This window comes from Heteronotia binoei, chromosome 16 (assembly GCF_032191835.1).
Source record: "Heteronotia binoei isolate CCM8104 ecotype False Entrance Well chromosome 16, APGP_CSIRO_Hbin_v1, whole genome shotgun sequence".
Lineage (NCBI taxonomy): Eukaryota > Metazoa > Chordata > Lepidosauria > Squamata > Gekkonidae > Heteronotia > Heteronotia binoei.
In genome coordinates, this window is record NC_083238.1 from 19576162 (window position 1) to 19648250 (window position 72089).

The 72089-nt window shown below is 43.2% G+C and overlaps 1 long non-coding RNA gene across 1 annotated transcript; it reads right to left on the minus strand.

Moving 5' to 3' along the window:
* Positions 1–14557: 14557 nt before the first annotated feature.
* Positions 14558–35309, minus strand: LOC132585156 (uncharacterized). The gene is made up of 3 exons (XR_009556300.1): positions 35173–35309; positions 30730–30862; positions 14558–14657 (listed from the first exon to the last, which is right to left on the minus strand). It is a non-coding gene; the product is annotated as an uncharacterized LOC132585156 (long non-coding RNA).
* Between the last annotated feature and the right edge of the window lie 36780 nt (positions 35310–72089).

Genomic DNA, 72089 nt, shown 5'->3' on the forward strand with positions numbered 1-72089 from the left:
TAATGGCCCCTGTAGTGTCACTGGAAACTGCAAAAGAGCAGGGGGCAGGGAAGAGCAGAGCTGTGGCATCTAGTCAGTTTCACCGGAAACTGACCAGAAGTGCAGACTACTGGGGAGAGTGGAGGTGCTGCTTCTTGTCAGTTTCACTGGAAACTGACCAGAAGTGCAGAGGCTGGGGCATCATGTCGGTGGCAGGCTGTCTAGAAAAATGAAGCAAACATGAACCAAATGACATGCCAAGAAAAAAGGCTGGTTCGTGTTTGTGTTCAGGTGCAGTGGGGTGCAGTCTGGAATGAACCACAAGTTGGCCATTTTTAGAACCAATAATGATTTGTGATTTGGTTCATGCCTATCCCTAATTAAGGGGTTGGAGCACCTTCCCTATGAAGAAAGGCTGAGGAGTCTGGGACATTCCAGTTTAGAAAACAGATGGCAAAGGGGGGGGCATGATAGAGGTTTATAAAATTATCCATGAGATGGAGAGAGTTGACAAAGAGAAATTTTCTCCCTCTCCCAAAATACTAGAACTCAAGGGCATCTAATGAAACTGATGGGCAATAAGTTCAGAATGGACAAAGGCAATACCACTTCACACAGAGAGTGATAAAAATGTGGAATTTATTGCCAGAGGATATAGTGATGATGATCACAGGAATAAATAGCTTTCAAAGGGGATTGTATAGATTCATGGAGGATAATTCTATCAATGGATACTAACCATGGTGACTGAGGGGAACCTCCCAGAGCCAGGAAGCAATCTCAGGGGAAGGTCTTGTTCTTTATACCCTGTTGTTTGCCATCCAGAGGAACTGGCTGGCCACTGTGTGAAACAGGATGCTGGACTAGATGGACCATTGGTCTGATCCAGTAGGATCAGCATACATCGACTGCTGAATGCTGTTAATTAAAGATCCGCCAACATGGTCCTGTCCAAGGGCCTATGTCAACATGGAACATGGAATTAATCACACTGGCAGAAATTAGCGCCAGAATGTCACCACTGCTGCCAGATTAAACTAAATTATGAACTTTTAAATACATTAACGGGTTTTTATGATGTTAAATTTAAGTTTTATTGTTAAATTTAAAGTTTTTACACTTATTATTGTATTGTATAAGATGTTGTTAGCCGCCCTGAGCCACTTGTGGGAAGGGCGGGATATAAATCCCAAATAAATAAATAAATAAATAAAAATACAAATAAAATTTTACCTTACCTATACCTAGGACTCTTCTTATGTTCTGTAAGGAGGGATGTTCTTATTTGTGTGCTGAGTTAACCAATCACAAGATTGACTTCGCTAACAGCCCCCGACAGCTGTCAGATGAGGATAGTAAGAAGGCAGGCAGGACTTTGCTGGGGATAGCCTGTGTCAGTGAGGCATGGTCCCATTTGCCCTAACGGTCCATGCTCTGCTAGCTATATTTTAGTACAAATATACCATCCATCAAAGTCTAAGAAAGGATGCTCTGTGTCAGAGAGATAAAGGAAATGGAAGGGTAATCCAGGTGCCACACGTCCTCCAGTCATGGAGCCAAAGTTGACCTGGAAGCATACCAACGCCACATCAAGGAAGACATATTATCACACTGCAGTCTGGGGCATGCTGAAGTCTGAGAATATATTGCGTCTTCTCCTATCTGTCTTATAATCAGAGCTCTTGCTACAATCAGACTGGGTATATTTCAGGTTGCAGTCTGGTAGGCTTTGATACTATTGTGAGAGCTAGAGATCATGTGCACTCTCACTCAGGCAAGCACTGGAATAATATACGTGCACTACAAGCTGAACCTCCCAAAGAAATCTGTGTGGATTTAGGCCCAGCATTGCCAGCCTAAATCAGGGAGGGAAGTCTTGCAAAGTGACATCTCTTCTGGCATGACCAGATGAGATGTCAGTGCATTGCTGGGAAGGGGCTGTGTCTCAGTGGCAGAACATCTGATTCGGCATTCGGAAGGTCTTAGGTTCAATCCCCAGCATCCCCAGTTGAAAGGACGAGATAGTAGGTGATGTGAAAGATCCCGGCCTAAGACCCCCTGGAGAGCCACTGCCAGTACGAGTAGACGATACTGACTTTGATGGACCAATGGTCTGGGTCGGCGTAAGGCAGCTTCATAGCACTCTAGCATTGGGCCAAAACTATCCGGTCTAACCACAGAGTTTTGGAGGAGTGTTAAAGCACCATGTGATGCAATGATACCACTTTCTGGTTATGCCAGAAGTGAAATAATGGTTTCAGGACAATAGTGATCATCCTCCACAGCCAAGCTAAGTGGTGATAGGAAGGGCTGGTGGCCTAATTTAAGCCTAATTAGGCCTTTGAGCAGGTGGTGTGAATAAGCTGTAGAAATCAAGGTTTGGATCATAAAAATTCAGATCAGGGAATTTATCGTCTATTTTTTTTTTATACAAAATGTCCTTCATTAAAATGTATGTCATGCAGATTTTTGAAATTTGTGGAACTTGACATTTTCTCTGAATATTTAGTTCATCTCTACATTTGACCCTATTGATTCATTCTTTGCTGCTGTGCCTCTTTACCACTATTACTGAAGAACAATTAGCCAGCAAGGTGTTTCTTTTGTTTGGGGAGGTGGGGGGGGGCGGGATTTGTTGGTGATTGAATATGTGTGCATGTCTGTGCACAAGAGTGAAGTGTGAGCATAAAGACTGAATGCTAACAGCACAGAAAGCTGAAATAAAATACTATTTCCGTGTAATTTTTACCAAGGCATGCCTTTTGATTCCTTTTCTTTGTGAATGACAGCCCTTTTTCCATTTTAAATAGTTGATTGTTGCTTATGTTTAAAGCCAGTTTGTTTAGAGCCAGTTATGTTTAGAGCCAGTTTGGTGTAGTGGTTAAGTGTGCGGACTCTTATCTGGGAGAACCGGGTTTGATTCCCCACTCCTCCACTTGCACCTGCTGGCACGGCCTTGGGTCAGCCGTAGCTCTGGCAGAGGTTGTCCTTGAAAGGGCAGCTGCTGTGAGAGCCCTCTCCAGCCCCACCCACCTCACAGGGTGTCTGTTGTGGGGGAGGAAGGTAAAGGAGATTGTGAGCCGCTCTGAGACTCTTCGGAGTGGAGGGCAGGATATAAATCCAATATCTTCTTCTTCTTCTTCTTTACAAATAACACATGGGCTACCGGCCCCATGTTCAATATTGTTGGGAGTGAGGTTTTTTTTACTGCTTCCCAACAGCATCATGGTGCCTTTATGTACGTCCCATGGTTTCTCCAATCTAAGGTCCACTTAGAATGGAGGAAGGGGTGGGGTGGGGCGGGAATATAGCAAAGCTGGATAGCTGCCTTGTGAACAGGAAGGTCTGGATTTTCCCATCCTACCTACACAGCAGCCATTTCCCCTATCCCTACAGATGCCATTTTCTCCCTCCCTTGCCACCAGTGGGCTTTTTTGCTCTTTCAGTCATTAGTTGAACATTATTATAACAATATATAAGGGGAAAGATATATCTCTGCAATGAAAGGGGCTAGAAGCTTACTTTAAAAAAAAATGAAAGCTGAGGGTTCAAAGAACATGATGCGGAAATTTTATAACAATATTCAACAGGGTTTTTTTTTTGTAGCAGGAACTCCTTTTGCATATTAGGCCACACACCCGTGATGTAGCCAATCCTCCAAGAGCTTACAGGGCTTTTCTTACAGGGCCTACCGTAAGCTCCAGGAGGATTGGCTGCATCAGGGGAGTGTAGCCTAAAATGCAAAAAAGTTCCTGCTACAAAAAAGTCCTGTTACTCAATTGCTGACTGTTGTTTTAAAAAAAAATCTGCAAAAGTTGTGGTGGTGTTGGGGGGGTGGGGGGTGGAGCAATGGCTGCTTTCTGGGGACTGGGAAACTCTATGGAAACTTGCCATGGGGAAACTCTGCTGCTGCAGAGAATCAGAGAAGGCTGTTCCTGTGTGGACAACACCAAATGTGCGTCTTGAACGTGCTCTAATCTCTTATTAGTGCACTCCTAAACAGTTACACTCCTCCCAGTTACACTTCTCCAAGACCACTGACCTCATATGAACATATGAAGCTGCCTTATACTGAATCAGACCCTCGGTCCATCAAAGTCAGTATTGTCTACTCAGACTGGCAGTGGCTCTCCAGGGTCTCCAGCTGAGGTTTTTCACACCTATTTGCCTGGACCCTTTTAGTTGGAGATGCCGGGGATTGAACCTGGGACCTTCTGCTTCCCAAGCAGATGCTCTACCACTGAGCCACAGCCCCATTCATGGCTCTCCAGGGTCTCAAGCTGAGGTTTTTCACGCCTATTTGCCTGGACCCTTTTTTAGTGGAGATGCCAGGGATTGAACCTGGGACCTTCTGCTTCCCAAGCAGATGCTCTACCACTGAGCCACAGCCCCTTTCATGGCTCTCCAGGGTCTCCAGCTGAGGTTCTTCATGCCAATTTGCCTGGAGCCTTTTAGTTGGAGATGCTGGGGATTGAACCTGGGACCTTCTGCTTACCAAGCAGATGCTCTACCACTGAGCCATCATCCCTCCTGTGCTTGGCAAGCTTTTCAAGACACCTACACAAGGGTTCAGTAAATGGTGAATGGCTTGAGTTTTCATGGCTGTTAAAGTTAAAAATTGTGACACAGTTGCAAACACATGTAGACAATGGTTGGTCCATATTTTAAAAGGACATCTCGAAATCATCTACAACCGAGTTATTTAAACAGAGCGACCAAAAATAAAAGTTCAGTGATGGTGCATGTGTATTTCATTGATAAACTTGTTACAATTACAATATGATGTAAATATACAGAGATTATTCCGGCTGCTGATAGACACAGATGCTCAGTTGGGAGCTCCAAGGTTTTTAATAGTTTTTAAGGTTTATTCTTGGATAAGCTTTTTAATTTTGCTCTGAAACACCTTGGCAGACTATTATTTAGCTTATCACTCACCTGGAATGCCTGGCTGTGCAACAAGTCTGGCAGGTTTATAACTTCACCTCGTAGCAAACGCGAGAGATTTCATGAACCTGCAGATTTCCTCCTTATACCAAATAATGAAAGTAGGGAGAGTGGGGTGGGGGGTGGGGGCTATAGGAAGGTTTCCTGAAAAAGAAGTTCCACTAAATATTTGGGTACTACTGTAATACCATTGAACTTTGTAGGAAATAGGCTATCAAAGTGGTTTTCAAACTCTACTCTGGGAACTCTGGGCTTCCTTGGAAAGTTTTCAGGAGTTCAATGAAATGATCAGCAATGGTTGGCAAGCTTCTCTGACAGCACTACTGATCTTCTTCTGCATTGTAATGTTCTAAGCCATGCACTCAGTTCACATGGGTAGAGGAGGACATTCAACAAACTTGACTACTGCGCTGCTCTATGCGAACTCACTTTGTATTGCAAAAATGCCCAAATATTTTGCATCTGATAAGGTGGTGAGCCTGATGCTTGAAATATTCCTTAGCAGAAAGTCAGTGCAGAAACTAAGTAAAACTTTTTTTTGGGGGGGGGGGGAACACATCTGGGCTGTTGTCTTGAAGGGCATCGGTATCCCTCTCCTTAACTATGTGACAGAAAATCATTAATGCCACTATCATTTGCAAGTCTGCATGTATTTCATTCTTTTTTTACAAATGCAAAGGCTAATGCTACTTGCAAGAAGTTGTGCTAATGACATACCAGAAGGGGAACTGTAAGAGCGAGGTCCAGAACCTAGACAACAACTCTCCAACCACAGGCATCCGTTTTTAGCATAAAATCCATAGCATTTGGGAGCTTTTTTTTTTTTTGCTAAGCTAATTCTCCCACAATCCAGTGTTCACTTCATCACTCCATATAAAATACAGAATCCTTAATTGGTCTGTGCTCCTCCAACATGTTTTTAATGAAAACGCAGCACATAACTCTTAGTTTGTTGGCTGGCGGAGCCCAATTTACAAAAGTGGGAGTGCAAGATAAGAAAAGAGTACATCTGCAAAGCAGGCTGTGCAATGAATCACACAGTGCCAAGGTTGAGCAGAATATAATTGAGTCCAACATCTCTGAGCACTTTCACCATAATTAATGATAATCTGTAACAGAGGAATCTGAGATTCCAGTTCAGAGAACTGTTTAATTAGGCCAAGTAATGAAAGCAGAAGCAGTACAAGAATATGGCCTGTCTCATGATTAATGATTCATGCTACTGAACACAAAAGTGCCGCACTGTTAACTCTAACGGATGCTGCATCTCTCTGGCATTTACAAAATAGTGAAATGCATGCATTTTTGTATTTAAAAAGATGTAACTGGCAGTATCCTTTTCTGAGCTATTTACATGATAAATATGGTTCCAGAGGAACCTGTCTCCTTCCCAGGTTCTCTTTTGCTCTGGGGTACTTGAAGATAAATATGGCCTCTTCCTAAACAGCAACATTAAGGTACCGCCACTGAATAATTAACACTTTTCACTTTTGAAGTTAGTCAAACACACCTTCTTTCTGGTAGACTCGCAGAAAACGAATGGATTCATTGATGGCATGATTTGGCTCATGAAGACAATTGTAAAGATTAAATTTTGGGCCCTACAAAGGGGCCAAGAATTGGGCCGCTAAAAATACACTAAAGAAAAGGACGGACAATACCAATGTTGTACAAACTTTTGCTGGGGCAGAAACGGACACTGGCTATAGGACATTTGGACACTAAAACTGCCCTGGAAGTCTAAAAAATCATGGCACAAGAAAGAAAACAGCAACCAAACCTCATGGGTTTTACGTGACTATTTATTGCATTATTCAGTGGAATAGGAAGTGCTACTTATCACGGGCACTGCAGAAATTCATCCTACATATGCAAGGTCTGAGATAAGAGCACCTTTATAGAGGAACAAGTACACTAATGTCTCTGTCAACTACCAAATTAAGTCTCCCTGGGTACCTACTTTAGAAGCTTCTATGGTTCAGCAGCATCCAATCAAATGAATATTCAAGGAATATTATCCACTTTATTTATTCGCGTTATGGGGTAATGCCCCAGTGTTCCTGACTTTCTATGGCTCCCTGACTTTATTCCAGATTCCATACTTCTGTGTGACTCGTGTAACCGAGCACATTCTTCACAACTATTTCACTTCAGCTTCTGATTTTTCGCAAAATAAAAATGTAAATTGAAAGATGATAGTCAAGCCAGTCATTGCTGGCTAATATGATTTACATATTATTATTTTTTAAAAAAACAATCACACAAACATGTAACATGATGATGTGCCAAATATTCTCTAATTTTGGTTTTACTAAAGTAGAAAAAAACGCTCACCTTGCTATGCTATGCTATCTATTTGTGCTGCTTCAATTAAATTTGGCATCCTTTGGTATCCCAGCTGCTACTATTACATTTTATCATTTTCTTTCACCTTTGACTTTGTCTTTTTTGCTAAACTATAATTTCACCATGTGGGAGCGGTGTACCACATGATTTTTTTTTTTTAAATGAGCATCCATGACATCAAAATCACATCACATTGCTGTGTAACAAATAGGTTTTAATGGTAGTGTGGCAGAGAAGTCAAAGGATGATAACATGGTGTCTGGAGGCCAGGACTTCCCCTGGCTCCAACATCCCTCTCATCACTGACAGTTACTTTCCCATGGAAACCACAGCCCATCACCACACACCATTGGGAGACCAGCTGCCTGGCCCAGCTCCCATCTATGCCAGTGCTGGCTGCAGAGGTGCTGAGGGCAAGGCCCAAGCCACCATGATTGACTGTACCAATCAGTTGGCTGGCTGAGCCATCAGGCTACCATCCAGGCTTCAACAGCTCCAGTCCCACAGTTGCCAAGCCAGCACTGAAACAATGCACAAGTATCAAAAATTAATAATGGGTGCCTTTGCACAGAAGGGCTGAAGTGCAAAAAGCCCTTTGCATGTATTATTTTCAATAATCCCTATTTCAAAGTCAGGGGTCCAAGACTGAGAGAGTAATACTGTTATGGGCTGGTTCATAGATTCGTATAATCTCTTCCAATCATCCCAAGATTATTATTATTTTTTTTTAAAAAAAATTACTTATGCCCTGCTTTTCTCTCCAATCAGGACCCAAAGTAATTTACATTGTTCTCTTCTCCACTGTATCCTCACACCAACTTACAACATAGGTTAGGTTGAGAGTAAATGACTGGCCCAAGATCACCTAGCAAGCTTTCATGGTAGTGTGGGGATTCAAACAGACCTCTGATGTAGCCAATCCTCCTTGAGCTTGCAGTAGTCCCTGTTCTAAGAACCCTGTAAACTCTTGGAGGATTGGCTACATTAAAGGGGTATGATCTAATATGCAAAGGAGTTCCTGCTACAAAAAAAAAGCCCTGAACCTGGGTGTCCCAGATCCTATAGTGTGATACTCTGATCACTATACTTCACTGGCTTAGTTTGGTTAGAGCAATATATGAATTGGTTCTCCACCGATACACTGCAATTTCACACTGTTATTTCCATTAATATGAAAATGCACAATCTATCAGGCATATCAGTTCATGCAATGTAATATTTCACATGCTCCTTGTACCCAAAGATAGATGGAAGTGAACATATGGAAGTGATTCACCTAAACAAACTGGCTCATGGTTGAACTGAAATTGGACTAGGAGCATCTTTCCCTAAACTCTTTCTCTTAATCATTATGGGGCACTATCAATGATAGTGTGGTTATCTTTGGAGAGTTTACCATATGTATTTGGAAATAGGCCAAGATATTAATTAAATGAAACACCGCAGGAATTCTTGTACTGTGTTTTGTAAGGTTCTATGCCCCTCACTCTACTGGTAGAAAGCTCCAGGGACAACTTTTAAGGGGAATGTTAATCTGGTTTTCTTATTTGTGAATCTATTTACCAGGTTCTTTTAGCAATGAAAGTTAGAATAATTTCAAGCAAAATTCAGCACCTCTATCCCTTCCCTTCCCTTGTCATTTACAGTGAAATACTCATTCATGGAATTTCTCTGTCTGACAACAAAGATCAGTTTTCCAAAATGAAACCTTCTGCAAGGAAACAGTAAAAAGAATAAATATATAAAGGTGCTTGATACTGGAGTGAGATAATTGAGACATCTCATTCAGCTCCATCTACACTGACTGGCAGTGGTTGTTCAGGATCTTACACATCACCCCCCCACACCTCCTCTCTAAGCTATCTTTAACTTGAGATGCCAGAAACTGAACCCAAGACCTTCTGCTTTGGCAAAAGGCATCAGATATGGTATCTACCAGTATGCTTCAAAGCTAGCACATTCAATACACAAATGAGCCAAGGACAGATCATAACCTTGGCTCCTATGAAACCATAAGTATTGGTATAAACATACACACCTGATATACATCATTTTTACCAAGAGGCAAATCAGGTGAACACACTTGCTGTACACAGAAGTGTAACATCAAATGGGTTTTTGGATCAAAGCAGCAGTCCCAGAGGAAGAGGGATGAATACGGAACCCATTTTGGGACCCATAACTGTACCTATTGAAGGCCCAGGACTCCTCTTAGGCACGGAATGTGGTAAATATATGCGCAATTGGCCTCTGTGTCAGCAAGGGTTCTGGACTTACCAGATAGGGTATAAGACTAGGAACCTGGGTTTTGATCGTATGTTTCCATTCCACTGTTGTATCCTTTGACTCTCTTCCACCGAGTTCCCCCATACCAAACCTTTAATGGCATAATAGAATCAGATAAAAATACACAGAATATAAAAATTTAAACATTGGAGATAAAATCAAGATAAAACCGAGCTTACAGATGCATTCAAACATGGTCAGAATTAAATTTAAGGATGTCAGCCAGAAATTTTGCCACAGCCTCACTAACCACCCCCTCAGTATCACTCAATAAATAATAACAGGGTGGCAGAATAGACAAATCTGGAGAAAAAGAAAGCTTGCCAAATAAATCTTTACGGAGGTTATGGAATAAAGAACAATCAAGCAATATATGCTGGATTGAGTCAGGGGTATTTGCTCCACAGGAGCAAAGTCTGTCGGCTAAAGGGACTCGCTGATATCTCCCTTGTAAAACTTTGGAGGGAAACGCGTTTAGTCTAGCCAACATAAATGCCCTGCGATGACTTGGAGTGGTTAGGTCTGATAGATAATTGGGCATTTTGCCACAAAAAGCATAAAGACCTAAGGAAGCTGGAGAGCAAATATAAGGGTCAGTTGACCGTAATTTCGTTTCCTCCGATTCCCATAGTCTCAGTTTAATACATCTGAAGATATATGACTCATCAGCGGTAGAAAAATCATCTACCTCTAACCCCAATTGATTGAGTTTAGACAGAAGCACTGCTGTCCAGGATGAAATATATGGGTCTCTTTTCATACAATCAAGAAGGCTGTTGGGATCTGTTCCCTTCAGAGTGTTCCTCTTATTTAATCAGAGGAAGTTTTCCTCCTTCAGAAAAATGCATTCTCCATGGGAGGAAGTCCTTGTCTGCTCAACAGAGCAATTCCTTCTACTTAAAGAACACCGGGATCCTAGATTGAGCTCTAGCTTAAGCTTCCAGGTCCGTGTTTCGGTTCAGCTCCAGCACTGGGCTTCACAAACCCTGACTTGGAAAGCACTGCAATTTGACCCATCATTACCTTCCTGTGATTCAGTTCCACCGTCTCAGCCCCATGGAAATGAAACTCAATTCCTACAATATAAAATCAAGCTATGTATAGCATGATTCTAATTTGTATGGAGCCAATGAAGGAAGAACAGATGCTGTTAAAATGATCATCTTTAGCTTTTGGGTAAAAGTTTGGTCATCCAGCAACCCAGTCCAGAAAAATCTCTAAAAGTGATATCACATTATTTCCGCTGAGCCTACATGCCTTAAAGGAAGTGTGCATGTTTGTACAGTTGAATGGGTAATTCATTCAATGAATTTAGCTTCTCTTTCTGCCCGTTGTGTAACCACAAGCAAATTTTAATCCCCTTACATTTATTCACTATCCAGATCTTTTTTGACGAATACCCTTTTCAAAAAATTTTAACAGTAAGGAATAATCATGTACAATCTTAATTGGAGTCACAGTCCTCTGTTATTATCTGCTAGAGATGAGAGTGATAGAGCAGTTTGCAATTCTCTCTTATTGCACACACTTCAGCTAATTTGAAAGGCAAATCTTATTGAGACAGACAATGGGGTTCACGAGGCAGAGGTGTTCAAAGGTGTTCAGAAGACACGGGACTGTTACTTTTGCAGAATGGCACAGCTTTGTGGTTCTATGCATACACCAGCAGAGTAAGAAAGACATTAATCTCTATGGTGTTTCCCACCATCCCTGATATTCAAGATCTTTTAAATTGAAATGCTAGGATTAGAATCTGAGGCTTTATGAAAGCAAACATTTTCTACAAGAAACCCAAGGTTCCTGTGATTATTCAAAATTAATAATTATTTTCAGAACAAGTACAAGGCATGCACGACCTTGGAACAGGAAACACCTATTTTGGAATAGGAAACACCTCTTTTGAGATGGTATAGGCATTCCCCAAAAACAGAGATGTCCCCAAAATTATTGACTGAATTCATTTAAAAAGTATGAAGATATAATCAATTAATCAATTCGTTCCAACCCATACTTTGCAAGCGCTATTTCATTGTTTTGGTGTCCTCCCTCATTCACAGGGAAATTGCAGCCCGTGTTCTGACTTTGTGCCCCTCAATTGAATATTCAGATATAAAAGCAGTGCTTGAGTCAGCCAAAAATCCATTTAATTTAAATTCAAGAGAACACTCAGTTTCCAAATCTCTTGGAGGGCTGAAGTTGGGTATATTGGGTTCTAAAATCAGCCACAGAGGGATCAATATGTGTCAGGGCTGCAGTGTTAGGGAAGGGCCTTAACTTTGCACCCTTTGCTGCTTCCCAGGCCAAAAATGAAATCCTGGACAATTGGCTTGCTGCTGAGCCAGCTGCCACCCCCTACCCAAGGGGGGTGGATCATAGACCCCCATGAGGTTGCCAGGTCTGACTCAAGAAATATCTGGAGACTTTGGGGCTGGATCCAGGAGCAAGGTTGTGACAACCATGACTGAACTCCGAAGGGAGTTCTGACCATCACACTTAAAGGTACTGCATGCCTTTTAAATGCCTTCCCTCCATTTGGAAATAATGAAGGATAGGGGCACCTTCTTTTGGGACTCATAGAACTGGCTCCCCTGGTCCAATCGTTTTGAAACTTGGAGGGTCTTTTGAGGAGAGGCTTCAGATGCTACACTGCAAATTAGGTGCCTCTACCTAAAAAAACAACCCCCCCCCAGAAACCCACAGATAAATTCTCTGTTATACCCTATGGGAATCAGTCTCCATAGGGTATAATGAAGTGCCCAGCAGACATTTCCTCCCCCCCACACACTTTCTGATGACCCTGAAGCAGGGGGAGGGCCTCCAAACCAGGGGATCCCCTGTCCCACCTGGGGATTGGCAACCCTAGACCCCCAGCATAGAGCCCAGGTCAACTTCCCGTGTTGCCAAGACCTTCCCTGGCTGTTGTTTGAAAACAGTAACTTCACGTTTTCTTTTATATATGAATGGGAGCATTGGACCCAATGAAACAGCAGGGAGTAAGGTCCTTTTTCTTGGGGAAATGGTATAAGTGTTTTAAATCAATGTAATGACATCAAGAGCTCTTGGATCTGTCTTCACCGCTCCTCATCCCTTTCCCTTGGACATTCTTGAACTCTAAGTCAGATCCAAATGTTTCCAAATACTGCAAATGTTCTGCAATATGGATTAATTGTAATAATAGTATTAAAGAACAAGATTAGTCAGATGGAGTTTGGAGTAACTGAAATCTTTTTAAATTGGATTCTATGCTCTTAGGAACTGTAGCATTCTGTAGATACTGAGAATTCTGTTAGTGTACCTCACAGAACTATAGTTCCTAGGGATTCTGAGAAAGGGGGTACCTAACCCAGTAAGTAAAAAAAATATGGAAAGTATTAAGATAATCATACATATAAATTCTCAGGATGAATTCTAATTGTAGTTAGTGTGTAATGAGCGTACCACAACCACATCTCAAATGTCTCTCAGCAATCAATATTTCTTTGAATATAAAAATATGATAATTCTTGTTAATCATCTATGACAGTATGAGCTGATTCCCCAGTCCTGAGACGCTATAAATAAAAGGATATGAAAACGCAAGAACTAAGAATGGCTGAAATGGGAAAAGTGGATGAACAATATTTGGAAGTCTACTGCCTAGAATGATGCCCTTACTGATACATTGACATTTAGGAAGAGATTGTACAAATGGCGATATCATCAGCTGCTGTAAGCTTATTGTGAAAGCTGCTGTAAATGTAGAGAATAAAAGGGAAAGAATTACACAGGAGGAAGTTAATAAGGTCCTGATAAATGTATACGAAGATCCATAAGAAATAGTGAGCAGAACTGTAACATTATTCTTTTGAGGTACGTTGCAAAGTTCTGTTATGCAAGGAGGAGATATCAAGACAATTGAGGGTAAAGCTGTGTCAATCCACGTGGAAGCTTACTGGGTGGCTTTCTGGCAGTTTCTCCTTCGCTCTCAGCCTACTCTACCTCACAGGGTTCTCGTGAGGATAAAATAAAGGAGAGAAAAAAATGATGTTTTAAGCCACTTTGGGGAGACTGAGGAGAAAAAAACGAGGTGAAACAACAACAAAAGTGACTTGCCATACAGTCTCCAACAGAGGCACAGATTTATAGAGGTGAAGCCCTGCTTAGGACAGTATTGTTGATGACTTATTCAAGATTCAGACACAGAGAATTTGCTTGAAAGAAACAAAGGCTTTAGAATGTAGAACTACCAAGGGCTATTTTTCAGTACCTGACTCAGGTAGCTCAGGCTAGCCTAGTCTCATTGGATCTTGGCTGCTCAGAAGAATTGGCCCTGGTTAGTATTTGGATGGGAGACCACCAAGGAGTACAAGGGTTGAGACATGAAGGCAGGCAAACCACTTCTGAACATCTCGTGCCTTGAAACCCACCCTGGGGTTGCTGTAAGTCAGCTATGGCTTGCTTGCAACAAAACCATAAGAACATTAGAGAAGCCATGTTGGATCAGGCCAACGGCCCATCCAGTCCAACACTCCGTGTCACACAGTGGCAAAAAATTTTTTATATATACACACACACTGTGGCTAATAGCCACTGATGGACCTGTGCTCCATATTTTTATCTAAACCCCTGTTGAAGGTGGCTATGCTTGTGGCCGGCGCCACCGCCAAACCAAGAGACTTTCAGTTAACCGTTCCAAAGTGGTATCAACACTAGGGTCAGTAACCATGTAATGTCCTTGACCACTGCAAACCCAAATATCTTAGGTATGTTTTTGAGTGTCAATTGTAACAAACGTAATATTACCCATGTACTTTTAAAAGATGAACAGGATTCACCTACTCCAGTTTTACCTTTTCAGACAGTGAAGGTGACTGAATGTCAAATGAGGAATACGACTAGCAAAAACATCTTTTTTCATTCATGTTAATAAACATTGGGCTTTACATTTTTTAAAACTACTTCTTTGCGTTAAACTCATAAATAATCAGATCATGTGAAGTATTGTGAAGTCAGCTCACTGATTTCACTGAGGCAGCTGTGTACAAAGCAGTGACTTAAAGTCTTGTGGAGCAGATGAATGAATACTCATCCTTCGACTTTGTACTGGGTTTGCCCAAAGCCTAAAAACAAAATGCATAGAAATATTTTTGGAATACAAAATGAACTAAGAGTGTCCCTCTGTGGAATAATGTAATCAGTTGGATTTATTGTCTTTGCAAAATCAATAGCTATTTTTATTAATCATCTTTAGATATCATGACGCTCCAACTATATCTCTTTCAGTGACTAATACAATAAATTTCCCCTTTTGATATGTCTTGACATTTGAGCAAATTAAATGGAGCATTAAATAGGATCCTCTTCGGGAAAAAAAAAGTGGCAGAATGATTTTTGACTACTTTATTAACTTCTTTGGCAATATTGGGAGCACCTTCAAAATATTGCTCATGAGGCCTTATTTATTATCCTTCACATCTTCCAGAGCAGAACTATATTACTCTGGATCAACGGTTTTAGTCTTGCCAATATGTAAATAGATCTATACTTATTTTCTCATCAAAAGCAATACCTTTTTAAAAAAAAAACAAGCTATGGCTTCACTTTCTGAGTATTATTCAGTATTGAAATGTGTGTTTAGTCATAAATATACAAGATCATCCTTTCAAACCTGTTTATGAGATAATTTTTTAACATATATAACCCCCCCCCCCCAAAAAAAAACAACAACCTTATTCTCCCATTGTGAATCACAGTAAATTCATTTTTGATTAAACTTCTTGTCAGATTGGTTAACTGTGATAATGACAAAGTAGATTCTTGGTTGAACATTACCACACAACAGACCCCTCCTTATTTGGGTTAGAGGTGAAAATAATTTAACGGAGTGAATCACAGTTGTTACATAAATATCACTGTTAACAGCAGTAATGTGGGTGTAAAGTGCTGTAAAGTCACTGCTGACTTACAGAGACCCCAGCTAAGGTCTTGCAAGGCAAGTGAGAAGCCAAGGTGGCTTGCCATTGCCTTCCTCTGCAAAGTCTTCTTTGGAGGTCTCCCATCCAAGTACCAAACTCCTTAGCTTTCAAGATCTGGTGAGATTGGGCTATACCATGCCACTTTCCCTCCCTACAACAGTATTTTAAAGTTATCTTAAAAACCCAGGTGCCATCAGGAGGTTCATCAGTGGGGCCAGGACACTAATGGACCTCCTGATGGCACCTGGGTTTTTTGCTACTGTGTGACACAGAGTGGTGGATTGGATGGGCCATTGGCCTGATCCAACATGGCTTCTCTTATGTTCTTATGTGATGCCTACTTTCACATTGCTATACATGCTATACATGCTTTACATAGGAAATACCTTCAATTTAGGAAATACCTTCACATAGGAAATACCTTCATCTTTAAAGTTCAACATAGCAAACCAGGAGTTAGGTGAGAAAACCTCAATGACAGTTGGAAAAGAGATCATTCTAAATGTTGATAACTTCAGAAACTAATTTTCTAAACTCAAGAATTGGTCTATGGCCTCCATCTTTTTATCAACAAGAAAAAACCTGGAATGAAAACCCATAGGAACTCTCTCAATTTCTCCCTTTGCTCCTGAAGCTGCAACTGAAGTTCCAGGTAAGGGTTACTGAGGCAGGTAATAGGAGGGCAAAAAAATAAAGTCTAAGAAATAGCCACAATGAATTATTGCTGGAACCCAACTATCAGAACAAATAGACTGCCACTCCAGGTAAAAGTTGGCTAGTCTGTTATGGAAATAAGGTACTCTATTTTCAGAGTAGGCGGATAGTCAGAACTTTGATAATGGCTGACTTTGATTCCTCTTTAACTTGTTCATAAATGATTTAGAGTTGGGAGTGAGCAGTGAAGTGGCCAAGTTTGCGGATGACACTAAATTGTTCAGGGTGGTGAGAACCAGAGAGGATTGTGAGGAACTCCAAAGGGATCTGTTGAGGCTCGGTGAGTGGGCGTCAACGTGGCAGATGCGGTTCAATGTGGCCAAGTGCAAAGTAATGCACATTGGGGCCAAGAATCCCAGCTACAAATACAAGTTCATGGGGTGTGAACTGGCAGAGACTGACCAAGAGAGAGATCTTGGGGTCGTGGTAGATAACTCACTGAAAATGTCAAGACAGTGTGCGTTTGCAATAAAAAAGGCCAACGCCATGCTGGGAATTATTAGGAAGGGAATTGAAAACAAATCAGCCAGTATCATAATGTGCCTTTATAAATCGATGGTGCGGTCTCATTTGGAGTACTGTGTGCAGTTCTGGTCGCCGCACCTCAAAAAGGATATTATAGCATTGGAGAAAGTCCAGAGAAGGGCAACTAGAATGATTAAAGGGCTGGAGCACTTTCCCTATGAAGAAAGGTTGAAACGCTTGGGACTCTTTAGCTTGGAGAAACGTCGACTGCGGGGTGACATGATAGAGGTTTACAAGATAATGCATGGGATGGAGAAAGTAGAGAAAGAAGTACTTTTCTCCCTTTCTCACAATACAAGAACTCGTGGGCATTCAATGAAATTGCTGAGCAGACAGGTTAAAACGGATAAAAGGAAGTACTTCTTCACCCAAAGGGTGATTAACATGTGGAATTCACTGCCACAGGAGGTGGTGGCAGCCACAAGTATAGCCACCTTCAAGAAGGGTTTAGATAAAAATATGGAGCACAGGTCCATCAGTGGCTATTAGCCACAGTGTATGTGTGTATATAAAATTTTTTGCCACTGTGTGACACAGAGTGTTGGACTTGATGGGCCGTTGGCCTGATCCAACATGGCTTCTCTTATGTTCTTATGTTCTCTGGGTGGCCTGTAGGCCTCCAGAGTGAGGTCACATAATGTTCTTCCTTTTCTAAAAGGAGGGAGGCTGATACTGGCCCTCAAGACACTGGTGGGAGGTTTGGTGTTTCTGGTGCCTCTAATCATAATAGAAGGGGATGGTATAACCTTCCTGGTGTGGAGTGAAAAGCTGAAATGGGGTTGTGAATGGGAGCACTCTGAGAGACTTGGAAGTCTGTCTATTCCTTCTGACAATGGCTAGGAACCCATCAGTGGATTGAAACAAAATGCTTGAGTCCTCAAAGGGGAAGTCCTCCATTCTACAGCATGTCTCCAATGGGAGGACCATAGTGCACAGCCAAGAATGTCTCCTCAAGACAATGGCTGATACCATAGACTTTACAGAGACATCTGGAGTGTGTCTGAAAGTGTTTATTTCCTGTTTGGAGAGTTTTATGGCCTCAGACCCGATCAGTTTGGCCAGTGATCAAGGCTCCTCAGGAATGGTATTGAAATACTGTGCTAGGCTTTTCCCATAGGAAGAGCTGGTAGCTCCCCAAAATTGCCTGGTAATTTGCCCTTCTAAAGTTTATAGCTGCTAAAGAATATACAATTTGCATCCCAGGGAGTCTCGATGTTGACTTTCTGTGTAAGATGGAGTTGAGTGCTAGCCCTGTCTCTGTTGCATCTGCATTTCCTCACTGATGGGGGAAGATGGAAGTGGTGGGTAGATAAAAAGTTATAGGAATCCTGCTTGACTTTATACACTATGAGAGGTGGCAGGCATAGATGCAGGTTTTTGCCAAATTGGGACTGAAAAGTTGATGAGGCCCTCAAGGACTGGAAAAGCCATGATGCCTAGAGAATCAGGGTGCAGTGACTAAGGGTTTTGTCCTTGGGCTTGTTATCTGTGGTGGCCAAGTCAATGTCCAATGCCTTGGTCATCTGGAGCATTTACTCACTGTACAGGCAAAGGTCTTCACTGGGTGAAATGGAGTGGGGTCCCCTATGCTGTCATCTGGAGAGGGTTCAGAATGGCCCTCTGAGCTGTAACGTACCACTGTTCCCTTAGCTTTGGGCTAAAAGTCAGGTGACATTGGTTGGTGACATGAAATGAGGATCTTGCCATCTGAAGTCTCCCAAAGAGCCTCAGGACTGGAGGTTCAAGAATGGGTCACTGTGCACAGAACTCTGACCACTGGTGGAGGTAAGCTGGCAACATGTAAAAAGGATGCCACTGAAAAGGTGGGTAGGTCTGTCGCCATGGAACAGCCATGGGTGGTTCCAAAGATGGGTTGGATCCCCGAGACAGATTGGTCAGGTGAGTCCAAATGAAGAGACAGGGTGTGAGGAGGCACCAGGATAATGTTGGGCTCTTCAGCAGTTGTAGTGGGATGAGTCATCATGTGCCTTTGGTGCTTAGAAGAGGTCCTGGTTTTCTTCCTGCATTTTGTTTTCTTAGCAGCCCCATGGCGCAGAGTGGTAAAGCAGCAATACTGCAGTACTGTGGTCTGAACTCTCTGCTCATGACCTGAGTTCGATTCCGGCGGAAGCTGGATTCAGGTAGCCGGCCCAAGGTTGATTCAGTCTTCCATCCTTCCGAGGTCGGTAAAATGAGTACCCAGCTTGCTGGGGGGAAAGTGTAAAAGACTGGGGAAGGCAATGGCAAACCACCCCGTAAAAAGTCTGCCATGAAAACATTGTGAAAGCAACGTCACCCCAGAGTCGGAAACAACTGGTGCTTGCATAGGGGACCTATCCTTTTTCCTTTGTTTTCTTGGGGGTTTAGTGGGCAGTTCTGAAGAGCTGCAGACCAAAACTGAGGGAACAGGCAAAGGAAATTTCAAGACCAACACATATTAGGCATAAATCATGCTATGGGTCATTTTTGTAGCACATTGAGTGCATTTCTTGAAGAGAGCCTTGGTAGACATAATAATAATAATAATAATAATAATAATAATAATAATAATAATAATAATAATAATAATAATAATAATAATAATAATAATAATAATAATAATAATAATAATAATAATAATAATAATAATAATAGATTTTATTTATATCCCGCCCTCCCCGCTTAGGCGGCTCAGGGCGGCTAACAACATTTCACACAATTAACATAAATAGATAAAACTTTAAATTTAACAATTAAAAAGAAATTAAACATAAAAACCAGTTAATTAAGTTAAAATACATAATTCAAATTATATTAAATATATCTGGCAGCAATAAAATTGTTTGGCGCTGGTTCTGCCAGTTTAGATAGTTCCGTGATCGTATTATAGATGGCGGTTCTTTATTCTTAGCAACTCAGCAGTCGATATCGGCATAGGCTTGTCTGAAAAGGGCGGTCTTGCAGGCCCTGCGGAACTGGTCAAGGTTTTGCAGGGCCCGCACTTCCTCCGGAAGTTGGTTCCACAGTGCCGGAGCCACGGCTGAAAAGGCCCATGTTCTGGTGTTTTGAAGTTTGACCTCTCTCAGCCCAGGGATGGTCACTTTATTTTTACCCATTGACCTCAGTGCCCTCTGGGGTTCATATGGGGAGAGACAGTCCCTTAGGTAGGCTGGTCCTCGGCCATATAGGGCTTTAAAGGTAATAACCAACACTTTGTACTGGACTCGGTAGGTAATTGGCAGCCAGTGCAGTTCGCGCAGCCCCGGCTGTATGTGCTCCCATTTCAAGAGCCCCAATAGTAGCCTGGCCGACGCGTTCTGCACCAGCTGCAACTTCCGGGTCCGGCACAGAGGTAGCCCTAAGTAGAGGGCATTACAGTAGTCCAATCTTGAGGTGACCATTGCATGGATCACTGTTGCGAGGTCGCGGCGTTCCAGAAAGGGGGCCAACTGCCTCGCCCGCTTCAGGTGGAAGAATGCTGACTTGGCAGTGGCTGCTATCTGGGCCTCCATTGATAATGAAGGCTCCAGTAAAACGCCCAAACTCTTTACCTGGCGCACTGGTTTCAATGGTGCGCCGTCGAAGGTTGGGAGAGCTATTTCCCCTCCTAGCGCGCCGCGACCCACACAAAGGACCTCTGTCTTCACTGGGTTCAATTTCAGCCCACTCAATCTGAGCCACGTCGCTACAGCCTGCAGCGCCCGATCTAGATTCCCTGGAGCGAAGCCGGGCCGGCCGTCCATTAGCAGATAGAGCTGGGTGTCATCTGCATAATAATGCATAATGCATCTGCATAATAATGATGCAACAGGCACCATGGAAAAACTGGTACGCTTGGGAGTGTGTGGGTGTGGTAAGTTGACTGAAGCAACAGAACCCTCAAGAACAAGTAATGAAAGATGCCCTGGCTCTCAAACCTCCACAAAAAGTGATGATGAGGAAGACTCCTATGACACAGCAAAGCTAGAAATGTCCTATCTCTGTGGTGGCAGAAAAAAAAAAAACTGAGGGGAAGGGGGTCTCAGTGACAGTTTGTACAGGAAAAAGCAACCAAGCCGGCTCCAGAAGGTGGGAGCACCCCTTTTAAGCGAAAAAATAATTTCTTCTTTGACTGGGATTTGCACAAGCACCATCCCAATGTGGGGTGCACTGAAGATGGAAGATGAACTACATTCTCTGTGGCTATAACCTTCACCAAAGGGAATTTCCCTGCTACATTTTAGGCAGATAGCCTCATTTTATAGGAAATTCACGTGTTCAAATGTAGCACATATGCAGGGAGGCACTTAGAAATTTCATGGGAGTTACTGTTTCTTTGAGGGGTCTGATACTTTCAGAGTCATGAAATACGAAAGGCAATTCACAAGGTGTGGATCGAAATCAAAAGGAAAACTTACACATATACCCCTCTGTGGGTATCACCAGTGCAAGCGGCCACACACCCAAACTTATATGATTGGGGAAATTCCTACAATTATGCCACATTGCTAGATGCTGATAGTAATCTAAATCTGGAAAGAAATACAATTTCGGACTGGTGGGTTAGATGCCAAGTTAAGTCAATGTATCAATCGGACAAAGGTTTGGGCTTTGGGCAATTGGTTTGTGGATGTGCCCATTGTTTGGTGGGGCTTCCTGGAAGGGTATTCCCCTTCATCACACCCCCTCCAGCCTAGAAATAGCAGCTCTCCAGCAGCCCTGGCCCCACTCAATGCACAGCAGCCAAGAAGGTCAGAGCGCCTGCTCCGGCTCCAACGCCACTGAGGATGTTCTCCGCAGCTGAGAACAAAACATCTGGAAGGAAAACTTTTTCCAGTAGAACACGGCACTTGAGCCCGAAAGATTCTACAAACCCTAATAAAGGACATTGTTTTATTTATATGCATTTGTAGTTCTAAGGCAGAGAATTCATGAATTGTGATTTTTTTGCATGATGCCACAAATACCCTGGTCCTCTGGTGAACACGTACGGAGAGACTTTTCTTGCATGAGCTAGCTATGGACTTTTCTTGCACTGCAAATGGCATATTTGCTTCAGAAAAGAGAATCTCAACCTCTTTAAAATTCCAAAGCTAAATTCTCAGTTCAGTCCATATACTAGACTGAGGGAGCATCGCTGTATCTAGTACACGAGGCATCAGCACGCACCATTGCAACAATGCCGCAAACTCTGTGTTATAAAAACCTGCCCTGTGGGGCAAAGAAACTCAACATAATGTTTTCTCCTGTAGTTCATTTGTTAGTATTTCAGTTATCTGGAACCATATTTTTTTTTTTTTTGCTAATCTTTCTATATTTAATACCAACTGGAAGGAGTACAAGTCAAGTAATTTGCTACCCACGCAACATTCAGTACAAGAAAGTAATTCAATAAACACCCAGCAAAAGCAGAAACACGACTGCATAAACCAGATAGCTAACATTAACACGGACTTGCCAATGTTAAGATCAAACACAAGCAGTCGACAACGGAGAGCTGAGTGCGACCCATTGTGATGCCGTCTTGCCACCACCCACCTGGCTCACCTGTTCGTGCCAAACAATGAATTACAACAGGTACAGACAGCATCCCCCTTGCCAGCTAACTTGAAGTCAGTTGGCTGGGTTCTGATTGGTCCTTAAAGATGGATTTCCTGAAGTTCTGCTATAAAACAGACCAATTACTCCAGGTCACGAACATGAAATGCCACCAACCCATCCCGCTGTGACTATGCAATAGCCCCCTGATGGTAGTACTGCACCGTGGCAATAATAACACCCCAGCTGTAGCCACAATCACAGAAGGCACTGACAGTGTCAATAATGTATAAAACCCCATGTCAGCTTTGACTGTACTTGCCAAAAGGCATTCATCAATTTCACTGCTTTTTTTTAATCTACCGTTTAAAATGGGCTGGTTTTATTGTTGGAGTTTTAAAAGAAATGCGTGAGGTAAATAGGCTTCGGCTGTATTACACTCAACTTACGCTCTCATTCCTTTTTTTCTGTACACACACGCACAGATACGTACATATATATGGCCAGCAAAAGGCACTATATAAAAGTTTTACTTTATTCCAAAATTTTCCCAGGAACCACTCCGGAGAGGTAGCAAATGCTTTGACAAGATTTTGAACACACATGACTGATTGTGGAGGGTTTAAACCACAAGGGAGGGAGGGACGGTGGCTCAGTGGGTAGAGCATCTGCTTGGGAAGCAGAAGGTCCCCGGTTCAATCCCTGGCATCTCCAAAAAAGGATCCAGGCAAATAGGTGTGAAAAACCTCAGCTTGAGACCCTGGAGAGCCATGAATGGGGCTGTGGCTCAGTGGTAGAGCATCTGCTTGGGAAGCAGAAGGTCCCAGGTTCAATCCCTGGCATCTCCAAAAAAGGGTCCAGGCAACTAGGTGTGAAAAACCTCAGCTTGAGACCCTGGAGAGCCATGAATGGGGCTGTGGCTCAGTGGTAGAGCATCTGCTTGGGAAGCAGAAGGTCCCAGGTTCAATCCCCGGCATCTCCAACTAAAAAGGGTCCAGGCAAATAGGCGTGAAAAACCTCAGCTTGAGACCCTGGAGAGCCATGAATGGGGCTGTGGCTCAGTGGTAGAGCATCTGCTTGGGAAGCAGAAGGTCCCAGGTTCAATCCCTGGCATCTCCAAAAAAGGGTCCAGGCAAATAGGTGTGAAAAAACTCAGCTTGAGACCCTGGAGAGCCATGAATGGGGCTGTGGCTCAGTGGTAGAGCATCTGCTTGGGAAGCAGAAGGTCCCAGGTTCAATCCCCGGCATCTCCAACTAAAAAGGGTCCAGGCAAATAGGTGTGAAAAACCTCAGCTTGAGACCCTGGAGAGCCATGAATGGGGCTGTGGCTCAGTGGTAGAGCATCTGCTTGGGAAGCAGAAGGTCCCAGGTTCAATCCCTGGCATCTCCAAAAAAGGGTCCAGGCAACTAGTTGTGAAAAACCTCAGCTTGAGACCCTGGAGAGCCGCTGCCGGTCTGAGTAGACAATACTGACTTTGATGGACCGAGGGTCTGATTCAGTATAAGGCAGCTTCATATGTCCATATGTCCACTTATTTCCTTTTAGTTTATGTTCCCTTCAGCAGCGGAAGGATAAGACGTGCAGCATCCTTGCTAGCCAATTGGTCTTGAAATCAGCCAGCTGGTTACAAGTGTGGGAAGATGACTGCAGAGGAGGAAAGGAGATGCATGTGTAGACCACAAAGTGCAACCAATTCATTGTGAAATATAGAGATCCTAAGGATGCTACCCACCCCCAGTAAGTCGTAGCTAACTTATGACATCCCTGTGTGGTTTTCAAGGCAAGAGACATTCAGAGGCTAGACATATGAACATATGAAGCTGCCTTATACTGAACCAGACCCTTGGTCCATCAAAGTCAGTATTGTCTTCTCAGACTGGCAGCGGCTCTCCAGGGTCTCAAGCTGAGGTTTTTCACACCTATTTGCCTGGACCCTTTTTTGGAAATGCCGGGGATTGAACCTGGGACCTTCTGCTTCCCAAGCAGATGCTCTACCACTGAGCCACCGTCCCTCCCCTAGACTTCCTTGGTGGTCCACCATTCCATACATAGTCAACAATGTTTTGCATTTAGATAGCCCTTTTGTGTGTTTCATGCACATTAACATTCTTGTAGGTAGGTAGAGTTGTGGCCTCCTTGATCCCAGTTAACTCTCTTACAGTGCAATCCTAAGCACAGTCATACCTTTTTTATGCCCAGTGAAGTCTATGGGTTTAGAATGGTGTACATCTGCTTAGGAAAACACTACTGACCACTATGGTTATATCTAGGGGTCGTTTTGTAGAAAAAATAGGTGTTGGAGCTCATCCAAAGATTGTTATGCAGCTGCACCTACTATTCAATGGACAAGGTAGGTAGGCGGGGAGGAGGAGGGGGAACCCTTAGGAATGTTCAGGAGCTGTGCTCCTGTGAGCTCCTGCTGAATCCGAGGCCTGGTTATATCTGCTCCTCACCACTAGAATGCCAAGTCATTGGGCCTTGCTTCCGATCAACCGTACTCAGCATCACCCAAGTCGTACTCTTGCTGGCAGAACTTTTTTAAAAAGGAAAATGTGGAACTGCAAAAGGGAATGCAACTGTGATTTGTTTGTATAGTGCAGACTGCTAAAGCACACTTGGGCATTTTCCTTGTGTGGACTTGTGGTCAATATCACACGTCTTAGAATTCTCAGAAGAAAAAGAAAGGAGGAGCTTGGAAAATAAATAAGTGAATGGATAGGAAAACACAGGGCACTAGACAGGAAGCGGCTGGAGGGGGAATCAAACTTCGAGTTACATGGGAAAGTTTCAGAACCTTATCACGGCTAGTTTGTCCCTTATCAGGAGTAGGTTCTTAAAAATACTTAACTTACCCTTATATTTTGCTACATTTTTAATATACGAGTGATCATTAACACAGCACAGAATGGGAAAGAAAATATAAATTACAGTATTTCAAAAAGAGAGAGAGAAAAAAATCTTGTAATTTAATTTAAAAAGCTGCAAATGCTTCCAAAATCTACTACAAGCTATATAAAAGGGTCTATTAGTTACAAAAGTACACCAATCATGCTATGCCTAATCATTTTTTTCCCCCTTCTCTTTCTACTGATGGTCTAAAAGAAAGCAATTGACTAACAACCATTCCATCGATCCTCCCCATAAACCCAGTTCGTTCTGGAAGCAACTCTGTGTGTAACTGGCTATGAGATACTCTGGTAGTGAGCCTCCTGCAGCTCCTGAAACATCTCCAGAGGAGGCAGTCCATCCAGGATTGCACCCCATAAACGGGATTCTTATCAGTTCTTGCAGCCAGAAAGATGTTCTTAGATAGTGTCAACATAAATTCAGGGCATTCCAATTTCCTTTTATGAATCGACTTTACAGTAAGGATTTGTTTTTAAAAGTCCCAGGAGGTGAAAGAGGCTCTTAAAACTGATGAAAGGGTGGTCAGAAAGTGCAAGGAGTTAAAAAGTCTCCAGTCAGCCCAAAGGAAGGGATGCAAAAGATAGAAAGCACAGCCACCCTTCCCTAGAGCTCATCCCATCATTCCCTCCCTCTCCACCACTGGCCAAAAGACAATGCGGGGGGGGGGGGGGGGAAGCAAAAGCTATAAGCAATGTGTCAAAGCATGAACAAATAATGATATTCAATTAATTAATTAACCAAGAAAAGTGTGAACTGGATTAAAGACAACCTTCTGCTAGACTCGAAAAAAAGAGAACATCCCAAACTGGTGTGCTGTTTACCGAAAGATCAACAGTCTTTGGGAAAAGTTCTAAAGGATTTACACCAACCCTGCGAAATGAGCTTTTCTGTCCTGCTCAAGTGCTTGATAGCAGGCACCCAGCAGGAGCAGCACATGAAGAACGCAGGAAATCAATACCACCATTTCATCTAAGCAGTTTCTTTACCAATCCCTGTATAAATAAAAAGGGATTATCATCTTAGACCCCAGCCCTGCTTAACTTTATCCACATAGGTAGCTTTTTCTAAAGACGCGAATAGGGTGGCCAGAATCCTCTTCCTCGCCATCTCCATGGAGCGACTGGGACAAAACTGATAGAGAATTGTATTCTTTCACTCTCCCCCCTCCCCTTCTCTTTTTTTTTTACCTTGATGTATTATTTACTGAGAAGGGGTGGGGGGGGGGAAGCATTCTTAATGTCTTTTTCTTCCAACTTGATTCCATGTATTCTGAGAGATCACGTCTAACTATTTTTTTCATATCTGTTTTTTTTGTTTTGTTTTAAAATGTTCTCACATAGGGATTGTTCGAGCACAGAAAAATCCAAATAAGCACATACCTTTAAATTTAAAAAAAAAAATTGACTACAATTTAATCACTAATCACCACGAAGGCAATGGATTCTTTATCAACTCCTGTACAAACAAAGACCCTAAGCAGATCAGAAACACGAATTTCTCAACGTTGGCGTAAATTGCTTAGAACATTTTCCCCAAGACTGCTGACCACATTTGTTCCTTACGCCTTCATGACATATATATTAAACTTTGCTATGAATGTATGTGAGAAATCAAAAGGCTGTCATAAAAGAGCGGCAAACTCTATAGGCTGGATTGAGCCATCCCCTTCCATTATGCAAAGTATCTTCTACAAGTGGATAAGCTCCTGCTTTCAGTGGAAGGAAGGCATCTTCCTCACCCCATAGACCATTTTCCACTTACTGGAAGGGAACTTAAACCCAACCTTTTTTATTTTAAGAAGTACACATCTCAGATTGTACTGTGGGAGGAAAATTTGTGGAGTAGGGTTGGAGAGGTTAAGGTAGTGTCCCCTCAGGAGGCTTCTCCTAAAGAGAAACACTAGAAGAGTTTTGAGAGAAGCCATATGAGTTTCAATGAAACTTATCAGGGGATTTCACATTTTACACCTGCAATTCTCTGGGGTTAGTATCGGGACTATATTCAAGGTTAATCTCATGATGTAATAATTCTAGAGTTGGACTATGGAGACTAGAAAAAAAAAAAAACCCACAACACTAAATGTCACACAAAGGAAAGCTTTAACTAAAAGTCTGGAGAAATTTTCATCCATCTGCAAAACTCTGCAAACCTCTCAGCCTGGAATTTACCTGCCCGACCATTTCATCAAGTTCACATACAATAGCTCTCATCTTTGTTTGCCAACTAGCTACAAAAGGGACCAATTTAAGGGAGACAGATTAAACAAAGCACTAGTGGTATCCATGTGGAATCATCTGAAGCTTTAGTTGGACTGGGTGCTTTCTTGTCCCCTTTCATTTTCTGAGAACGTAAATGGAACATATCCACACAATGGTAAAATGATCACATGGGTCCTTCACGACAGCACTGCTTGTTCTTCATGCAAACTGCTATCAATGGATTGGTGCGTGGCACAAGAAACATGAATTGTGATCTAAAACCACACGTCAAAAAGCAGAACCTGTTCAGCTACTGGTGTACATAAGGTAGACCTGGCCCACGGAGCAATATATCAATATAACTTATACTTTTCTATGTGCTCCATCATGGCTGAGGAAAAGGTAAGTAACCCAATCATGTGGCCAAGCTGATTTCATTAGATAAGCAAACAGGCTTATTAGATGACTCTCTAAGTCACTGCAGCATGTGGAAAGTTGGAGGAGAAAAATGTAACTTTGAAAACAGAACCTAGAAGGGCCTCAGGTGTGTCAAACAAGTCGCATCGTTCCTTGGATTTAGCTGTCCCTATGCGTATGCTCAAACGTAGACATTCCAAGGCATAAGCATTTTCTAAATAAGTTCAGGTTTGGAATTGCAACAAAAGAATTATGTGTGCTTCTGTTGTGTATATCAGAGATCAAATTTTATGCATAAGGATTGCTTTGGCCAGTTCACCTTTAAAAAAAAAAATAACTGCAAATCAAACCATATGCGTAAGATCTCCTTCTGAGGTAAATAAAACGGCCAAGTGATATGATTTCCATAAACACTGCCTGATTATATCTTCCACGGAAGGAAGCATTCTGGGGTCCTTAAAACAGATGCTTAAAAAGTGGCAACTTCCATCAAGCGCCTCAAATAAATCTTCTTTCCTTTTTCCGTCTCTCTTTTCTGACCTGAGACTCACTGCCAGTGCACATGAACGAAATTACAATCCCTTCTCAGTCACTGCTGCTCTGGTTTCTGGTACACCACCGCATTTGTCATTGCCAAAACAGCAGAGTTTAATTAAGTGTTGTGAGCAGCCTAGTGAGAAACACACTTTAAATTAAACCTCTGTACATGCAGCTATTGGTTCTTTACCTCCTGAACAATCTGCAGGGTGTTTGGCATAAATTCTGTCTCTCTAGGGAAAGGCAGCTCAGCACACCTCTAGCAATTCATAAATGATCCAGCTTTCCCAGAACCATATCTTATTAAAAGTGCATTTAATTATTTCTTAGTTTTAAACACCAGTAGATGGAGGCAATAATTAATGTGCCCACCACTAAACATTTTATTTACTCTTGATATATTAATGGCATTATCAAGAAAACGCACCAGTTTCGGAATTTTAAAGCTGCAAAGAAGACGTGTGAGGGGAGGGAGCACCCAACTCTTTGAGCAGCTTTGAAATTCTTAAAAAGAATACTTCCCTTCAGTTATCTGCTACCAAAAAAACCCAGAAAGAGATCACAGTGGCAAATTCTTGTTAAAGCAACAAACCAGCAATAATTCTTGTTAAAACAACGAACATGAGCCTGCTTCGGCAGGGAGGGCGGGATATAAATAAAATAAATAAATGATGCAACAAAATAAATTAAATGAGTTGTTTACATGAGGCTATTGCACACATTTTGCACATCTTACAGTCCACGAGGCAACATTTTAGGAAGTAAAAGATGCCTGGGAAGAAACTTTGTTGTTCCTCTTATAACACTTTGGGAAATATCCCAAGTTCAGTTTCAAATTCCAGCTGCCACCATTCAAAACCATGCTCGTGTCAGCAGATGGGAGTAATTCCAACTCTGAACCCGAGATTTCTAAAAATAAACTATAAAGGAAAACACCGATCGTTTTTCATCATTAATGTTGTTGGTATTTGGGGGTTATTTTTCCAGAGGTGGTGGGAAGTACAAGCAAGACTCAGCCGCCTAACCCTCTGTAGAGGTTTGGTAAGAGCCATTCAGAGTTGGTTTACTGTTGCCTACCTCTGTATAGCGACCCTAAACTTCCTTAGCGGTCTCTCATCCAAATACTAACCAGGAGTGACCTTGCTTAGCTTCTGATCTCAGCTAGTCTGTGTCATCTAGTTCAGGGCTTTTGTTTTTTTACTCTAACCATGTATCTGTCTTCAGTTAAGTAAACGTTCTCCAGCAAATCCCATTGTTTGTGTCAACCAACTGACAGCTGTAACGCATTATTTCAATGGCTCCACGAATCAGTATTCCCTTGCAAAAATTAATGGAGCATTTTTACCTCCATACATTACATTACATTACATTACATTACATTACATTACATTACATTACATTACATTACATTCATTCATTCATTCATCTATCTATCTATCTATCTATCTATCTATCTATCTATCTATCTATCTATCTATCTATCTAAGATTTATATCGCGCCCTTCCCACTAGGTGGCTCAGGGTGGCTTACAACATATAAAACTAACATAAAATCTAAAATTAAGCATTAAAATCAACATTGCCTGGGGGTAAAAAAAATGCCCCAATGGCAAAAAATCAATAGATTTCTAGCATTCTTCTGTGCCAGGGTTTATAGAAACAAACCTGTAAGGAGTAAGTGGCTGTATCCAGAGGACGTTGTTTACTAATATGCAGACGATGACGTCCTAGAAGGACAAAGTTGATAAACTGCTTCTCCATGTATCATTCCAAAAATAAAAGTGTAACCAGGTGAAACTTCTCCCAAGATTATTCCCAAAGTATGTAGCAGGGAGTAGTTAGGAGAAGGAAATAGAAAGCGAGAACAGGGGAACCCAAGTGATCCTGTTAGTACCCCATTTTGGGTACTAGCTTATAATTGTGTGCTATTGTGCTAAACCTAGAACAAAGGAAGACATTACCCACAAGAAGCCCTCCAAGTTATTTTCATTCTTCTCCCATTCCCACTAAAAAGGGGGATTCCAAGGTACAGTCATGAATTTCTTGTGTTTCGTTTACACATTATTTAAGGGAAAGCATATCACTTACCAAGGCTTTTTTTGAGCAGGAACACACAGGAATAGAGTTCTAGCTGGCTTGGCATCAGGGGGTGTGGTTTAATATTCAAATGAGTTCCTGCTGAGCTTTTTCTACAAAAAAAAGCCCTGTCACTCACCCAAATTGTGGAGCAGCAGCCAATATCTCTTGGATGGAAGGAAAAACCATCAGCTTTCCATAGTCAAAACTTCATTGTAAAATATACTTAAGCGTAGACAAGTCGTGACATAATAAATCTAATCTAATGACTAGTATATATGGCCAAGGCATCTGCTTCATAGTGCATGTTTTACTTCCAAATATTCAAAAAGCTGTCAGAACATACAGAACCAGATTGAGGTGATGATGTCTGGAGCATCTTCATAAGTAGAATTCTTCAAGATGGAGAAAGTACTACACATTTCTTCTGGTAGGGAATAATTGCCATTCAGTACTTGGTAGGATCAATGGTGCTTTGTCTCTTGTGAAACATAAAACAGATGTGCTGATAAGTTCTATATCTAATGGGATTACTACAGAAATAAACTGGTTTTGTAGACTGGAAGCTGTACTTACAAGAGAATGAATTAGAGAAATCGCCAGGCTGATGAACAGCCTGACCTTTTGATGCCTTTTGAAATCAATGGGACTGTTCATATTCGCAGGACCGAGCAAATTTGTAGGAATTTTCATTTATTCTTCATCGTTTTGCTAAGGAGCTATTTGTTTCTATCCCTTTCTCACTGTTAGACGCAGGTAGCTTTATGTTGTGATTATGTGACCAACAGACAAATCCTGAACATTTGCCTGCGCTTTCGTTTAGATCTATGGCTCATACCTGCCACAAAAGGCTGATGAGATCCCGTAGAAATTGGCAAAGGGGGCTATTCCTTTTTTTTACTTTTTGTTATTCAGAATGATATATAGAACAAGTATGATGTAGAAGCTACCGTATTAGACTATGGAGAGGGGAGATCAACATTGAAATCTCCACTTATCGAGTGAACTTCGGGGCTACCAAGGGGAGATGGATATAGTGAACATAATTATGGAGGTCCTTCCTCATCACCAGGAGCTCATGCAGCCAAGAAAGTTATACATTTTTTCCCCTGATATGTTTAGGATGGGTCCAGAGCTGACCCTGCCACTAGGCAAACTTGGTGATCGCATAGGGCATTGGCTGTCATGAGCGCTGGGGACCCTGCAGAAGAAGCTGAGCCTGCAGAAGAAACTGTGCCCCTGCCACCTGCACCCGTGCCCCTGCCTCCTGCTGGAGAAGATCCAAGCCCCCCTGCCTCACCCTCTCGGGTGGCTCGTGTGCGGGACCGCCTTCGTCAGGACCTCAGGGATCAGACGAGGGTGGCACGCTCACGAGCAAGACGCTCCCTGAGCCCTGAGTTCTAAAAGGATCCTGGCCCCTCTAGGAGTGAGGGTGCTTGAGTCTCAGCAGGATCCTGGCCGCCCTCTGAGTCAACAATTAGCCCAAATGGGCAACAGACAGCAGAGGGCTATATAGCTGTGGGCTTTGGGAGGAGGCTTTGTGGCAGCAACTAGTCACTCACCTGACGTTCTAGCATCCACTCCAGCTTCTGACTCTGGCTTCTGGACCCCCTGACTTTGGCTTCGACTTCTGGACTCCCTGACTTCGGCTTCTGAACCTCTGACCTGCGATACCTAGACTGTGATTCGGTTTTGGCGCTTTGGACCCTCTTTGTTCACCAGCTACAGACCTTGGACTGCCCCTGGACTTTGCCTGACCTGGCCCCAGCCCATGACAGAGGCCTTCTGGGGGCACTGAATTGGGTGCTACAATTCATCTGTTTTTTAAAACTGGTTATCAGTGCAGGGGGGGGGGGGTGTTGCCAGACTTTAGCCTTGCCTAGGGTGCCAGATAGTCTACAGCCAGCCCTGGAAGGGTCTGGATGGTGCAAAGCAGAGCAGAGGAAACCTTTGTTTGGGTAACCAAGGACACAGTCAACTAGCAAAGTGGGCAACTCAACTTCCTACCTCTCTGTCCTTTTCCCCCTTACACAAAGAATCTACACTTGAAAGATACGTGATGGCTGAGAACCGATGGGCAGCTTGGGATGGCAGCTTCCTAGCTCAGGAAAAAAGCTGGCACAGTCCAAGGCACCTCGGGGCAGTCACACAGCGTTCACCCTGCTGCCAGAAGAGGGATGGGTTGCGCACACTCTGGAGAAGCAGTCAAACTGCGCAAGCACATGGGAGGCACTTCCCTGGCACTCCCCCGCCATTCAGATGACCAGGAAAGGTGACACGGAAATGCTTTAGAGATTTGCTACTGCTTAGTAAGTGGTAACTTTTTAAGGTGGCAGAGAGGCACCAGAGGACGTCATAAAGGCAGAAGCAAGGCGGGGCCCAGATGTGCGCCTTTGAATGTGGAATTTAAATCAGGCTGTGAGGAGTTCCTGTGTCAGCCCAGATACGCCGTCTGTATTCAGCTGATGGAATTCATACTAAACCTTTACACCTAAACCTCCCCCATCCTGGTATTCTTCCCTATAAGAAGAATTCCCAGCATGACTTTCCCTTCACACGTCTGAAGAAGTAAGCTGTGACTCACTTAAACTGATATCGAAATAAGTGTTGTTAATCTTTACCATGCCACCGAAGATTTGTTTTATTCTGGTGAATTGTGCCAGTAACTAACTCTTAAACCGATTTACCTCACCAGGTTGCTGGGGGTGGAGGAAGGGTAATTAAAAAAAAAAAACCCTGTGTCCTGCAGTGTAATGAGTAATACCATTGCAATGCCAATGTACCATTGAATGCTATGCCAAGTCGTTGTGGTTGTACTTATCCATTTGACGTACAACTCACAAGCCTGAACCACTGTGCTCCAAAGTAATTTGCCAATCAGTCCATAAGAAATTGATTGAATTAGTAAAACATCGTTTGCTTCATACACATGCACATAAATAGTGTTCCCTCTAAGCTGCGTTAGCATGAGCTAGCTCACAGATTTTCAGCCTCTCGCTCACACCTCTTTTGTCTTAGCTCAGGAAGGACGGCCCCAAAACACAACAATTTATGCAGTAGCTCACAACTTTGAATGCCAGTAGCTCACAACTTTGATGCCAGTAGCTCACAACTTTAATGTCAATAGCTCACAAAGTAGAATTTTTGCTCACAAGACTGCAGCTTAGAGGGAACATTGCGCATAAATGCAACAAAGTATTGAGAGACCCTTGGGTTTAAGGAGACGTTCCAAATGAAATAATTCTCTCTCTCTCTCTGAGAGGAACAGCCAGTCAGTTCTGTATAGCTGTGGGTGTGTGACAATATAATTATTTTAAAGCGGAATTCTGCTGTCCCTTGCTTAACTAGCTAATAACTTATTGCCCCCCAAGTCGGAATAAAGAGTCGGACACAAGGTATTGGAATAACTAAGGGCCACTTTATTGAGTATAAGAATAAACAGCAAGGGCAAACCAGATCTGCAGCCTGCTCAGGGCCAGGAGTCTCAACAGACACCTCCCCTGCCATTCAACAGGCGAGGGACCCAGCCCGCAGCTGAAGCTGTATGCCACAGCTCCTGCCAGGTCAGCTCAGCAAGGAGGCAAGCCCCAGAGGGCCCAACCACCAGACACACGTCTCAATGGAAGGCACCTTCCAGTTGAGCCTCAAAGGACGGTCTGCATTCTGCCACCCCAGGTCATCAAACCCCAAGGTTGATCCTGCCAGACCCCTAACTCCACAAGAGGGGGTGCTTATTGGTTCTCCCCTAGCCACGCAGTACCATAAATTCAGTAAAAACCTGCCAAAATAAAGTGACCAACCTATTTAACAGCGCCTCCCTATAGCCAAATCCACAATCCACTAACCTGCTATGTAAGGTAGGCGAAAAAAACACCCCAGCAAACTTCCAATCAGCTGGGGAGAAAAAAAAAATTCCTACCCAGCCCCCCAACATTATTAGGCGACCAACACTTGCCTACGTAACAAACAGGGTGGGAGGGAGGGTCGATCAACAGCCGGCAACTGAGGAAAGGTGTGGATGGTGCTGCCGTTGCTGCAGCAAGCCCCACCCCCTCAAAAACGCACCCAAATGGGCCGTAGAAGTCCTCCCTTCACCTACCAGGGAGGCAAAGATGTCCCTGCAGCCAAGAAGCATTGCTGCTGGCTGCTACAGATGGATTACATTGCTTATCCTATTCACCAGACCCTAAGCACTGAGACCTTCTAAAGGAGACAATAAACTCACTTTTCACGCGGTATAAGGAAGGTGGTGTGACTCATTCCCGAAGAAGAGGAGGGCAGGAGTACTAGAAATCTCAGATTCCTATTCTACTTTCCCAAACTTCTCTCTATAATAGCAGCATGTAATCCAGCTATTTGTTAACATGGTTTTACTGACCACTCGCAACTCATACCATAACTTAAAATCAACTTGGTCACTGAAACTGGAAGGTGTGACATGGTGGATGGGGAGTCAAGAAAGTACCTGGCTGTTACACCTTCACCTGTTAAGAGTAATAATGAGGATTTGTATGAATCCCTATCCATTTAAACAGGAAGGTTTCTAACCATCAGCTGCATGCATTTAGCATTTTGTTTCTCCATTACTGGGCATCTGAAGATATATAAAAATACCCTTTGCATTAAAAAGGAACTATATTATAAATCTGGACAATTTGTTCGAAGAAACCATTTTTTTTTATTTCCCTCTAAACCGGATGGTTCAAGTTTTGATTTAAAAAAAAATAAATCACCAGATCTGCCTGCAAAACTCAAATACAATTCCCAACTAAAAATCCTACTTGCCTACCTGAAATGTGAGCATAGGGTTCTGAATGTAAGTACATCTCATTCCCATGAGAGTATGCACTTCGTAATGCCCGGCTTTATATGCACTGAACTCAGAGCATGCTTCTGAAACAGGTTTCCAGCTGGTGGCCCATCTGCCTATGTCTTTGAGAAAGTGATGTCTTAAAATAACATCCTGGGCTAAATCAGAGCTTTGAAATCAACTAGGCTTCGAATGTTTGCTTAGTTGCCTTTAGAAGAAGAAGAAGATATTGGATTTATATCCTGCCCTCCACTCCGAAGAGTCTTAGAGCGGCTCCCAATCTCCTTTACCTTCCTCCCCCACAACAGATACCCTGTGAGGTAGATGAAGATATTGGATTTATATCCCGCCCTCCACTCCGAAGAGGCTCAGAGCGGCTCCCAATCTCTTTTACCTTCCTCCCCCACAACAGACACCCTGTGAGGTAGATGAAGATATTGGATTTATATCCCGCCCTCCACTCTGAAGAGTCTTAGAGCGGCTCCCAATCTCCTTTCCCTTCCTCCCCCACAACAGACACCCTGTGAGGTGGATGAAGATATTGGATTTATATCCCGCCCTTCACTCCGAAGAGGCTCAGAGCGGCTCACAATCTCCTTTACCTTCTTCCCCCACAACAGACACCCTGTGAGGTAGATGAAGATATTGGATTTATATCCCGCCCTCCACTCTGAAGAGGCTCAGAGCGGCTCCCAATCTCTTTTACCTTCCTCCCCCACAACAGACACCCTGTGAGGTGGGTGGGGCTGGAGAGGGCTCTCACAGCGGCTGTCCTTTCAAGGACAACCTCTGCCAGAGCTAAGGCTGACCCAAGGCCATTCCAGCAGGTGCAAGTGGAGGAGTGGGGAATTGAACCCGGTTCTCCCAGGTAAGAGTCCGCACATTTAACCACTACACCAAACTGGCTCTCTTGATTTTACTTTAATATCATTTTACTTTAATATCAACTTATTGATTTTACTTTAATATCATTTTTGTTTCTTTGAGCATTATTCACAAATTTGTCTGAGCTTTGAAATCAACTAGGCTTCAAAGGTGTTGGTTAAAACAACCTTTGATGTGTTCCTGAAATGTTGCAGCCACCGGATACTTTTTTCTCAAAGGGTTATTTTTAAAAAAGCAATCCTATAAGAAATCATAGGGCATTTGGGTAATTTAAATAACCAACATTCCATAACAAAACAACCCTGAATTTCAGAATATCGTAGGTAGTTCTTCAGTTGACTCTGGTGAAGTCTGCTTGACTTCAGCATAAATTCTTAGACTACACTCCGCAGTTTAACAGCTTCATACAGATCTCCAGGATTAATTTACACCTTTCTTACAAATAAGAAAACTGTACTAAATTCCAAGACCTTTTATGAGAACCACGCTCAAACCCTCTGCTTGTCATTTCCATTTTTAGCTGTCGCTTTACACCAGTTTTGTACCAGTTTACTGTCAGCAGAAATGGACTGCGCTCAGTTTCAGTCAGATTAATGGAATGGTCTGCAATATTCTGGAATGTGGTAAAACCTGATTAGGGTTACAAACCCCTGGAAAAAAAAAAGTCCCCAGCATTAGAGGCTTAATGGGTGTTATTTACTAGGTGATGTTATTTAAAGTCATTCCTTGAAAAGCTTCACCTGTCCATTTTGACATACTAAGCTTCCATTAAAGGGGCAGGACATTTTTTCCCCCTTGTTTGGTAACCTTGCCTCCAATCAAGCTGGAAATGTCCAGTATCATACCTCAGAGGAGGATAAGGACTATTCATTATAGACAACCAAGTCTAATTAAGACTGATCTCCACGTGTGTGGAGATTCCCTCTCTCTCTCTCTCTCTCTCTCTCTCTCTCTCTCTTTTGTTGAGATGATTTGGGGCCCAGATGTTGACATCTCAGGGCGAGGTGGTGTGTGCAACTAATATTCAAGGGCTTCCTCTTGATTACATTATGAATTACACTGCAATCAAGCAGTAGCCTCTAAGAGTATTTGTTGGGTTTACCTTTTATACTTTAAAATGATCAGAACCATAGGCACTGAAACATGATCCCCTTAAGCCTGATAGTAGAAACCAAATAAGGTTGTATTAGCTCAACCTCCATATGTAAACTGTATTCTGGAGCAGGCCAAGTAGTTCCAAATATAGGATGGAAGCCAGATAAAAATGCAAAAATATTTTTTTTAAGACTAGAAGTTAATTAAATCAAGCACTGGCGATCTGAAGAGTTTTCCCGACCACAAATCAAAACATAATGAATAAAAAATATTTATCCATCTGAACATGCAGACATTTCAAAATTCATCTGCAGGGATAATGAAAAATGTTTAAATTTATACAGAACAATTTTGCATTTAGTGTGCTTCCCAAAATCTGATATTCTGAATCAAATCTTCTTAAATGTGAAGGATTTTTTAAACTACAAAAAAGGGTCATTGCACCCATTGTTAATTATTTATATCACACTCCTGGTTCCAAAACAGATTTTTACTAAGTTGACTTCCAGGCAACAAAAATTAAAATGCCATAAAAATGATTAAATATCAATAAATCAATAAAATAGTTGAAAGAAAGAAAGAAAGAAAGAAAGAAAGAAAGAAAGAAAGAAAGAAAGAAAGAAAGAAAGAAAGAAAGAAAGAAAGAAAGAAAGAAAGAAAGAAAAGGTCAGGAACCAGTAGAAGCAGCAATTCAGTTAATGAAAAGCTCAGGCAAATACAAAGTAATTTTCCCTTGGCACTTAAACTTTAGTAAAAATTCCACAGAAAAAAATGTATGGGGAGGCCCTTTGTCTGATACCCACTCACCTAAATTCTGAAGACAGGAGAATGTGAAGAAGGGACTCCAAAGCCGATCTTTAAAATCAGAACAACACACGGGAGCAGATAATGCTTTAGGTATCCTGACTGCAAGCTATTTAGGGCATTTAAAGTCAAAACCAGTCCTCTGAACTGAACCCAAAATGTGAATTGGAAACAAATAGAAATTTTTTTAACATTCATGAGATTATTTCCCCCAATGGCTAATCCCAGTAAATAACCATCATCAAACGTTGTAAATGCTATCATATTCTAAAGAGTCTTCAAAGGCAACCTCAAATGCAGCACATTACAGTAATCTAATGTGGATGTTACCACAGCATGGATAACTGTGGGAAGCCTATAGGTAAGGCTTCTTGTGCCACTGTCCTAGTGGACAGCCTTCTTAAGAGGCATGTAGATTCATATGACATTGAACTAAACATGTATGACAGAAATAGCATTTCATGCATCTAACCCACTTAGCCTTTCAGACAACCTTCAATTAAAAGCTGACTGCCATCCTCCGTGTCCCCTTAACCACTCAGTTCATTTCAAAATTAAAGCCTTCAAAGCATGAGTTGTTCAAGTTCCAGTGCCTCATTTCCCCAATATTTGTTAACAGCTAGAAATATGAAATAAAAGGCCTTCAACTGCATTAACTAAAAGGCAGATTAACCCTGGCATTAGGGATGCAGACGGAGGCTTAAATCTGAATAGACACCTCTTCCCGCAGCAGAGAGACACTTTATGGATCTATTAATGACTACAATATGACAACATTTAAAGCATAATAATAAAGAAAAGATAGTCACTAGGGACAGAGAATCTTTTCAATGCATTATAGAATCCCTGAAGGTATTAGTGAACGGAAGAGTAGGAGCTGAAGCATGTTCTCAGTAGCATTTTTTTTTTCTGAAAAGTTTCGCTAGCTATACTCGCCAACTCATAAGGTAGGATTGTTCACTGGACAAACAGAATATTTGACCCAGATTCTGACCATACAAGAGGCACTAACTTGCCAAGCACACCTTTAGATACCCCAACAGATGATACCCTCAGTGGCTTTTGCTTTCTCACTGAGCTTGCTCCTATTCAGTTGACTGCACAAGGATACAGTTTGGCAACTAGAAGTAGTGTCCGTAGGGCAACTGTGTTTGGTTTGATTCACTCATTTCTTCCGACTTACCTTTTCTGTGCCTGACAGGGCTATTTTTGTAGCAGAAACTTCTTTGCCTATTAGGCCACACACCCCTGGTGTAGCCTGTCCTCCTGGAGTTTACAGTAGGCCCTGTACTAAGAGCCCCTGTAACTTCTTAGAGGATTGGCTACATCAGGGGTCTTTGACCTAATATGTAAAGGAGTTCCTGCTACAAAAATAGCCCTGTCAGGCCCAGAAAAGGTAAGCTGGAAGAAATGAGCGAATCAAACCAAACACAGTTGCATACTCAACGGAATTAAACTACATTGGAATAAAGCCTCTCCTAAAGCCCTTGTCCGCTAAGGAGCTCATTTGTTGCGGTGTGATCCTAAACAGACTTACACCATATAAATTTGTTAGTCAATGGAATTAAGATGAGCATACCTGTGCTTCAGGACAATGCTATGAATGCACAGGAGAGCTTAATATTCATTTTGCAAAGAAAACATGGCTCTTGTGGAACTTGGTGTCGATAAAGACAACGCTGTAAGTCATTAAAAACAGACACAACTTAATCGTTCCCATAGCTAAAAGAGCTTGAGTATTCTGGCAAGGTCTCTCAGCACAAAAAAAAAAAATTAATGAGAAAGGCCACACTGAAAAATTGCTACCATATATATTTTTATTCTCATGTGCGATGCTTTCTAGTTCTTGTGACCCCTTGGAGTACATCGTTGCAGAGTGCCATTTGTTCAAATGCGATGACTCTGTTAATTACCACTTTCCAAATTCAGCCCCGATCGCTACTCATTACTCCGGTTTGCTACCGTTCGGTGAAACAAGATCCGCTACTAAGCACTTAAGAAGTCAGAAAAGCGCATTCTTTTGAGGACCCTTCAGTTCACACGTGACCAACACAACCTCACACCAGGCTTCAGTTTGCCATGAGAGGAGTGGACAAGGCATCACCATCATTGAACGCCCATTGCTTTTTAATCCCGACTGACAAAACTGTCAACAGAATCTGCAATGGAATTCTTTCCCCAGATTACTTAAAGCTATGCCTGGAGTCTGACAGCTAAGCCGTCAGTCGATGCAGGGTTAAATTTAAAAACCCACTGCCGTTTACCATGAACCTTAAACAAACTTACAGCAGCGTGGGGTTTTTTTTTTGCTTTGAGTCAAGTGACATTTTTCTTTATGTTTCATCAGTCGTATCTGAGTGATCAGACAGCCACTACACGTGGTACACCCACCAGAATTATTATCTAGACCAAAGGCCCAAAGCTCATTGTAGCAGGCATGTAATTCTTTACAATGTATGCCACGTTAACTGTGTTGGGTTATCTATTCAACAGCTGACTGAGCTGGGCTCTCTCAGGCTCTTCTCGACAACCATGTAAGAAGCAGTGACAATTGTACTACTTCATAACGGCAGCATGGAACTCTGACACACACTTCACAGCAACCAGTCATCTATATAAACCAATTTCAAGAGCAAAATTGCATGGTGCCTCCACTCTGTTATAAACACAATGATACCCACTCAAAGCTGATAAATGTACTGTATTCCTCTAGAGCTTTAAAAGAACAAGCTCCTTGCATCTGAGGATTCTCCCTGGCAAATTAGGCCCTCTTTTGTGTGCAAGTCATAATTTAGTTTCACAGAGTCTCACACTTGGTAAATCTTTCTTTAAAAAAAAATACAAGCAAGCCCTAGATATTAATATTCTAGTATTCTACTAAAAGGCTCTTATTATCTCTCCCCCCCACTCCTCTTACAAAGCTATTGTAAGAATCTGATGAACTAAAATCAAAAGCAGGGTATTAACGGTAGTGAGTAATTATGGTCTTAAACACTAACTCCCTAGCAATTTTCAAATTAGTGACAGTATCATTTCATAGGATTACATGCAGCCTAATCCCTGCAATGGGATAAAACATTACAGCAAACAGAAGGCCCTTGAAAAAACATTCAGCGTTAACCGCTGTGGAGCTGGGAATATATGAAAGATTAATAAATACAAATTAAAAACATTTTGCCAGATCTGAACTTGTTTAGTTTTATAAGATGGCACTTTGATACCTCCTCTCAGATCCTGACTTTTTGAAGATTTCACTAGCACACTCCATCACAGCAATGCAAATTACACCAAGACACAAATCATAGTAAAATTTATGAGATTTGGATTTTGCAAATATTGTCAGTTTTCCATCAGAAATTCCCATTGAGATGGTAAACACTATTTCTCTGTTATATGCAATGAGATAGTCTCATATGCTCCAGGTCTTATGCACTGTGTACATAATATATACAGTAATGTCAAATATGGGAGAAATGAGGAAATAACCTTTATTCCATTAACCCTAACAATCCCTGAGGAAAAAAAAAAGAAGAGGAAATAATAATTGTGGCTTCAAAATAGAAACTCCAGGCATTCAGAGTAGCAAGGTAAAAGATAAACTTACTGATCACTGTTGCATTTCTTGCGTTCTTTAAGTCATTTTTTTATTCATATGAAGCTTCTACTGTCTCTTCCTGGCTAATAGTTTTTGTTAGATGTTTTATCATTTATATAAAAATGCTGGGATATACACACACAAAATGAAGACTCATAAGGGGGATACCCGTTCCACCTCCCCAACCGCTTGTCAGGCATCTTACCATTCCCCTCCCCGTTCACCAAGAGACTCACATGGGGTGATCTTGATACCCACCCATCCCCTGGCCCAGTGGCAAAGGAGGCATGGTGGGGAGGATAGAGGCTCTGTCTCCTCCTTGCCCATCCATCCCCCCACCTCCAGTGCTGCAACATCAGCAACAGGTTTCAGCAGTGGGGGAGAGGATGGTCAGGGTTTGCCCTCCTCCTTTATTTATTTATTTATTTATTTATTTATTTATTTAATGACTTCTATCCCGCCCTTCCCAACAAGTGGCTCAGGGCGGCTTACAACACAAGAATATAACATAAATAGAAGTTAAAGATCAAACATTTAGATTTAAGTATTAAACCATTGAAGACATTAAAACATTTAAAACATTTGGCATTTAAAACATTTAAAACATTGGGGCAGCGGACATCCAGTATAGCTACACTCAGTTTCTTGTACCAGCTAGTCATAGGCCAGCCGGAAGAGGGTTGTCTTACAGGCCCTGCGGAACTGGGCTAAGTCCCGCAGGGCCCTCACCTCTTCCGGCAGCTGGTTCCACCAGGAGGGGGCCATAATAGAAAAGGCCCGGTCCCTTGTCGATTTTAAGCGGGCTTCCTTTGGCCCGGGGATAACTAGGAGATTTTGTGTTCCTGATCTCAGTACTCTCTGGGGAACATGCAGAACAACTCTCCTTGCCCACCTACTTCCAATTCTGTCACCTGAGCAGCAGGTTTGGCATCAGGGGGAGAAGGGGGGCTGCATAAGCTTCCCCTCCTGCTCACTCACCTGCCTGCATTCAGTCCTCCTGCCTCAGCAGCTGTTTTGGAAATACTGAGGGCATTGCAGCTTCACCCAGCCAACCCGCTATCTTCCTGTGAGGTCACCTCAGCGGCAGGCAAGCAAGAAGAAGGAAGCTTCCAACAAAAGTGCAACTGTTCTCTGTTTATAGGGGGGGGGGGTTACCTTTCTCCTGTTTAAAGTTTTGGACTTTTAAGCAAACCTGGGTGGGGGTCCCCAAGTGTGGAGTAAATCTTTCCTTCCCAGTCCAAAGCTTTAACTGTCCACAGATGGGGTCATATTGACTACTGGATATATTGATATGAGTATGTGTATAAAATACACTATATTCAACACATTGCATATAGCAACAGCTGTTGTTGATGATGATGATGTGATTTTAAGGTACCCCTCTTATGCTCTTGCATCATGGAGGCAAGCACACACACATACATCAAGCTGAGTCACACTGTTGATCCCTTAGGGCCAGTATTGCTTATTTTGGCTGACAGAGGCTCTCTCCAGGAATTCAGAAAGAAGTCTGTCACCTACTACCTGATGCTTTTAACTGGAGATGCTGTTGACTGAGCCTGGAAATATGTGATTTGGGCGAGAACAAAAAGAAAGGGAAATGCAGAAATCATGACTTAGGAGGAAGAGTACAGAGTTAGCCAGTGTATTAACTGTAGCAGAAAAAAAAAGTCTGAATGCAGAATTATTCAACTAATGAAAACTGCAGAATTATTAAAAGTAGTCTGTACAGAGCCAGTTTGGTGTAGTGGTTAAGTGTGCGGACTCTTATCTGGGAGAACTGAGTTTGATTCCCCACTCCTCCACTTACAGCTGCTGGAATGGTCTTGGGTCAGCCATAGCTCTCGTAGGAGTTGCCCCTTGAAAGGGCAGCTGCTGTGAGAGCCCTCTCAGCCCCACCCATTTCACAGGGTGTCTGTTGTGGGGGGATAAGATAAAGGAGATTGTAAGTCGCTCTGAGTCTGATTCAGAGAGAAGGGCGGGGTATAACTCTGCTGTCGTCTTCTTCTTCTACACAGGAAAGAAAAAACAAGGAATCATAGATAACACAACAATTATAGACGAGGAGGAAAGGCAGTAAGAGCATAAATTTAAATAATTGGATGAAGCCACGGCAAAAGAAAGAGATCCAGAAGTTTGCTTTTAAGAGGATATATTCAAAACTAAATAGATTATAAATACGGCATCTAGAGCACTAAAGAAGTTTTAGGAGGTAAGATAAAAAAAATCAAAGGTTTTCATCATAAAAATGATAAGAAATGGTTCATGGTTAAAAGGAGAAAAGTGAAAGGACAAGGAGAGGCCTCTGGAATTACCCAATGGGAGGAGAACTGCAGAAGAAAGAGAGCTGTTAACAGTAAGGAATGAAACCACACAAGATGTTTCGGTTGAAAGTCAGTATGTTCAAAAAGACAGAGTAGCTCTTCTATTACTGGTAGAGATGGTGCTTTGGTAAAATTATTTTTGGGAAAGTAATCTATAAGTACTGAAATAGTTTATACAGATTGTAATTCATTCTTTCAGTTCTCTAATCAAAAGATAATATTATCCTTAAAAAGTTATTAATCTGTAGCAAAGAGTGGCAATTGTGTTCTCCATGTAAAAGGAGACATTCCCAAGAGGGCAGTGACGGAGGCAGTGAATTGGATCCAGTGATTGGTCAGCTCAGCCTTTGGGTAATGCAGAAATACTTCCTAAAACAGAAAAAGATTTCCCTCTTCATTGAAAGGAATTTTCATTGGTGTAAAGGGGAAAAAGGAATCGGGCACTTTCACACACTTTCAATCCCCTTTCAGTGCACTTTGCAACTGGATTTTACTGTGCGAAACGGCAAAATCCACTTGCAAACAGTTGCTGAAGTAGATTGAAACCACATTGTTTATCAGGTGTGAAAGCACCTGAAGCCTCCTTTGACTACCATGAAACTACAATGGGAATAATGGGAACTACATGAACAAAAACCTCATGAGACAGGGGGAGGGGACTTGGGGAAGTTTGAGCAAAGAAGTGCCCATGATCCAATTCCCCATGTTGTAGGACCACTGGTACAGCAGTATTCATCTTGCTAATTTTTGCCAACAAGTTAGATTTATTTATTTACTTATTATTTATTTATTTATTTATTTATTTATATTAAGATTTATACCCCGCCCTTCTCACCTAAGTGTCTCAGGGCGGCTTACAACATAATAATTAAAACAACTTCAGTTTAAAACATTTAAAAATACAATTAAACCATAAATTAATAAAAACAAGATAGAATAAAACCGGCGGCCTATAGATACATTTTGTTCCATCCAAGATATTTTACATTGTCAGTTAATGTCATAGGCCTGCCGGAAGAGGACTGTCTTACAGGCCCTGCGGAATTGCCCTAGATCCCGCAGGGCCCGCACCTCTTCCGGCAGCTGGTTCCACCAATAAGGTGCCGTTATTGAGTAGGCCCGATCCCTGGTGGATTTTAGACGGGCCTCCTTTGGCCCGGGGACTACCAACAGGTTTTGTGAACCTGAGCGTAGTACTCTCTGGGGAATTGCAATAGCAAGTAGGCAAGCAACCTTGGAATGTACTACCCAATTAATGCGTCTCACATGGGCCAGTGTGGTTGCTGGAATCCACCTGGGTCATTACAGAGGCTGCTTGCCTCGAAGTGCCCTCATCACTTGCCTCATATCTGCACAGCCCCTCTGCTCATTTATATTCACATTACTGTAGCTAAAGGAGGTAGTGTTGTGTTTATTCCCTTTCACTGTCCCTTCAGTGTCATAAGGGTAGATCTATTTGCAAAGTCGCGACGATCTTAAAAATCCACCTTGGCCCAAAGGATAAAATGGCTTCAGTAGGTCAAATGGAGTGACCCTTGGGAGAACTAGTTACTAATTGTTTTTAGTCAAAAATGGACATATTCTTTTCAGAATATGTTGTTTTTAAAAAGTGGTAACTGACAAACCACAAATTAAGCCTTAAAAAAAAACTTAGGTGAGCCAAACCAGCGCACTCACACCCTTTAATGGAAACTGAGGGGGGGGGGATTTAAACAACAAAATACAATACATGTAACTGAGATATATTTGCTTCTGCTCTTAAGCATGTTACCTTACAGCAACTAAAAAGGCGCTTGCAACTTTGATTTCTTCTAGCATTCCGTGAAAAAAAAATAGTTATGGTAGGATGCTTTCACAAGAATAGAGTCTGAATATAGCTCAGATACAGAATTAAACCTCAATCGCTTTTTTTAGCTTCTTCATCCAGTATTCCACTGTGGCTTGTTGACCATGTGATCATTGATAATGCTTTCAATCTTGTTCCCTTAGGTGAATTTCTCTTTACAAACATCCGTGGCAGTTGCATGGTGACATGCTTATATAATCCTCAAAAGCTCATTTTGTTACGTCTGTGGTAGATCAGTTGGAGAAGAGTTTATCAAAACGTTATTCATGATCAATGAAATTGGGGGGGGGGACCCTACAAATAATGTGCAATCCTTAGCAGAGTTGCATCCTTTGAAATTCATTTACTTCAGTGGATTTTGATGGGTGTGACTCTGATAGGACTGCACTGTTAATCTCCTGAATGGTGTTAGGACTGCACTGGCAACTTCAGAGAAGAGTGGCTAAAAGGCAGAGAAGAATCTCCAGCACTATCAGTGGCTCCACATAGACATCTTTGCTGTAGCACAGCAGAAGAAAGGGCAGAGTGAAGACTTCCATTTAGAATTTACTTTCATGTGTAGATGTTGATGCAAACTCATTTTACTCTAATTTAACCTTTTCTACTTAATTTATATCTGTTCGGCTTGCCAGCTTGTAACCTGCCAACTAAATCATCCCTGATCAGCTGTCTGATGTTGAAAAGATTCAGGCTTGGACTCAGGATGGCAGACATTTGCTCAATTTCCTCTCCATAACTAATGTCACTAATTAAAGTATTTAAACATCTATTGGGCTAAAAATTGGACAGGTGTAAGAAAGGAAAGTGAAAGGCAATGATTCAGCTAGGAACACCCAAGTGCCCTTTTTTTTCCCCCTTTTCTCCTGAGCTGCTATAAAATTATATTCTCTTGCTAAAAGTTTCAGCAGACAGCATTCTCCGTTGATTATTTCCAAACCCAATAACAATGGCTGCATTTTCTTATTTCTTTCCCTTGGTAATAGCTGCATTCACAACTAACTAGGGTTTCAATCTTTGACAGAACAATAGAGTTTCCAGATTCAGCCTACATGTCTCCTTATAACTTCTCTCTTGTTTGCTAATGAGCATGTTGCTTGTGATGGGAAAAAGGGAGAGAGAGAATATATATATATATATATTCTGTAATAATTAGTGATTAAATGTTCTCCATCTCTCTTCTGCATATGTCTATCAAGTTGCGATTAACAGATATTAACAAGGGCTCTAGCAAGCAGCACGATATTGCCAGCCATTTCATTTTTTTAAATAGAGCTGTAAGCAAACTGGTCAGCAGAGTTCCAAATTCTGGCCAACAAGGCCATCAAAGCCTTGGAGATTGCTGCTTTCCACCCAGTAGGCTTTTTCGTCATTGTGAGCTTAAATGCTCCCATCAGGATCCCAATTAAGAATGACCATAAAAAAATAATGGGGAGGGGAATGCAGAAAACAACGGCCAGTGTTGGTGGAAAAAAACCCATGAAATAACTGTATGAGTGGGGTCACAGTGCTTCTGACATAAGGTGACATTTGGAACATAAAGTCTCTGTGTTACGATGGTTATTCCAAAACTAATTTCGGTACTATTCGGGAGCAAAGCTTGTGAGAGAAAGCTCAGACCAGGTGAATGGATAGAATCTTTAAGAACAGAAAATGGGACAAATCTAAGCTGCTTTATCAAGAAATAAATAATTTTATGAATGCACTGAATGCCCATTAGAAGACAGATATCTAAAAATATTATTTTATGGATATTGCAATACCAAAAAAATTGAGTTAAATCAACTAGATCATTCAGATAATTAGAACTCGGGATAAATTGGGTTAGATATACAGGGGTGCTTCCACAATCAGAAGGCTGCCACTCGCAGAGGACAACTTTCTCACCTCCCGCTTCCTGGTGCAGCCCACAATATTCCCTAGAATTCGGTTCCTGGGAAGCCCCAAGGGATGGCATTTCAGGGGGCATTTTTGGTTGCAGCAGAAAGGGGGAGGTGAGAACATTGTGCTCATCCATTTGAGCCAATGTTTACAAAGGGTTATAGAATACGCTACAGGGAAGAAGTATGTAGCAGACAGGGAGTCCTGTTACCTCTGTGAGTCTTGCTTCCATGGGATTTGGCTGTCTAATAGCCAGTTTGGGGGTAACTAGTTTAAGAATGTCAGATAATACAGAGTCCCTACAGATGGCCCGTCTGCCCAAGGAAGCTTTCTCACTTGGATTAGCATGGAAATCTGTCCCATACTTGCCAGCAGGTAAGGAAATTTTTTTATCACATACCAGACGCAGACATGTGGTAAAAATGGCAATCCATTTCCATTTCCTGTCATTGACGGAACTGTTAGCATGTAGAATCTGAAACTGAGCAGATTCTTTTGAACAACTGGCTGATCGATACCAATAATCCCATTCTATTATAAACAGTAAATCCTTGGAATATTGTGCAGGTATCGCCCATTTAAGACAAGGCAGCTTGGACTGCCAGAGTCATGTGAGGACTGAATTATTAAATGTTAGAGGTGCTTATTAAAGATAAGAGGACAGATGTGACAAACAGCCATCACAGACCAGTCACTGAAAACATCTTATTTTTCCCCTCATCAAGTTTATTCCTGACTCTGACAAGTGCTTTAAATGCATAGATTTTTGCCTTATTTGAATCAACATCAGATTGTCTTGAGAACTTGGAGAACTTTTTTTTTTCTACAGCAGGTTTGTTTGGCAGGCACGTTTTCCCCAAGATCACCCAGCTTTAATTTTAAATTTCAAAAGCCTTGCATTTAATCCCTTGAGCTGGCCCGGTACCTTCAACCATCTGTTCATTGGTTTTGTTATACCAGCATGCACCTGCAGAGTTTTGCAACATTTCAAGCTGACTGTGGACAAAAAAAAATCAAAATAATTATAATTTTCATAAACTAAAGACTTCCATTCAGACACCACAAACTGGTCCAATGAATTTGATTTATATATTTTTAATGTCTGGTTTAAAAAAAAAATGTGTTTCTGAGGGATACAGTGTATTGAATGCTTTTGTTCTTAAAAGAAATCAGTGCATTGCTGTGTAAAAAAGTAGAAATCGCCCTGGAAATCCTAATATTCAGATACCTGCAGTTAATTCATCCTGAGAGCATCTTTTCTCCCTCAAAGGCTGTGCTTACACAAGGACAATGCATCAGCTATTTCAAGGGTATTGCGAATTAATAGGAATGATCAGTGGCTCAGTCCATTGCAGGGCTGTTCAGAGCGACAAGTCCATAATTACTGATTCAGTAACCAAGCATAGCTAGGAACCAGGTAAGAGCCTCATTATTGGATATTGTCATCATTCACTATTGTCTACTCTGACCAGCAGTGGCTTTCCAGGATCTCAGGCAGAGATGAAGAAGAAGAATGGCAGATTTATACCCCGCCCTCAGAGACTCAGAGCGGCTTACAATCTCCTTTATCTTCTCCCCCCATAACAGACACCCTGTGAGGTGGGTGGGGTTGAGAGGGCTCTCACAGCAGCTGCCCTTTCAAGGACAACCTCTGCAATGGCTATGACTAACCCAAGGCCATTCCAGCAGGTGCAAGTGGAGGAGTGGGGAATCAAACCTGGTTCTCCCAGATAAGAGTCCATACACTTAACCACTACACCAAACTGGCTCTTTCACATCACCTACTAACTCATCCTTTTAACTAGAGATGCCAAGAATTGAATCTGAGACCATCTCCATGCCAAGCGGTTCCTCTACCTCTGAATTATTGTCCTTCGCTTGTCACTTTACACTGGTTTCAAACATATGAGAATATCAAAACAGAATCTGTAATTCATGAAGGCATTCCCAAAACAGATTCACTAGCACAGAAGGTGAGCTTTGAAATTCAGTTTTATCTCCCTTTGACAATAGTTACTTTATAACTCCAGAAAGTGCAATGACTCCTATCATTTTTGAGGAAGTTTCTAAACTGCTCCAACATGGCAAAAAAAAAAAAAAAGGCTGCAAAATGCCTTATGCCTAGAAAAAGAAGAATATGGTAATGCATGATAACTCACAAAGACCACCGCTCCTTTAGCAGTATGTACCTGTGAAATGCTGTCATACAAGCCATTGCCTGGGTTAGTGGACAAATGAATGAGCAAGAGCAGCTTGTGTACAACTGCGCTGTGCACAGACACAGCCATAGAGATCTCAGTTATAAGATGTAAAAGGGAAAGCCAAGTACATGGCCACCTTTGGCTGTGTACAAATACCACATCTCAAGTGCTGCGTCATAAGACAGTTGTATGACATATTTTGTTATGTGCCAGAGAGGTTTTTCCCATGCAGTTAGATAGACAATAGAATAGACAGCCAGGTGCTGTAGAGTTGAGTGGCATATAAATGTAATAAATGAATGCTCTATTTTAGGCATTGTGCAGGAACTCTTCTTCATTACAGTATGTTCCATTATAGCATGCAAAATCTAGTTATATTGTACATTTATCATGCCCTGTCTTCTCCTTCCACCTTATCTCTATCATTTAACCTAAGCTATAAGTTTTCGTGGAAAGAGACCAACCGTGGTTAAATAAAAACAGTAAAGCCGGTAAACTCTTTTCTGAACCTATAGCTATATAAGATCAGCCCCATAGCCAGAAAATTTTTGGTGGAGGTGCCCTGGAGGAAAAAAAAAATGGTGGGGGGCCACGGGGCTTGGCTGCTTCTTCCCTCCAGCAGCCCGCCCAGCCCCAGCTCTTTCTCTCTCACTGTCTCTCTGTCTATAGCTCTCTCACTCTCCCCTGTCGCTGTCACACTCCCGCTTTCTTGCTGCCGCTCTCTCTCGCTCTCCCTCTCTCTCCTTCTCACTGCCGTTCTCCCCCTCGCTGTCTCTCTCTTGTCTCTCTCTCTCGCTGTCACTCTCTTTCTCTCTCTCATACTGCCTCTCTCTCTGCCGCCTGTCTGCTCACCTGCCTGAAGCCCGGGCTTTCTTAGTGCAGTTGCACTAAGTGCAGTTGCAGGAACAGTTAAGTGGGACTTGAATCAGTTCCGCACGGCTTGCAAAACCATCCTCTTTCAGCTTGCTTTCAAGATAGAACCCGGCTAAATTGACTTTTAGCCATCTAGCCATCTTATACATGACTGTGAACTGTAGCACCTTGACTATTAACTTATAACAGCTGTTTTATCTATTTTAACCTAATCTATAACGGTAATTTAATTGTATTTTAATTTGTCTTTTGTCTCGATTGTATTTTATTGAAATCATGGTTGTCCCATGTCTGTGAGCCGCCCTGAGCCTGCCTTCGGCGGGGGAGGGCGGGATACAAAAATAAATTTACCTTACCTTACCTTAAGGGGAAGCCTTTTTGATGCTTCCTGTCAGTCACGTCAGGTGCGCCAGAATGCCAAGGGGCTTATCTCCCCCTCCCTTTTCCTTGGGTTCTGGAGGCCCTCCAATGGAGGGGCCCTACAGAGGGAAGGATTTTTTTAATAGAGCAGCCTGTCTCCCCCCCCCCCGCCCCCCATAGCTACGGACCTGTATAAGATAGCAATCAATGTGATGTCAATATTGCAAACAGTTGTGTCACATTAATCTCTTGTCCATAAATTATACCTTCAGAATGACTGATTGTAGGGTAAGGAACCATCTTTGTCATTGAAACAAGGACTCCAATGTGCTATCAGAACCTCAAGCTAGAGGTAGAAGTGAACTGTGATGAGAGACGGATCACGGTTGCCACAAGCAATTCCCCGTGTCTCTTTCTCTAACCTTTGTAATGTCTAGTGAGACAGCATGCAGGAAATGGGATCATGCTGAGGATGTTTCAGTTCTATGACAATCAATTGGTGGATGGTTAGGACATCACATTACAATTTTTTTTGTAACGGTGGAAGTGGTGCTGCAGTCCTAGCAAATGCCTTGCTTTGAAAATTAAATGTGCCCTGCTCATAAGCATCTATGGATGATTTGTTCACAACCTAAAATAAGCACTGTCTAGGATCCAAGCAGGATTTTGACTCGGACCATTTTCACACACAGCTTACCACGCAGTCACATCTCTGTTCTCTCCGCAGCGTCCGTTGGTTTTCCCACCATCTGTGCCGTAGTTTCAGGAAGTGCCGCAGCTTTTGCGTAGCAAACGTAAACCGCTAAAACCCAGTTCACGTTTGCTACGCAAAAGCCACGGCACTTCCTGTAACTCTGGTGCAGATGGTGGGAAATCCAACAGACACTGTGGAGAGAACAGGGACGTGACCGCATGGTAAGCTGTGTGCGAAAACGGTATCAATCTCACCTAATTCCTCTCCTTACTACAGACCCCATCCCACATGGCTTTTGTGCAAGCAGGTTCTATAATCCCCAGAACTTTCTCTCTCTCTCTCTCTCTCCAGACAAAGCCCACCCTCCTTCCTTTTCCAGTATCAGAGAAGATGGTTGGAGCCAGCATGTCAAGCAAATTTGAGTTCATCTTTACGTAGAACACTGGCCACTGTTGGTTCATGCCAAATTCTTACTAGATGACTGGGGTGGCTGAGAGGTTTCACTTTCTCAGCTTTCAGATGGGAAGCTGCAAAAACTGTCATTCTCATCAACTCACTCAGAAAACCAAACTGGGAAAGTTGAGGAAGAGTAATGTACTGGATCTTCTGCTTAACAAACCATCTCCACGGTAGGTTATTTCCATTCTTTAAAAATGAGGTTTTTGACTTGGGAGGAGGGGAAGCTGAAGAGAAGAGGTATTGAGGGTGTGTGCATTTTGTGAGTGTCCCATCAAATGAACATTTCAGAGAGTTTGACAGCAACGTTTGCAAAAATGTGAGCAGTGCTGGGTCAACAGTGCTTTTGGCTTGTCATTCATCTCTATGTGTTAACCTGGAAAGAGAGGAGGAGGTGGCTGCAGTCATGCATCTCCCGCCCTGTTGACTTCCAGTAGCTCTAATATCTGCTGCAGTATGTGTCAGGAAGACCAAAATATTGATATTCCATGGACATGTGTTGACTATTATTTTTATAATACATAGGATCCCTATCATGTTGCTTGATTATGCTGGCACAGCTGATAGAAAATTCGAACATGGAAAAGGTTGTTATCTACGTTCCAATTTTGTGCAGAAGACGGTGGAGGGGTTTTTTTGTGTGTGCGTGCAGAAAACGCTTTCTGCTTGTATCACTGCACTGGACTATTCAGAGATTGAGCGCTTGCTGTAATTTTTCTCCCACATCACACAGATTCATCCTTACATCACACAGAGCTGAGCCATGCTTGCCACAATCAAAATTCTATGCAGGATTGGCTGAGCATAAACAGTTACAGGTAATTAGCATTCAAATGGCCTCACAGTGCTTACAGTTCATTACATAACAGGATTTTCCTTTTCATAAAGAATGAGTGATTTTACTGGGACTGCAAGTCGAAGCGATACGTTTTGTCCACCCACAGGCTAGATACACCAACTTAAATAATACAATACTGCAAAAGAATGACTTATAGTTCACCTTCACAAGCGGCTCCTTTCAGCCCTGGTTACAAGGGTTGTTTTAGGAAACTGGTGTATTTTGAGGGTGGGGGGGGGGAAGCATTATGAATATTTCAGAATGAAATTTCTTCCCTATGAATGCAATGGTCCTTGTAAGGTTCTCTTCTTCAATATTTATCTCAGGGTTTAATAAAGAATACACTTTATTGTGATGAAAGATGAATAGAAGCTAAAGGCAGTCCACTCACTTTTGAAGAGGCAAAGTCAAACATTTTTGCATTATAGGATCTAAGGCCATTCGAGGAATCATTCCTCCTATGCGCCGTATGCAAAACAGACAATGGGCTGGAGCCAGTGCAAAATTTCTATTTATTCTAGATGCAAGCAGAAATCCAACAAAAAAAAGACTGCAGTAGCCACTTATGCTGAATCAAATTTATTGTATTCCCACCTGCACTTCTTCTTGCACAAGATTTTGTGCAACAAATGGGCTTTATAATATAAGAGGAGAAAAGGGCTAGGTGTTGCGCGATATCTTGCGGATGAGAATTGCATTCACAGGGACTCTGCACGATGACCACTGCATTCACGGGGACTCAGACGATTTATCTTTCTCCTTCCACATCACCGGATCCAAGCTAGTGCCTGGAGAGATGCTCAAGCAGTGGTTTTCTATGCTGTAAAACCATTGCTACGGTGGTACTCAGCTTACTGCCTCCATGACATGTTTCTCAATACCCCTTGGTCACTAAAGCCTAACAGCATATTGTCAGTGTGGCAGAACAGCTCTACTGACCGTCAAGCACCACTGTTCAGTCCTCTGAAGTGTCTAAGCACCCAGCAACTCTTTCAAGTCTCAAGTTGGTGACACAACACTCTCTTGAGCCCTGGAAGGTTTCCTTTTCTCATTTCTTCTTCAGTAGACTGCCAACCAACTGGCCGTTCTATGAATTATATGGCAAGGGGGCCAGTGTTGCCAGCTTCCCTTCTCATATCCCTTCCCATTCTACCTAGTGCCTGAAGCTCTCCCTACTCACTGGCTTACTGCATGTGTGTGTGTGTAAAACATGCCATCAAGTTACAGCAAACCTATAGTGACTCCAGCTGGGGACTGTCAAGGCAAGCAAGAAGCCAAGGTGGTGTGCCATTGCCTTCTTCTGCAAAGTCTTCCTTGGTGGTCTCCTTTCCAAGCATCAACTCCACTTAGCTTCCAAGTTCTGATGAGATTGGGCCATACCACATTGCCTTCTCTCCACTGCACTCATGTACCCCCAGGTTCTTTAATTTAGAAGTCATAGTTCCAGGGCTTTTTTGGTAGAAAATGCCCAGCAGGAAATCATTTGCATATTAGGTCACACCCCTGATGACACCATTGTTACACATAGGGCTTTTGTAGGGAAAAAAGCCCAGCAGGAACTCATTTGCATATTAGGCCACACCCTCTGACACCAAGCAAGCCGGAACTAAGTTCCTGTGCATTCCTGCGCAAAAAAAACCCTGCATAGTTCTAAAATGCTTCCCATTATCTTGGAGTATTTGTCTAAGCAGCCAGCCCTTTTCCTGCTCTCTGATATGACAGCTTTGTCCTCCAGATGGACAAGATGGACCAGCGAAAAAATGGACCCTCTCCCTCCATGCCAATGCATTTTATTTCTTCTGTTTTCCAACCCTGTTGTGGATCAAAGAATCCTTTCCTGAAATCTCCAGGAAGATGCAATCCAGCCTCTTACACCTCCAAGTCTGTGGGCGATTTCCCACACAGCTTACCGAGGAGCGAAGTCCCTCCTCACCGCGCAGCGTCTACTCGGATTTCCCACCAACTGCTCCGCAGATTCAGGAAGTTCCAGACCTTTTGCGTCTCAAATGGAAATCGCTAAAACCCTAGTTTACGTTAGCAACACAAAAGGCCCGGCACTTCCTGAATCCGCGGAGCAGTTGGTGGGAAATCCGAGCAGACGCTGCGCGGTGAGGAGGGACTTCGCTCCTCGGTAAGCTGTGTGGGAAATCGCCCTGTGTCTCTTCTAGGTGTCAGATTGCCACTAAGATCTGAGCTGACTATTTCATTGTCTCTAGCTAGTTATGTCCATTAACATTTCAAAAGCTTTGATGGTTGGTACTTGAAAGCAACTGACTTCCCCCTTCCCACCTGACTTCTACTAAGAGGAAGAAAAAGTTTTACAAATATATGTAGGAGTTGTGTCAAGTCAAGAACCTGAAGTAAGAAGGTATTTCTCCACAATCTGTAGCCCAGAAATTCATTTCACCTGGTCACAACACCACTATGGCTGAATTCCTGATTTCTTTCTTTGTCCTTCATTTACTCCTGCTATTCTTGACCTGTCGGGATACTAATAAAATTAGGAATCCTGGAGACTTTGGCAGGTGAATATCTTTGGCAAGTGAATATACTGTTTTTGACAGCTGCAATCACTCCAGAGGCGAGCCTTAGGCCTCCTCACCTCTCAACTATCCAATTTGTACAGCTACAGTTTTGCAGCTGCACAGTAGTTGTGGTGGTGGAATTTCATTTACTGCCTAGCTTTGGTTTTGCATCTGTGCAGTAGGTGAAATCAATTCTCCTTCAGGGTCATGCATTCTGGTAATTAAATTATAGGGGGGGGGGGGACTACAGCTCCCAAAAGGTTGTACAAAAACACGTCTGAAACAACATCAATAACATAGACAAATACTGAATAGTAAAACTTGTTTTTAAAAAGTGTTTGTATATAACTCACCTACTGGTTTATTCATTCTGTATTTAAGAAATTGGGTGTGAGGTATCACACAATGATGGTCAGTTTGGGGATAGAAAGAACTAGGACCCTCACTGGTTTGCATAATAATGCATGTGCATGAGCTGCAACCAACTGCATTGTATTGTTTGAATGTCCCGAAAGTAACCATCCAACAGTCTTGAGCTGCTTGATCAGCAACTATTAAATAGAACATCAGCCAAATCAACACGTGCTCAATAATGCCAACAGAAGACATTTGAATTGTTGAAGATGAGCCCAAATAACTTTTCTTCCCAGGGACATAAACACTAGTTTTTAAAATGCTAATAGGATATACAATTGAATTAAATTTTGAGGTTTGTATAATCAATGTTGTTTAAAATATTTGAAATATTTATTATTATTCCCATAAAAAGAGTGTGTTCCATGAATGGCATCAAAGAAGATACTGCAGTAGCAATTTCGTGCTCTGGATTTTCTAGGTATGCCATGGGGCTTTTGTTAAAGGAACGGGAACTAACTCTATTTTGCTGAATGTTTCTGGTACATAAAAAAGGATGGACTGAATAAAATAGTGTGTTCAACTCTGGACTTTCCATAGATACCCAGTGGTTTTCATGCCATATGACACGCCATATAACAGCTAACATTTGTCTCAATTGAAATGAATGGGCTTAAACTGAAGTAACTTTCCTGAGGATTGCACTGTAGGAGCTACATATGGTTCTTCAACATGCTACTTGTGGCTTTTCTGAGCACTGTTCCCCAATGTGGCAGTTGCCCCATGTTCCAGTAAAGAAGACAAGTCCTTTTCCTCATGGGGCCAGGGCCAGCTCACCAACTAGGAAACTAGGGCTCCCCCCTCCTCCCAGTGCCCCAGGCAAACGCCTAGTTCGCCTGCCTCCTCCACCCACGCACCTCTCCACTGCTGCTGCCACTCACCCTCCTTTCCCTTCCCTTCACCTCACCCCTGGCGCGATCACAGTGTGCCATGCCTGGGCCCTGCCGGCTGTGGTGCAGCGTGCATCTTATTTTCCAAAAGACCATTGGAGAAGGCTTGGCTTCCCTGGCACTGGAGGTGATGGGATGGGAAGGAAAGGAGGGGGCTGCTAGAGAAGGCTTGCCCCCCCTGGCTGTGATTTCACCGGGGGGAGGTGACAGGAAGAGAAGGAGGGCGCAGGTGGGCACCTCGCCTGAGTGTGGCACCCTCGGGTGGTTTGCAGCGCTGTGGGGGGCAGTGGGGGGCAGCAGCAGGGGGCGCCATGTGCCCTTGGGCTGGCGCTGCAAGGGGCCTGTGGTTGGCAAGTTGTTTTCACCTTGAAACTGCTGCCACAGAAGGGAAATTAATTCACAAGCCCCCCTAAGGTGCAGCCCTCATGCTAGGGATAAAAATAAAGGTTTTGTTGGTGGTACTTGCAAGTGTGGCTCTCTGCAAGCCATGGAATGAGTACCTAGCTCAAGGCTGACTCAGCCTTCTTTCCTTCCAAGGTCAGTAAAATCAGTACCCAGTTTGCTGGGAGGAAAGTGTAGATGACTGGAGAAGGCATCCCATAACAAAACCACCCCATAACAAAAAGTCTGCCAAGAAAATGTCATGATGTGACATTACCCCATGGGTCAGTAATGACTCAGTGCTTGCACCTTTACTTTTTTTAGTCTGGATGCTCGTAAACTTGGAAGAAGACATAAACAGTCATTCAGTGGAACATGGTTAAATATGGAAAGCTATAACTGTACACAATTATATAACCACCACATGTGACAAGTTGCATGAACGCAAGGGGCACAGAATTATTTTCCACAAAAATTTCAAATCCTGCTCTGTTTTAATGAGACAGTTCATATAGATTTTTTTTAAAAAAAACCTACTCTGCAGCTAGGAAAATGACTCATTTAAAACACTTATTGAAAAAGATACCATGTTGGATCCTGTAGATAGTATCCCACCAGCAGAGTTGCTTTGGCCTACAGCAAGGAACTTTGCATATAATGCAAAAGACAACGTAAAAAAAAAATCTTGCATCAGGGTAAGGCTCCTTACTGCAAAGGAAAACATAGCCACTAGGGGATGTATCTGCAGAAACCAACACACATAGGGTTATTACAATAAATGAGCTGAACTGTGGAGGGATGGTGGCTCAGTGGTAGAGCATCTGCTTGATAAGCAGAAGGTGTCAGGTTCAATCCCTGATATCTCCAATTAAAAAAGGTCCAGGCAAGTAGGCGTGAAAAATCTCAGCTTGAGACTCTGGAGAGCCACTGCCGGTCTGAGTAGACAATACTGACTTTGATGGACTGAAGGTTTGATTCAGTATAAGGCAGCATCATGCGTTCATATGTTCATATGAACAGATTCCATTATTACATTCTGCTAAGAATGGAGACTTTGATTAGTACTGCCAGCAGAAGGTGTCTTACTAATGGGGAGGGACGGTGGCTCAGTGGTAGAGCATCTGCTTGGGAAGCAGAAGGTCCCAGGTTCAATCCCTGGCATCTCCAAAAAAGGGTCCATGCAAATAGGTGTGAAAAACCTCAGCTTGAGACCCTGGAGAGCCACAGTCTGAGAAGACAATATTGACTTTGATGGACCAAGGCTCTGATTAAGTATAAGGCAGCTTCATATGTTCATAATGGAATCATATCTAAACCAATGTGCTTTATTAGCAGCCACAATTCCAAATACTGAAAGTTAAAGGTAACTTCAAGAGACTAGAGTCCAAATTTCTATGATTGTTTTTGGCTTAGTAAAGTCTCCCTTCCCTGCTCAGCCTGCCACCAATGTGCCCATGATGGCTCCAAGTCTCTGAACCACCATGCCTAGTACACAATTTTCAGTGTGATGACTAGGCGTCATTGCCTGCAGGTGCAATTCGCCCTTTCTCCACTGTTCCTGACTATAGATGGGGTGGGTTTCCAGAGAGTGTCCTTCGATTTAATTCTTCAACCCCCATTGTCCCTATGGGGGACAGGCTGTTTCCGCGACACAAACTTGCTTACCAAAATATACGATAACCTGAAAATGATGAGGGGACTATTTTTTCTTAGAAATAATGGGATGTTTTATTGATCATTATAATGAAATAAACTGCTTTGATTCTGCAGTTTGTGGGGATGACACAAGGAAACAGGAGGATTTCCATCTTATTATGTAATTAGCATATTTTGACAATGAAATGAACTGAAAGTAATACCGTGTCATTTATATGCTTCTTATGCAATTAATTAAAATAGTTACCTATCTCTCAGCAATATATTTTGGCAAATCTCATGGTTAAAACATGGTTTAGGTCTAAGAAGTGGTGTGTGTGGGGGGGTGTTCTTGGTGAATTTAAAGACTCTGAAGATAAGAACTATTAAAAGATTCAGTTGACAACTGGGATGAAACATCGAGCTGCCACCTCTAGACACTTGTTACACTGGATCCTGGGGGAAAAAAATGTGATGCTTTTTTATAATCTAGTGTGAGTTTTCAGGACACATTTCACTTCTTGCATTTATTTTGTAATTCTCATAGTTACCCAAAGTGTTTTTCTTTAACAAAAAAGAAAAATTCAGAGATGCTCATTCAGCAATTATTTTGTCAAGAAAAAAAAAAACCTCTACAAGATATTCACAACTTCTTATGCAAGACGTTTCTTTTTGGATGAATGCAGAATTCCTTTAAAAAGGGGAAAATCTTTTTTTTAAATCATATACTTCAGTGTGTTATAATACCGCTAAACCCCACAGTATTTAATTTATCAAACCTTCTGATAGTGAACGAACAAAGGTAAAAATAACAGGCTAGTTATAAACTAGTACTATGATGATGACATTGTGAATTATTTAAAAAGGGCATATTCAATGTGACCATAGAGCCATCAATCATAATAGACATTGATGAGAAAAAGAGGTTTCAGTCACTTCCTATCTGCCAGGAGAACAATTCTATCTCACAGGTAGCTATGAAGTGCCGGGTGACCCTGTGTCACTTGCATTGTTGCTCTACCCTTTGAACGGAGAGAGTAGATTCTCTCAATATTAGAATCGAATGAGTAAATAAATTCTCAGTTCACTGCCACACTCCTTCAGAGTGCACACTTCAATTTGTCTAACAATAGAGAGGACAGAAAAGCAGAAATCTCTTAAAGCAGGGATAAATTTTTTATGGAATGTTCAAATCCAGCTGCAAAGAATGGGGTTTTAAATGGTAGCAACACTTCTTTTAGCAAGAGCCCCTAGAGACAAAATCTTCGGGAAATGTTTTGTGTTGAATTCACAGGCCTTTTCAAACACTTCCCTTCCCAGGAAACACTCCACTTTAAAAAAGAAAAACAACACTAAACCTGTTATATTGTATACACTGGTCTTTTAGGGGAGGGAAATAACACCCTTAGTTTCTTAACTAAGAAAAAAAGCATTTCTTGCAGGAACAATTCTAATCAACTTTTGACTATCAACAACAATAATAAAAAAGCCATTATAGATAGGGGAAAATAATGGGGGAGGGGGGAAAGAAGCACTACAGATATCTAATTTACATAGAATTAATTTCGAACACAATCTTTTAATTGATCACATATAATTATGGTCCAGCAACATAGTATTTATACAGCACTTTCTGCATTTGAAATGTTTCTTATATATTATCTTGCAGTCCTTACAACCAGCCCATAAGGTGGGCCCTGGGAGGGGAGGGATGAAAGTGAAAGAGAGTGTTTTGCCCATGTTGCCTATTTCACTTGTGGTAGAGTTGAACCAAAAACATCCCAGATCACAGATTGAATTTATAGAGACCAGCTCCAGATTTTAGTCTAGATTATTACTTGCTGATATACTGTAACTCCATTTTTTTTTCTAGCTGCAAAAGTCTGAATGATCAGACACCACAAAATCAGTCTGAAAAAAGGCTCAAGTTTAAATATAGATGCAAAACTTTGCTAACTCGATCCTTGATAATTTTTCTTGCTGAATAACCTCATTTAATGGATCTGAATTGCTATTTAAGCGCTGACTAAGGGTGTGCAAAAAAAAAAAATCTTTTTTTTTTTTCAAATTGGGTCTATTGGATCAGGAAAACTGTTGTGTCCTAGGCTCAAATGGGAGAACTGTTACTTTTGGAGGGAAGCTGAACAAGCCAAAGCTTGTACTCCACACCAGGGTTCCAGAGAAGGCCTAAGCGTGCCCAATCAGGGGAAGGATTGAAACATAAGTAGCCAATCAACATCTAGGCTCATACTGTACCCTGATAGGCCCTTAGGCCCCTGTAAATAGCCAATCCATGTACATAGTTAAGGACCAATCAGAAGGGGGCAAGAATTGTATAAAGAAGCGGGAGGTTTGAATAGAGCTCAGTCTGTGTTGGTGTTCCTGAAGTAAAGCTTGCTGAAATCACTCTCCGACTCTGGTCTCTTACTGCGCCAACCCCAGTACTTTACACTGGCGACGAGGATGGGATGCCAGTAAGAACCAGCAACAGAACCAGGAACACGGAAAGGTGGCTAAATCCAAGCCATCTGGGTCCGCACCTCCGCTCTGCGCACACCCCAGCTCGCAAGCCGCCCAGACACGCTGCCAAGAATGGAGGCTCCAGCCAACCTCCTACAGCCCTTTAGCATCGATCGCCCCGAGCTGTGGGACTCGTGGGTCGAAGGCTTCCAGTCATACCTGACCTTCCAGAAGATTACAGAGACTACCATGCAGAGAGCTCTGCTTATCAGTACGTGTGGCACGGAGACCGTGGACTTAGCCAGGGCTCTTCTCCAACCCAGGAAGCTCTCAGAGACGCTGGTGGACGACATCATCAGCGCTCTGGAGAAGTATTTCCAGCCCCAGCCAACCAAGCTCACCCGGCACTGGGACTTCCGACAAAGGACACAGAAGGCAGGCAAAACCACGATGGCGTTCTTGACAAGCCTGCGCCGGGTGGCAAGCCGATGCAGTTTCGCAGACCTCAACGAAGCCCTTCTCGACCAGTTTGTATGGGGCTTGAGGGACGAAAAACTAGTACAGAAACTCCTGTCCCTCTCCGAGTGCGACCTAACAAAGGCAATCGATGTGGCCACCAGCTGGGAGAAGGGCAGATCAGCAGAGCCACGGCTGACAAGACAGGCTGCGGCACACCAGATCAACCCTGAACCATCTACAGAGGACTCAGACGAGGACAAAGCTCTACAAACCGGCTATCGTTCAGCAGGAAGGAAGACCACCCACGTCCCACAGGGCATGAGACACAAGACACTACCTGCATGTGCAAGTTGCGGGGCCCAGCACGAGCGGAAGACCTGCCGATTCCGGAATGCCACCTGTCGACTCTGCAACAAGGAAGGCCACATCGCCTGCGCCTGCAGATCCAAATCCCGAGCACGCGTCCCGCAAAGATCTGCGCACTCCGAAGGCCAGCCAGACTTCGAGACCGACGCTCTACACACCCACCCATACCCGGTACAGTACCTACCCTCGCCAGTCAGGCCCTTGAAAATCCGGGTCAATGTAGGGATCGGGGGGGTGCCCTGCCAAATGGAGGTGGACTCTGGGTCAGCATCATCTATTATAGCGGCAAAGACATTTTTTAAAATTCCCACCAGGCTGAGGCCTCGTCTCAGGGACCCGGGGTTTACCTTAGTGGACTTCCAGAAGAATAAGGTGCCTATCTTGGGAGTGGGCCCGGTCCCAGTCCAATACAAGGGGTTCAAGGGCCAGCTACAAGTGCTAGTGGTCAAGAACCACCTTACAAACCTTTTGGGTCTCGACTGGTTCAAGCCCCTGGGAATAGAGATCAGGGGGGTCAATAAGACTGTTGGAGTGGACTTTAACAAGGTTTGCGAAGAGTTCCCGGCTGTTTTCGATGGCACCTTGGGCTGCTACACGGGTCCCCCGGTTACACTACACCTCGACCCCACAGTGCGGCCTATTAGGCTTAAAGCGCGGCGAGTTCCATTCGCGCTCAAGCCTAAAATTGAGGAGGAACTGGATAAACTGATTGCACAGGGAATACTAGAGCCTGTCACCCACGCAACCTGGGAAACTCCCATCGTGACTCCAGTCAAGCCCAGTGGGGAGGTGCGGATTTGTGCAGACTATAAGTGCACCCTCAACAAGGCTCTTCAGGCCCACGCATACCCTGTGCCCATCGTCAGCCACGTTTTAGCCACCCTAGCCGGCGCAAAATATTTTGGCAAGTTGGACTTGGCCCAAGCTTACCAACAGCTGCCGGTGGATGAGGCCATGGCCAACGCCCAAACAATTGTGACCCACCGGGGGGCCTTTAGAGTAAAGCGGTTGCAATTTGGCGTGAGTGTGGCTCCGGGGTTGTTCCAGGAGCTCATGGACTCTCTTTTAAAAGGACTTCCCGGAGTCACTCCATTCTTCGATGATGTGCTGATCGCGGCAGCCTCGCCTGCAGAATTCGCCGCCCGCCTTAGAGGAGTCCTACAACGTTTTGAAACAGCCGGCCTCAAGGTCAAACGGGAGAAGTGCCTCCTGGGCGTGGATCGGGTGGAATTCCTGGGGTTCTCCATCGATGCCCAGGGGGTCCACCCCTCCGACGCCAAGCTGCGTGCCATCAGAGATGCTCCAGCGCCCACCAACAAGCAAGAACTCCAGGCCTTCCTCGGCCTCCTAAACTTTTATCATGCTTTTCTCCCCCACAAGGCAGCGGTGGCCGAACCCCTGCACCGGCTTCTAGACAAGAACCAACCCTGGGCATGGGGCCGCCAGCACGCTAAAGCCTTCCAGGATATCAAGGGCCTCCTGATGTCCAACTCCGTCCTTGCCCATTTCGACGAGACCCTGCCCTTGGTCCTTGCATGCGACGCATCCCCTTATGGCGTGGGGGCAGTTCTGGGCCACCGACTCCCTGATGGGACCGAAGTCCCTATCGCGTACTACTCGTGGACCCTCTCATCGGCGGAGCGGAACTACGCCCAAATCGACAAAGAAGGGTTGGCAGTTGTGGCCGGCGTAAAAAAATTTCATGATTACATCTACGGCCAGCCCTTTACCCTCTATACGGACCACAAACCCCTCTTGGGCCTCTTTGCATCAGACCGGCAGACCCCTCAGGTGTTGTCCCCATGGGTCCTCCGTTGGTCCATTTTTCTAGCCGGCTACACTTACACCCTAGTGCATCACCCGGGCAAGGCAATGGGCCTTGCTGACGCCCTGAGCCGCTTGCCCTTGCCTGATGTGGATCCCGATCCAGCCCCGGCTCATCAGATCCTACTGATGGACATGCTTCCGGACAGGCCATTGCTCACCCGCGACGTTGCTGCCCGCTCCGCTCGTGATCCAGTCCTCTCCCGTGTCTTGGACTGGGTGGGGAGGGGGTGGCCCAAGGGCTCGACTGGGCCGGAATTTACTCCGTTTGCAGCCCGGAAAGATGAACTATCCACCCACAAAGGCTGCCTACTATGGGGCAACAGAGTCGTCATCCCCAAACCCTTGCAAGACCAAGTGCTTAGAGCCCTGCACGAGGCACACCCGGGCATAGTCCGCATGAAGGCTCTCGCACGGAGCTATGTCTGGTGGCCCGGCCTCGATGCAGAAATTGAGGCTTGGGTTAAAAGGTGCCCGACATGCCAGGTGTCAAGGCCTGACCCCCCACGTGGCCCAGTGCAACCATGGGAATCCACCAACCCCCCCTGGTCAAGACTGCATATGGACTTTGCTGGCCCCTTCCATGGGCGGACTCTACTCATACTAGTGGATTCATACTCCAAGTAGTTGGAGGTGGTCCAGGTGCCCTCGCCATCATCGCAGGCGACCATCACGGCTCTGAGGGCCATCTTTGCAACCCACGGGTTGCCGGAGACCATCGTCACCGACAACGGTACAGCATTCACGTCCACAGTGTTCCAGGACTTCTTAGCCAGGAACCTCATCAGGCACATTCGCTCTGCCCCATTTCATCCAGCCACTAACGGCCAGGCAGAGCGGATGGTGCACACGGCAAAGGAGGCCTTAAACCGTCTGGGCCCCTCAGACTGGCCAAAAGACTTGGCGTGTTTCCTAATGGCCTACCGGACCACACCCACCGCCTCCACAGGTCGCAGTCCAGCCGAACTCCTCATGGGCCACCGCATCACCACCCTGCTGGACAAGCTGCACCCTGACCGAGCCCCAGACAGGCGACCGGCGCCGGAACACCTTAAAGCCCCCAGAGGGTTCTACCCAGGTGAGCCAGTGTGGGCACGGAACTATGCCACCACTGGCCCCGCCTGGCTCCCTGGAAAAGTGGACCACGTCACCGGACCGGTCTCCTATGCAGTGACCTTGGAGGGCAGACATCTCCTGAGGCGACACATTGACCAACTCCGTGGTCGCCTGCCTGCCGGGGAGCCAAGGTCAGAGGCTCCAGATCCGGACAACGTAAGTCCCCGTGAGCCTGACACAGAACAGGGTTCTGTGGAGCCCGCTTCGGCCCAGCAGAAGGAGACCCCCGACCGCGCAGCTGAACCCAGGTCTCCCGGGGCCGCCATCCCAGATGTCTCCAGCTCTGCAGCCGCGGAACCACCAACCGAGTCGGAACGCCCAGTCCCCTCGGAGCTCCGACGCTCGACACGAGACCGCCGCCCTCCGGCATATCTCCAGGACTATGTCACCAGATAGCTGGAACTATGGGGGGAGGGGTGTTGTGTCCTAGGCTCAAATGGGAGAACTGTTACTTTTGGAGGGAACTGTTACTTTTGGAGGGAAGCTGAACAAGCCAAAGCTTGTACTCCACACCAGGGTTCCAGAGAAGGCCTAAGCATGCCCAATCAGGGAAAGGATTGAAACATAAGTAGCCAATCAACATCTAGGCTCATACTGTACCCTGATAGGCCCTTAGGCCCCTGTAAATAGCCAATCCATGTATATAGTTAAGGACCAATCAGAAGGGGGCAAGAATTGTATAAAGAAGCGGGAGGTTTGAATAGAGCTCAGTCTGTGTTGGTGTTCCTGAAGTAAAGCTTGCTGAAATCACTCTCCGACTCTGGTCTCTTACTGCGCCAACCCCAGTACTTTACAAAAACATTAGAATTCCTGAATTCCAGTATTGGTAGTGCATTGGTATTCAGGTAAATATTTGGGAAACCCAAATTTATTCTGTTCCATTATACCTTATACCCATAGGGTATAATGAAGAATTGATACATTTAAAAAAAGTTTAAATGCCTTCTGAGTTGTGCTGCTGCAGCGGTGCAACCCAGCAAGTTCAAAAGGCATTTAAAGCGGTGCAGCCCACCAAGTTATAAAGGTATGTAAAAAGTATCAGCCTTTATTCAGGTGCTGCTATTTCAGCTGAATAAATACCCTATCAGTATTTCTCAGGTGTTTATTCAGCTCGGTATGCACTGAGCACATACCCCCATGCTGACAAGCCTGAAAACATGAAGATGTCATGTAATAAATCAGGCCATTGGTCTGTGAAGGTTAGTATTGTCTACTATGACTGGCTTCAGGTCTCTAGGGCAGGGGTGCCAAACTCATTTGTTACAAGGGCCGCAGCTGACATAAATGTCACTTTGTTGGGCCAGGCCATGTGTTCCATAAACGTAATGCTAGGTACCAGAGATAGAAACTGTATAAAGGACAGCTGCTGGTGAACTCTAAGTTGGTGTATCCTCACTGCAAGGCCCCATGGGCAGGGAGGGGAATGCAGAGGAAAACCCACAGAGGCGAACTGGAGAGGCAGCAGTGCTGCGCTGGGCAGATGCTCCCATGGTACTTGACTGCTGCAGACTTCTTCTGCCTTGCTGAAGCTCCGCCCCAGCACTCCCTCCCTGCTAGGGTTGCCAAGTCCAATTCAAGAAATATCTGGGGACTTTGAGGGTGGAGCCAGGAGACATTAGGGGTGGAGCCAAGATCAAGGCTGTGACAAGCATAATTGAACTCCAAAGGGAGTTCTGGCCATCACATTTAAAGGGACGGCACACCTTTTCAATTCCTTCCTTCCATAGGAAATCAAGAAGGATAGGGGCACCTTTTTTGGGGGCTCATAGAATTGGACCCCCTGGTTCAATCCTTTTGAAAATTGGGGGGTATTTTGGGGAGAGGCACTAGATGCTATACTGAAAATTTGGTGCCTCTATCCCAAAAAACAGCTCCCCCAGAGCCCCAGATACCCGCAGATCAATTCTCCATGATTTTCTATGGGAATAAATCTCTATAGGGAATAACAGAGTTCCCAGCAGACATTTCCCTCCCCTCCCACTGCTTTCTGATGACCCTGAAGCAGGGGGAGGGCCTCCAAACCGGGGAATCCCCTGCCCCCACCTGGGGATTGGCAACCCTATTCCCTGTACCAGTTGCTTGTCAGCCACATAAGAGCCTTGGGAGGGCTAGTTCTGGCCCTCAAACCTTATGTTTGACACTCCTGCTCTAGGGTATCGGGTGAAAGTCTTTCACATCAGCTACCACCTGAATCATTTACTTGGAACAGACAGGAATTGAAACTGGACATTGTGCTTGCAAAGCAGCTGTTCTATCCTGAGCCAGGCCCCTCTTCTACAGTCAAGACAACTTTCTACTGTCAAATTAGACTCTACAAAGCTAGATGGTCCAAAAGTCTGACTCCAGGTAATTTCAGATGTTCATAATAATTTTCAAAGATTCTTCATAAAACCAGGCAGCCAAATCTATAGATACTTAAAGCCAGAGACTGGAGCCATGAACAGACAAGACAGATCTTTCTACAAACCAGAAACACACCTCAGACATTTCCCCTGTCCCTAAGATTCTGAAACATTAAACCAAAAATAAGGTGGGGGGTTAAAAAAAAAAAGCCCTTCAAACCATGAGGAGCAACATTTGTAGCTCTAAGAAATGGATTTCTTTAGTGGCCACTGCTAGGCAACCACAACAGGTATGGCCTTTGAGGGAGGACTCATTGGGGCCAGGCCCAGTGGCAACCACAGGGCAACATGCTACTTCCATGATTTATTCAAGCCTGGCTGGTTGCTACTGCTCAACAGCAGCCGACCGAGAAATGCCAATGTGGTGTAGTAGTTAGAGTTTCAGAGTATGATATGAGAGACCCATATTTAAATTAGAACTCTGCTGTGGAGCCACAATGGGTGATGTTGGGCCAGTCACTCTCTCTTAGTCTAACTGAACTCACTGGGTTGCAGTGAGGATAAAATGGAGGAGACAATAATGTAAGCCGCTCTGTGTCCCAGCAGTGGAGAATAGTAGGGAGTTAGTGGCTACAGGGGAAACTGAGGTGCCCCCTGGAAGTCCTTGCAGGTTCCCCAGCATGCAACTGGACTTGGCCTCATGACTGGCACTGTACTACTGGTTTTCTTGGGTAGAGGCAGCTACAGGGGAGAAGGAGGGAACGCTGAAGATAAGGGGGTGATAAAGGAAGGTTGGTTAGTGAGTGGGGAGAAGGAAATAACAAAGGGGGAGGGACTATGAGGGCTTTTAGCGAAGGGAAGAAGGAAATGATGGGAAAGGGGAAAATTGAGATTCCCCATGGAAGTCCTCATGGGTACTCTACTTTTTAGTGTTCTATTCTTGAATATGTTCCATAAATTCCAGTGGTGGAGCCATATTTCTATTCCTTTTCCTTAATCCACTCACATTCACATCTTAGAAGCACAGCCTCTGTGAGCTCTTGAGGGAAGAAAACCCAACACCACTTAATTGTTAATAACAGGTAAATCAAATGTAAAAGGGAAACTAATTAATTTCCCCCCTCAGTTTTATTTTACTGTTAGTGTTTTGAGAAAATATAACAAAACCCCATTAGTGTTAAGGTAGGATCATGAAACAACATAATATAATGCAAGAAAGACATTTAGTAGTGTAGAGGAATGTTAAATTACTAATTAACTCCAAGTTACAGTATAAGAAAGCATAGTAATTTACAGGATTATTGCAACGTGAAACATCGATTGCCACAAGGGTCAGCTAGGGAGCATTTCCTTCCATATACTTTTCCCCTTCCCGAGCCATGGTTACTGTAAAATTCTTCTCACATTAAAATGGACTGTCCTTACCCACAGTTCATTGCTGCTAATTAGCAGCACTTGAGGTTTTTCTAGCAGTCATTTCCCCCCTTCTATATTAAGCTGCCAAACCTTACCAACTGCTTGAGATTCTCCCTGCACAAAATTTCCAGCTGTCCACCTATACCACAATGGTGTGCCATTTGTCTGCTTCCAGACAACCACACACCTGTGCACATAAACTCATAAAAATTAATAGTTTTCGATTTTTATTTTATAGAAGTAGGGTATTGGAAGGATGCTAGCACCTGTGGTTTGTCACATGATGAAAGATTTACTCCTTCAAATACTCGAATCCCAAACATACACACTCCAAACCCAAATAGATTTGTAAAAAGGGGAAAAAAATATCCCCATGTCCTTGTGATAGCTTTTCTTTTATATATAGATATATATTTTAAAAACCCAAGTATTTCTAAAATCTGTTTAAACATTTATTTAACCAAGAAAGCTAGGAGAGGCATCTTTTAGTTTTACCTAAATATATAAGAAGAATGCCATAACTTTGATTAATAATTGATTAAATAAACCATCCACACATCAAAGGCAGGAAGGAGAGCCGTTCTACAGAAGAGCCAAGCTATCAAATAGCACTTTGTTGTTTTAAATGGAGCTCAGATCTGCAATGCTCCATGGCACTCTGCACATGAAAGTTTGAGGTTATAAGTAAAAAGGGACATTTTAAAAAAGGAATTTTCTCCCTTCACCCCCACCCCCTTCCTTCTGTAATTAAACAAACACGGTCAGGATTAAAAAACGGTGGAAATTTTTTAAGATTCTCTTTCAGCCTCCCAGTTTCATTGGCCTTATGACTAATTTATGTTTAACCTTCTTGAGAATTTACGATCAGAATACATTTTTACTATAAAATTCAAAGCTACTACCACCAGCCTCCAAAGAGCAATGAGAGGGTTTAAAAAAAAAATAAAAATCTTTTCAGCCTGAAAAAGATTATGGGATGTTCTTCAACACATGTTAACTCTAATAGAAAAAGCTGTTAAACTCTATCACTGCCATTAAGGAACATTTCATACACTGCAATGCAACAAACCCATATTTGCTATGGAGCATCAAACTTGACACTGCATATCATTTCCCCTTAAATATGTTTGTTTATAAAAAGCCTTGGGAGGCTATGACTGGAAACAAGAAAGCAGCAGTGGAGGCGATGGTGTATAGCAGATTTCCTTCATAGTACCGGGCTTAAATTTCACTCCTTGGATGCTTTTCTTGCAGTGGGGGAATGATACAAACCCCTGCAGGTTGGAAACTAGCCAGGAAACTATTTTCAGCAGATCCACTGCAGGAAGAGCAAGAGTTCGAAGCCCTTCATTCCCTCTGTTCTTCAACTCAAACTTGCCACAATCTGAGGTTGGCTTAAAAAAAAAAAAAAAAACTGGCTGGCTGGCAAAAGAGGTAAGTCTGAGCCTAAGCATATACCAGCTCTCAAAATCTTTTGGCTGTCCCTGGGTTAAAAGAGGCTAGGCTTAATTCCACCAGAGCGAGAGCCTTCTCAGTTGCAGCCCCAATACTCTGGAACACCCTCCCAGAAGCTATCAGGGCCCTGTGTGACTTATCACAGTTCCGCAGGGCCTGCAAGACTGAACTGTTTCAGATGGCATATGACATCTAACGGGAGGGGGCTGCCACCACATCTGGATCTATCGCACTTTAGTACTAACTGCCTAGGATCTGTATGCGTTGAGAAAGGAAATTATCCCCGGGCCAAAAGAAGCCCGTTTAAAATCTACCAGGGACCGGGCCTTCTCGGTTATGGCCCCTTCCTGGTGGAACCAGCTGCCGGAAGAGGTGAGGGCCCTGCAGGACCTTGCTCAGTTCTCGCAGGGCCTGTAAGACAACCCTCTTCCGGCTGGCCTATAACTAGCTGGTACAAGAAACCAAGAGTGGTTATACTAGAATTCTGCTGTCCCTAACGTTTTAAATGGTTTAAATGTCTTAAAATTTAAAATGTATTAATCATTTTAACTGTTTTATGCTTAAATCTTATTTATATGAAACTTTGTGTTGTGAGCCGCCCTGAGCCACTTGTTGGGAAGGGCGGGATATAAACCATAAAATAAATAAATATTATATGCCTGAAGTAACACCACTGCAATTTATCTGATTGTTTTCTTGTTTTAATATTGCCTACTGTTTATTGTGTATTTTATGTTGTCAGCCGCCTGGAGTCTGCATAGAATAGGTGAGATATAAATATAATGTAAATAAATAAATAAAAATATACTCGACAGGGAGCCATGGCCAAACCCAGCTACCTAAAACATCCACTTGTATGCTATTCTTGTTTGCAAACATGGATGTGCAATGCTAATCCTTTTTTTTTTTTTTTTTTTTGGGGGGGACACACATAAGATACCTTAGGCATAGCCCTGAAAAATGTAACATGCATAGTGCCTCTCATTCCTTTCCACATATCATGCTATTATTATAAATTTTGTATATCCTGTACAGACAGCTTATTTTATTGGGACTAAGCAGCCTGTGCATAGGACCAGAGTCTTCTACTCATGTTCTAGCATGGAATGCTTTGCACTGCTTTAAAATACTATCTCTTGTGCTTAAGACCACTTTCCTCTCTTCTGTCTGCTCAGTCTCTAAGATACATTACACAAGAAATGAATTCATTTGTATTTCAATTGTACATGAAAAATGTAAGAGGAAATGTAAACTTTACCTGTGACATGAGCATAAAATTCATTGTGCTGAGAGGGATAAATCCATGCCGTCTCTGATCAAAACCGTAGCCCAAGGGTAACATGAAACAAGTGTCAACTACATTTTGCTCTGGAGTCCTACAAGTGCCTAGTAATTCTAGTCACAGTGTTCCAAATGTATGTTTCTACCAGAGGTACAAAAGGCAATTTGAAGAGCATGCAGACAGCACAGGAACTTGGCCTTAGACTAATTGCAGTCTAGAAAATAATCTCAAATCAGATTTAATTTGTTTTTCTTAATTTAATTTGGGGATATCTGTAGTAACAAGGTGCATTATTCAACATTTATGGGAATCTTTCCATCTTGCTGTGAGGAAATCTCTATCTGGTTTTTCCCCGCATAATGCTGAAGACATAAATACATATGCTTGTTGACTAAAAGCATATTGGATTTTCACTGGATAGGTAAGATTAACAAAGTGCACTACACCACAAAACTGATGCCAAGACAAACTGGAGAGACCTG